Source organism: Leucoraja erinacea, chromosome 4 (assembly GCF_028641065.1).
Source record: "Leucoraja erinacea ecotype New England chromosome 4, Leri_hhj_1, whole genome shotgun sequence".
NCBI classification, from domain to species: Eukaryota; Metazoa; Chordata; class Chondrichthyes; order Rajiformes; family Rajidae; genus Leucoraja; species Leucoraja erinaceus.
The window spans coordinates 15,759,154-15,820,101 of NC_073380.1; the positions used below are offsets into that span (position 1 = coordinate 15,759,154).

General features: G+C 43.4%; 1 protein-coding gene across 1 annotated transcript; it reads left to right on the forward strand.

Annotated features, from left to right (window-relative positions):
• The first annotated feature begins 5,965 nt into the window (after positions 1–5,965).
• stac (SH3 and cysteine rich domain) lies at positions 5,966–60,569 on the forward strand. The gene is made up of 10 exons (XM_055633439.1): positions 5,966–6,492; positions 13,934–14,034; positions 20,048–20,129; positions 20,231–20,340; positions 29,710–29,794; positions 30,488–30,555; positions 36,355–36,449; positions 44,437–44,488; positions 50,875–51,012; positions 56,114–60,569. Exons 1-10 carry the CDS (start codon positions 6,219–6,221, stop codon positions 56,210–56,212), a joined length of 1,104 nt encoding a protein of 367 aa, XP_055489414.1. The 5' UTR covers positions 5,966–6,218; the 3' UTR covers positions 56,213–60,569.
• The last annotated feature ends 379 nt before the right edge of the window (positions 60,570–60,948 follow it).

A 60,948-nucleotide genomic window follows, 5' to 3' on the forward strand; every position in this document is an offset into this window, starting at 1 on the left:
ATGATGATGAGTCTGTGTTAAAAGATATGTGCCATGTAAGTTAACGAAACCGTGTTTTCCTGTGCTGCACTGTTCTATGTGCAACGTTAACTTTGATATTCAATGGGACACTGTGTGGTAACTTAGTGCTATTTAGCACCTCAAAGCTATCAAGTGGTATCCATGATTCAGATTGGACTCAGTTTTGTAAAGAGGATTTTGTGCTTCAGCAAAAGTCTATTAATTTGTTGAATGTGAGACAGAATGCAGGAAATTGCGAGCCGCATGCCAAATCATCGACAGTTCCAAATAGGCGGTTAATGGATTATCACTGTTTATCTAGATGCAGGAAAAGTGTTCCTCATGTTGGGGGTGTCCAGAACCAGGGGTCACAGTTTAAGAATAAGGGATTGGCCATTTATGACTGTGATGATGAAAAACATTTTCCGCCAGAGAGTTGTAAATCTGTGGAATTCTCTGCCACAGAAAGCAGTGGAGGCTAACTAAATGGATATATTCAAGAGATAAATATAGCTCTTAGGACTAATGGAATCAAGGGGTATGGGGAGAAAGCAGGAACTGGATACTGATTCTGGATGATCCGCCATGATAATATTGAGTGGTGGTGCTGGCTCGAAAGGCCGAATGGCCTACTCCTGCACCTACTTTCTATGTTTCTGTTTCTACTGTGTTGTAAAAAGAATAAAAAGAGTGAATAGCTGGGGTCCCAGCACTGAGCCTTGCAGTACCCCACTAGTCACTGCCTGCCATTCTGAAAATTACTTGTTTACTCCTATAAGTCCAGATATAACACATTCACTGGTTCTCCCTTATCCACTCTACTAGTTACATCCTCGAAAAAGTCTATAAGATTCTTTAGACATGATTTACCTTTCATAAATCCATGCTGACTTTGTCCAATGAATTCACCACTTTCCAAATGTGCTGTTATCCCATCTTTAATAACTGAATCTAGCATTTTCCCCACTACCGATGTTAGACTAACTGGTCTGTAATTCCCCATTTTCTCTCCCTCTCTTTTTAAAAAGTGGGGTTACATTAGCTACCCTCCAATCCTCAGGAACCACTCCAGAATCTAAAGAGTTTTGAAAAATTATCACTAATGCATCCACTATTTCTGGGGCTACTTCCTTAAGTACTCTGGGATGCAACTTATCTGGCCCTGAGTACTTACTGGTAATTTCATTGACCTCCACATTATCATTTCATATGTAGTCAATCCTGTGTGCTGATTAGGGCTAGATCATTTAAACCCTAATCTCCAATTCTTGGCAGGAACTTGGGTTTATTCCGGCTTTGGCAGCACTCTTCACCCACCCAGATTCAAATGGGCACTAGTGGCACTGAAACAGTCATGGAGTCATAGAGCGATACAGTGTGAAAAAATAGCCTTCAACCCAACTTGCCCACACCTGGCCAACATTTCCCACTACACCAGGCCCACCTGCCAGCATTTGGTCCATATCCCCCCCCCAAACCTGTCCTATCCATGCACCTGTCTAACTGTTTCTTGAACGTTGGGATAGTCCCAGCCTCAACTACCTCCTCTGGCAGCTTATTCTATACATCCACCACCCTGTGTTTGAAAAAGTCATCCCTCAGATTCCTATTAAATCTTTTCCCCTTCACCCTAAACCAATGTCCTCTGGTCCTCGATTCACCAGTCTGGGCAAGGGACTCTGTGCATCTACCTGATCTATTCCTCTCATGATCTTATACACCTCTATAAGATCACCCCTCATCCTCCTGCACTCCAAGGAAGTCCCAGCCGACTCAACCTGAATGTAACCTTACTCAATATAAGGTGGACGTGCGTTTTTCTATGCTGGTTCAATCGTCTGTCACTATGATAAGGCTGAATGAAGTTAAAAATATAAGAAGATATTAAATTGGTTCCTGGGCTAGCTTACAGCTTATATTTAGTCTCAAATTAGGCTTTTCTCCAGTAGATTAATTTTACAGAAAGGCAAATTTAGGTTTGCCTCAGATTGCTGTGTATTGAGATAATGAATACTATAACATTTGTCTCCCAAGTGACAAGAGAGGAAGCAGAGAAGAAGCTAGATTGGTCTCATTAAGGGGCAATAACAAATGGCTGATGACTTTGATATGAAGTGCCTTGTATCAAATGTCCTATGCCTTTGATATGTAAAGTCCTTGTACCATATGACAAGATGCCTTTGATGTGACGAGACCACAGGCACATCCTGTAGTAATCTTTATTTCCTGTACCTCTGACCATGACTAATGTTTGTGGAATGTGCTAAGGTGACAAAAAAACACTATATAATACGATGTAATTTTGTTGTTCGGGGAAGTGGACTGAGGACAGTGAAGTGTCTGTATTGCTCACTTAACTAGAGTTCTCCCTCCCTTCCATCGGCAATAAGTAAAGTTTTGAACTGGTCTACCAAACAGTTTGTGAGTTGTCTGTTTATTAAGAAGCGAACCTGTTTAGTAGTTATATAAGTAACTTTTTCAACTAGAGATCCATTTTCACCAATCCAAGTCAGCGGAAGAGATTACCAATCTTGGCAAAACCTCCAAAACTGTCAGAATAATTTACACGAGTGTGACACTTACCATCTTCGTTATTCACAGTAACTTGTCAGACAAGTAAAACAGTCAAGCAAGAGACTGTTCTGCACATTCAGAGCATATAGTACTTTCCAAACGAGGCAGAGGTTCACCAGCACCTCCTCCAACCTCATCTATTACATCCGCTCTTCTAGATGTCAGCTGCTCTACATCGGTGAGACCAAGCGCAGGCTTGACGATCGCTTCACCCAACACCTCCGCATAGTTCGCATTAACCAACTTGATCTCCCGGTGGCTCAGCACTTCAACCCCACCTCCCATTCCGAATCTGACCTTTCTGTCCTGGGCCTCCTCCATGGTCAGAGTGAGGCCCAGCGCAAATTGGAGGAGCAGCACCTCCTATATCGCTTGGGTAGTTTACACCCCAGCGGTATGAGCATAGACTTCTCCATTTTCAGGTAGTCCTTGCTTTCTCCCTCCTTCCCCACCCCTTCCCAGCTCTCCCACAGCCTACTGTCTCCGCCTCTTCCTTTCTTCTTCTGTCCCCCCCCCTCCCTCACCCCCATATCAGTCTGAAGAAGGGTCTCGACCCGAAACGTCACCTATTCCTTCGCACAATACATCCTGCCTCACCTGGTGAGTTTCTCCAGCATTTTTGTCTACCTTTGATTTTTTTCCAGCAACTGCAGTTCTTTCTTAAACATGCAGTATTTTAAAATCATTTTTGATAGCAGAAATGTGAAGTCTTCTTCTTCTTGCGTTTGAGGCAGCAGAAGTCTGCAGCAGGGTGATGCCATCCGGTTCCACATCCGTAGGTGCCCGCCCTAAAAAGGGCACATGCTCCGGGTTGGCGCTAAGCTGCGGCGCTGTTGCTGTCTCTGTTTGTTGTCGTTTGCCTGAATGAGGTGAGTTGACAGGGCTCACCACGGGGAGGTCGACAACATGAGCTCCAAAATGTGAAGTTAGTCACACACACACACACGCACAACACATGGTTATCTGTTGTGATCCAGCGTTCAGTAATTTTCCACTCAGAAACTAGGGAAACGTCACTGGAATGGAGTGTGATTCCCACAGTGTGAGGGGCTGCCAATGTTCATAATAAGATGGAAGAACAGCTCAGTTTCTCCCACAGTTCCCGCTATAAAACATAGAATGGAAACGTGGAACTAGTTAACCAACTTTTAAATCACATCCAGCCTTGACCCCCCTTCCTCCTCTTAAAGTCGGCTAACCAGTTCCACAGTTTGCAACAATGGGATCTCACTATTCGACAATCAGCCTCTCAGGGAACCTCCCTCCCTGAGGTCATCTGTTGCTGGCCCTTTTTTGTCCTGGTCTTTTCTTGCTTCCAGTTGCTTTCAGTCTGAAGAAAGATTCCACCCTGAAATGTTACCTTTCCATGTTCTCTGGAGATGCTGCCTGTCCCGCTGAGTTACTCCAGCATTGTATGTCTATATCATATGTGCAGGTTTACTGGTGATGCAAAGCTAGGTTACATTGTGAAAAGGGTGAAATACACTTGGGGGTGATGGGGGATAAAAACAAGCTGTGTGAGTGGGCAACAAAATGGCCCATTGAATATAGAATGGGGAGAATTATTTGGGTGGGTATAATGGAAAAAATAGTGCATATAATAAAGCCAAGAGGTTAGAAGTTCATTTGTTGAAGTTCCTAGTGACCGAAGCTGCTTCAAAGATCACACGTAGATGCAGCCAGCAATTAGGAGGCAAATGATATGTTAGCCTTACTGGGAAAGGATTTGAATACATGAGTAAAGTTTCATGAATCTCTGCAACAGCGAAGACAAATACAGCAAGGAAATAGCCCGTTGGCTGAACATGTCCATGCCCCATCTACACTAGCCCCACCTGCCCACATATGGCCCATATCACTCTCAACCTTTCCTATCCATGCACTTGTCCAAATGTCTTTTAAATGTTGTCATAGTCATAGAGCACACAAATGGACCAATTGGCATTTTTAAAGGGCTTAACAGTCTGGGTGCAGGAAGGAAGTTTTCTGATTGGGGAAACTGGAATCAGTGAGCGTGGTTTTAGAACAACTCGTAGCTCGTTTTGGTCTGACATGAGGAGATGTTTTAGTGAGTCAAATTATGGTGAACCTTTGGAATTTTAAAACGGTAGAGGCTTAGTTCTTGCCCTCATTCAACACAAAGGTAGGTAGGTATCTGGACAATAAGGAAGCGAGGAATAGGGGAATTAATGCTGGTAAATGGCATAAGCTTAGTCCACACTGGAGCAAGCACAACATGGCAGATGACCTACTCTGCTACTGTTTCTACTGTGCTTGTGACATTTTTTTTGTTCTCATGCACTTTGTATTTCACTTTGTTCACTCGTAGAGTGAGGTGGTTGAATGAGTATGGTTGTAATTCATTGTAGGGTAGGATAAATCAAGGATACACTTTCAGATGTGATGAGAAATTATTTATTTGCAGAAAGAATTGTTCTCTTTGAGAATCTTTGGAATTCTCTTTTGCAGTGAGCTGTAAATGCTTTACAAAAAGTAAAAAGTTCAAAGTTGAGTGTTGGAGATAATGAGTTTACCTGAAAATAAAACCAATGCCCCACGCAGTTTCTGTAGGTATCTCGTTGCAACCTCTGCACTGTTTATATCTGCACTTTCTCTGTATCTGTAACATTATATTCCACACTCTGTTATCTTTCTCTTGAACAACCTGTTGTATGTGGGTATGGATTAATTATATTTGTGTATGATTTAGCTGCATGGCACGTAAAAGTAAAACTTTCACTGTATCTTGATGAATGTAACAATAATAAATAAAATCATAAGAGGAAATTGTTACATTTTTTTGAAGCTCTGGATTAGTTCTTCTCTACTCTGTCTTTATGGCATTGCGGTTAATTAAACACACATTGCAAAAAGCAAACAATTGATCTATGTGCTATTTGCAACTGTTAATTACTGGTAGATAGACACAAAATGCTGAAGTAACTCAGTGGGACAGGCAACATCTCTGGATAACATGCGTGTGTGACTATGGGTCGTGACCCTTCTTCAGACTGAGTGGTAGGGGAGAGGGAAACGTGGAAGGATAAGGTTTGAAAACGAAAGATCAAAGGGGATGAAGCTCAAGGAAAATGTAGAATAGATCATGGTTAGCTAGGGGAAGTTGACAATGAGGTATATAAAGATAACATTTAATCAGGAGGACAGTCAGACTGGTAAGCGAACTAGAATGGGGGAGGGATGGAGAGAGAGGGCAAATAAGGGTTACTTGAAGTTAGAGAAATCAATTTCCATACCGATGCCTAAGTGAAATCTGAGGTGGAGGAGGCCCAGAACAGAGTGGTCATGGGAATGGGAGGGGGAGTTAAAGTGTTTAGCAACCGGGGTATCACGTAGATCTAGGGAGAGAGTGGAGGTGTTCAACAATAACAATGGCCGAGCCTGCGCTTGGTCTCACTGGTATATAGGACTCCACACCTGGAACAGCAGATACAGTAGATGAGGTTGAATGAGGTGCAAGTGAACCTCTGCCTCACCTGAAAGGACCGTTGGACGGAGTCAAAGGAAGAGGTATTATTGGAGTCAGACATGAAGCTGGAGCTCTGGGATTCAAGATAATATAGTTAGGTAACTGCACCCCTGTCAAGTTTCTAAGATGCTTAAACACCATTTCCATTCAATTGCAGATGGTGAAGGTAAGACGTTCCTTATCATTTAGGACAAAGACTCTGAGGAGCAAAAGTGCAGAGAACTTCTTCCAGCGGACAAGCAGTGAGACAAAACTGCAGGTGGAGCTACTGCCAGGAATCAGTTCCAGCACTGGACAGCTCCCAGTTTTGGAAAGTCAAGCATCCAGCCCAACCAAAACCGAGAGACAGTTTGATGACGGCACACATATTTTCATGGAGTACGTTTTCAAGAAACCAACTTTCTGTGACACCTGCAACCATATGATTGTTGGTAAGCATTCTCGTACAATAATGACAATGATCTTTGGAATTATAGAGTTGTATTTCTGACGAATAATGGTAGTTAAGAAATGGACCCATCTTTCAAAGACACTGTGCAGTAAATATAATAATTTACAGTCAGAGAATCATACAGCTAGGAAACGGGCTCTTCAGCCCAACGTGTCCATGCTGACCAAGCTGCTCCATCTACACTATTCCCACTTGCCTGTGTTTGGCTCATAACCTCCTATACCTTTCCAATGTGTCAATTGGAAAATCTCAGTGCAATTGCTGAAAGTTTTGAACACATCTTCTGTGTTTTCAGGCACATTACACCAATGAGTTGGAAATCCATAGTTTTAATCAATGCTGCTTCTGGTATGCATGATTAGCCCAAATCGGTCCTATCCATGTACCTGTCTAATTGCTTCTGAAACATTGCAATAGTCCCTGCCTCAACTACCTGCTCCAGCAGCTCGTTCCAGACACCCGCCACCCTTTGTGTGAAAAAGTTAATCCTCAGATTCTATATAATCTTTCCCCCTTCACCGTAAACCTATGCTCTCTGATTGTTCAATTCCCCTACTCTGGGCAAGAGGCTCTGTGCATTCACCCAATCTATTCCTCTCATGATTTTATACATCTCTATAAGACCACCCCTCATCCTCCTGTGCTCCAGGGAATAGTCCCAGCCTACTCGACCTCTCCCTACAGCTCAGACCCTCGAGTCCTGGCAACATCCTTGTAAATCTTCTCTGCACCCTTTCCAATTTAACAACATCGTTCCTGTAACATGATGCCCAGAATTGAACATAATGTTCTAAATGTGACCTCACCATCGTCTTACATAACTGTAACATGACTTCCCAACTTCTATACTCGAATAACTGCAACATGACCTCCGAACTTCTATAATCAGTATTAACAAACAAAATGTCCCCACATTTTGACATGGTGTATAAAAACTGCTTTGAAATTGTCACGGAATAATACACCACAGGAACAAACGCTTTGGTTTACTATGCCCATGCCAACCCAGTAGAGTTGCTGCCTTATAGCGCCAGAGCCCCAGATTTGATCCTGACTACGGGTGCTGTCTGTACGGAGTTTGTACGTTCTCCTTGTGACCGCGTGTGTTTTCTCCAAGAACATTGCTTTCCTCCCACACTACAAAGACGTACAGGTTTGTAGGTTAATTGGCTTGGTATAAATGTAAAAATTGTCCCTAGAGTAGAATAGTGTGTTGATGTGCGGGGATCGCTGGTCATCACGGACTTGGTGTGCTGAAGGGCCTGTTTCCGCGCTGTATCTCTTAACTAAACGAAACTAAGGAAGAAACAAGAATCAATATATGCTGGAATCTTGAACAAAAAACTAATTGATGGAGGAAATCAGCAGATCAGGCAGCATCTGTGGGGGGAAGGCAAAGATGATGTTTTGAGTCGGGACCGCTCAGATCAATGGAAAACGGGGGAGAAAGCTCGAACACTGCATTAGAGCTGGTGGTGGGGCAAAGTCTGGCAAATGATCAGTGGATAGGGGATGGGAGGTGGCTGGCAGATGAATGGAATAAATGACAAAGGTCATAAGCTCATAAGGAATAGTAGAATTAGGCCATTTGGTCCATCAAGTCTACTCCGCCATTCAGTCATGGCTGATCTATCTCTCCCGCTTAAGCCCATTCCCCTGCCTTTTCACCATAACCTCAGACACCTGTACTAATCAAGAATCTATCTATCTCTGCCTTGAAAATATCCACTGATGACCTCCACAGCCATCTGCGGCCTTACCAGCGCCTTAAAGGCGACACGTTAAAAGGAGACAAAGGGGTATGAGATAAGAAAAGAAGGGGGGGGGGGGGAGTGATTTGTAAAGCCAGAGGGAGGAATATGGGTGGAATGGGACGGGGGAGGTGAATGGCGAGGAACAAAAGGGGAATATGGGAGCTGTGGATGGGAAATTAGCCTATGCAGGAGGGGAGATGGTTAGAGTGAAGGTGGGAGACATCCCATTCCCCAGCACTGGGTCTTCCATGGTCTGCCGAGCAATTCAAGTGCTTGTTCAGAGAGTTCAATGTTGTAGAAGTACCTGACTCCACAACCCACTCAGGCAGCCGATCCCTGATTCCATAGATCAGTCCGAAGAAGGGTCTTGACCTGAAACGTCACCCTTTCCTTCTCTCCAGAGATGCTGCCTCACCCGCTGAGGTATGCCAGCATTTTGTGCCAACCCAGGTTAATAAAGGTCTTCCTCAGATCCCCTTAAACTTCTTACCCATTACTGATGCTCTTTAATTGTTATTATCTGCTGCTATGGGGAAACATTTCTTGCTATGTTCCTCATTTACTTGTACAGGTCCTCTCTCAGCTTCCTTCACTCGAAAGAAATTAAATTCCATGTGCCACTTCCACCTTCATATTATCATCATTATCATCTTCTCCTGTATCAAATTCTTCCCCAGTAGCAAATCTTCTCTTTCGTTTGATGAGCATTAATTAAGATTTGTGAGACATCATCAAATTTACCTTGTACATTAATATCCAACTCACAGGGTGATGGAGTTACACAGCATGGAAACAGGCCCTTCATCCCACCTTGTCCATGCCGACCAAATTGACACACTGGGCTTGTCCTATGTGCCTGCATTTCGTCCCGAGGTCTCCAAACCATTCCTATCCATAAATCTTTCCAAATGTTGTTTAAAAGTCATACTTGTATCCACTTTTATAGTTTCCTCTGGCAAATCATTACAGATGTGGAATATCTGAGTAGAAAAAGCTGCCCCTGTGGTCCTTCTTAAGTCTCTTCCTCCTCAGCTTAAACATGTGCCCTTTAGAAACATAGAAAATAGGTGCAGAAGTAGGCCATTCGGCCCTTCGAGCCTGCACCGCCATTCAATATGATCATGGCTGATCATCCAACTCAGTATCCTGTACCTGCTCTCTCTCCATACCCCCTGATCCCTTTAGCCACAAGGGCCACATCTAACTCCCTGTTAAATATAGCCAATGAACTGGCCTCAACTACATTCTGTGGCAGAGAATTCCAGAGATTCACCACTCTCTGTGTAAAAAATGTTTTTCTCATCTCAGTCCTAAAAGATTTCCCCTTTATCCTTAAACTGTGACCCCTTGTTCTGGACTTCTCCAACATCGGGAACAATCTTCCTGCATCTAGCCTGTCCAACCCCTTAAGAATTTTGTAAGTTTCTATAAGATACCCCCTCAATCTTCTAAATTCTAGCGAGTACAAGCCTAGGCTATCCAGTCTTTCTTCATATGAAAGTCCTGACACCCCAGGAATCAGTCTGGTGAACCTTCTCTGTACTCCCTGGCAAGAATGCCCTTCCTTTAGTTTTAGAATCATCTGCTATCTGAAAAAGACCATCAGCTCACTTTATCTGAACCCCACATGATGATGCATTATGAACAATTTCACTCCACAGCCTAAAAGAATAAACTCCCAACCTATCCAACCTCTGCCTCTACTTCAGGCCCTGAAGCCCAGGTAAAATCCTGGTGAATCTCTTCTGTATTCTTTCCAACTTAATGATATCCTTCCTGTAGCTAGGCCACTAAAACTCCACACAGTTCTCCGATGACTTGTACAGCTGCATCACGATGTGACAATTTTTGTCCTCAATAACCTTTCTCATAATGGCTGGCATGAACCATGAAGCATGTAGGAAAGAACTGCAGATGCTGGTTTAAATCTAAGGTAGACACAAAATGCTGGGGTAACTCAGCGGGACAGGCAGTATCTCTGGAGAGAAGGAATGGGTGATGTTTCGGATCGAGACACTTCTTCAGTTTGAACGTTACCCATTACTTCTCTCCAGAGATGCTTCCTGTCCTGCTGAGTTCCTCCAGCATTTTGTGTGAACCATGAACCTGTACTCCTAGATTTCTCTGTTGTGCAACAATCGCCTGGGCTCCGTCATTTACTCTGCTTGTCCTGCTCTGATGTGTCATACCAAACTGCAACACATCGCAGTTGTCAGAGTTTAATTCCATTTGCCCATTCCTTAGTGCACTTTTCCAACTGTTCTTGATCCAGTTGTTAACTTGAATATCTTTCTATTCTGTCCACTGTATTACCAATTGTAGGTGTCATTTGTAAAAATATTAACAATGCTTACATCATCATTCAAATCGCTAATGTAGATGATAAACAGCAATGGTACTGAGTGGGTCAGGCAGCATCTCTGGAAGGAAAGGATAGACGATGTTTTAGGTTGGAACTTTTCTTCAGACACACTCTACCAGTTAACCTGCCAGACCCGAAACATTGCCTATCCAGTCCCTCCAGAGATGCTGGCGGACCCACTGAGTTCCTTCAGCACTTTGTGTTCTATGCAAGATTCCAGCATCCGCAGTTCCTTGTGTCTACAAACAACAGTAGACCCAGCACTGATCCCTGCAGCATTCCACTATTCACAGGCCTCTAATCAGAAAAAAAACAGGACTCTACCTCTGTTCTAAAAATGATGCAAATATCCCTTCAAGGGACTATGCAATTTCTACCTAGCCTCTCACAAGGTCCAGGGTTGTACTCCATCAGGCCCCGGGGACTTATCCACTTTAATGCACTTAAACTACCAATAACTACTCTTTGTTAGACAAAAATACTGGAGAAACTCAGCGGGTAAGGCAACATCTATGGAGCGAAGGAATATGTGACGTTTCGGCTCGAGACCCTAGACCCGTCTGAAGAAGGGTCTCGACCCAAAACGTCACCTATTCCTTCGCTCCATAGATGCTGCCTCACCCATTGAGTTTCTCCAACATTTTTGTCTACCTTCGATTTTTCCAGCATCTGCAGTACTTTCTTAAATAACTACTCTTTGGTAATTTGTATATAATCTAAGACCACACATCTCCTATGCCTCAATTCCTTAGCTTCCATGATCTACTCCCATTAAAAATCCACCATCTCTTATGGATATCTATCTGTAGCCACTCTTTAACTCTTGTCCAATCTTTACATCTTGGAATCTGTACATGTCTTCATTTTGCCCTCCGGAATGCCTTCTTAAGTGTTCTCCAACATTATTTGTGGGTGGATTTACGATCTTCTCCGACTAAATCTAACATATGCATCCTTCTTCATCATGATCAAAGTCTCAACACCTCTCATCAAGGGGTTCCTAAACCCACCAGCGTTGTCCTTCACCCTTGCTGGAACATGTTGCCCTTGTACAATTGTCATCTCACTTTTGACAGCCTCTCACTTGCCAGCTATCCCCTCACCTGCAAACAGACTCTACCAATCGACGATTGCAAGTTCCTGCTTAATGCCTACAAAATTTACCTTGCTCTCTTTTGGGACTTTGCTTGTGGGACAATCCTATCAAACTCCATGAATTACTTTAAAACATACCCAATTATCAACACTGATCCCAAAATCGTCCCATTTTTACATTGTAGTAATGAGGAATTAAGAAAGGAATTAAGAAATGGTGGATGAATTGGATACATTTTTGTATCAATCTTCATTGTGGAAGACAACAGCAATGTGCCAGAAATTCAAGAGAATCAAGGGGGCAGAGGTTTGTGGAGTTGTAGTTGCTAAGGAGAAGGTGCTTGAGAAGTTGACAGGACTGAAGGTGGATAAGTCACATGGACAGATGGACAATACCCCAGGGTCTGAAACGGATACAGATTTAGAGACTGACCTGCTGAGTTACTCCAGCCTTATCATCGAGTCATAGAGTGAAACAGCATGGAAACAGGCCCTTCAGCCTATCAAGTCTGCACAAACCAGTGATCCAAGCACATTAGCACTACCTACACACACTAGGGACAATTTTACATTTACACCAAGCCAATTATCCTACAAACCTGTACCTCTTTGAAGAGTGGGAGGAAACCGAAGATCTCGGCGAAAACTCGCGCAGTTCCCGGGGGAACATACAAACTCCATACAAACAAGCACCCAGAGTCAGAATCGAACCTGGGTCTCTGGCGCTGTAAGGAGTTTGTGGGAGTGGGAGAGTCTAGGACGAGAGACCATAGCCTCAGAATAAGACATACCTTTAGAAACTAGATGAGGAGGAATTTCTTTAATCAGAGGGTGGTGAATCTGTGGAATTCATTGCCACAGATGGCTGTGGAGGCCAAGTCAATGGATAATTTTAGGTGATAGATAGATTCTTGATTAGTAAGGGTATCAGGTATCATAGGTAGAAGGCAGGAGAGTGAGGTTGAGAGAGAAAGATAAATCAGCCATGGCGGAGTAGACTTGATGGGCCGAATGGCCTAATTCTGCTCCTAGAACGTATGTTCTTCTAATGCATACAGGCTAGAATACATAGATAAGAAATCATTTGTGTGAAGGAGTAATTGATGGTCAGTCCAGATATGGCAGGCTGATCGACCTGTTTCCATGCTGTATCTCTAAACTAGAACTAGGCAAAACGAAACATTTGTATGTGTAAAATTATGAGGCTACAGAATTTACTTCAGATCTAGTTACTGAAACCGGGAATGTTAACGGCTCAATTGCTTACAAAAGGACAAAAAGTCTAAAGCATTTGAAGGCATGGCCACATGGGAAGAGGCCGACTGATGACATAGAAATGAAACAGAGTGAAGATTGTTTTCCTCCTGCTTTTTATTTTTATTCAAGTAAGTCATAGTCATAGAATCTTACAGTCCGAGAGTGATACAGTGTGGAAACAGGCCCTTCAGCCCAACTTGCCCACACCGGCCAACATGACTCAGCTGCACTAGTCCCACCTGCCCACATTTGGTCCATATCCCTCCAAACCTGTCCTATCCATGTACCAGACTAACTGTTTCTTAAATGTTGGGATAGTCCCTGCCTCAACTACCTCCTCTGGCAGCTTGTTCCATACACCCACCACCCTTTGTGTGAAAAGGTTACCCCTCTGCTTCCTATTAAATCTTTTCCCCTTCACCTTAAACATATGCCCTATGGTCCTTGATTTACCTACTCTGGGCAAGAAACTCTGTGCATCTACCTGATCTATTCCTCTCATGATTTTATGCACCTCGATAAGATCACCCCCTCATCCTCCTGCGCTCCAGGGAATAGAGTACAGGTCTACTCAACTTCTCCCTATAGCTCACACCCTCCAGACCTGGCAACATCCTCATAAATCTTCTCTGTACCCTTTCCAGCTTGACAACATCTTTCCTATAACATGGTGCCCAGAACTGAACACAATACTCTAAATGCGGCCTGACCAACGTCTTATACAACTGCAACATGACCTCCCAACTTCTATACGCAGGTATAAGATGTACTGAGGTGTAAATGAGAAAACCATCATGCTTCCAAGATAACTAATTTGTAATCTATTTCCAATCATCTGAAAGGGTTGAGGATAAGGTTAATTAGCTAAGTTAAATGAACTTTGTTTGTTCACGTCTCTTATTCTAATTTACTGTGAGGGAAACATTGACCAGTGATGCATATGCATTTAACAGGCACCAAAGCCAAACTTGGCCTGCGTTGCAAAGCTTGTAAAATGAGCATCCATCACAAATGCATTGACGCCGTTGAACAGTACCGATGCATGGGCAAACTGGTAAGCTACATGGACTATTTTATATGGTTACCATGGAAACAGATCCAACAATACGCCCTGGGATTAATCCTTGAGGGCTGATTGGAGTTTAAAATTCATAAAGATGTTGTCATCATCAAATATCTTGAAGTAACTATTTTTTGTGGAGTAGAATGGTAAATATTTAAATATAATGTGCCAGTTCTGTTGTCATGTTCTTGAAGAGGGACCCCTTCCTCACCTAAATATTATCTCTTTGACTCCTTGTTACAATTCTAGCTGTACTATCTTGGCATGGGAATGCCGTTATCCAGTGGGTAAAGTGGTCAATTGGCACAAAACGACCTTTTATTTTGCGACCCAGTCAAGGTTCCTGTGAAATGTATGTGTTGTTCTGTAGGCTATGCTCATTCTCCCATGTCACGTCAACAATCTAATGCTGTCCTTAACTTCCCTGCTTCTAAGTCACATTATACTATGGGGAGAGTGTAAAACTTTAGTCGCCCTCAGTGTGTTGGGCTCTAAGACTTCCAATGCCTAGGTTCCAGAGTCAAGTGCAAAAGGGCCTGTCCCACTTGGGTGTCATATGCACGTCACGCAGGTGGCGAGCGAGGATTTTGAGAATCCCCAAATCCTGAGGAGCTGTACGCTACCGTGCGTCGCTGCCTACGCCACCACGCCTCACCACACGCCATGCATCGTGACGCATAAATGATGTCGCGTAAATGACGCGCAAATAACGCTCAAGTGGGACAGGCCCTTTAAACACATCAGTGCAGACTAGCTACTACTGGACTTTGCCTGGTTGAACAGTATGCAGCTGGCCTCAGTCTCTCTTCATGGTCTGCGTTACTATTACTTTTTATACCCTCTCTCATTATCATTGTTCAAATGGAAGAGTTTAGTCAAACCTGTGAATCCCAGTGCTGGGTAGAAGGTCTAGGTTTTTTGCATTTTTTTTTTTTTCAAATGCCCAAATTTATTCCTCCCTCCCAATCTACCTTTTCTCTCTCTCGAGTGTTTGCCTTCCCTTGTGAGTTCCCTCAAACCACCTTTTATAATATTGGGCCTGATGTAAAGAAAATAAAGAAAATCAGGAAGAAAAGTGGGAAGAAAATAAAGCAAACTTAAAATGCCGTTAATAGAAATATCTGCATGTTTGCATCTCTCCTTTGTCAAAACCTTTGTAAGTAACTAAGAGAAAACAACGAATAGACGGTTAATTTCCACATAGATAGCTTCTAAGAAAGGCGGGAGAGAGAAAACAGGGAATTATAGGAGCAAAGAGGTCCTTCTGCAGTTGTACAGCGCCCTAGTGAGACCACACCTGGAGTATTGTTTGCAGTTTTGGTCTCCAAATTTGAGAAAGGACATTCATGCTATTGAGGGAGTGCAGCGTAGGTTTACAAGGTTAATTCCCGGGATGGCGGGACTGTCATATGTTGATAGAATGGAGCGGCTGGGCTTGTATACTCTGGAATTTAGAAGGATGAGAGGGTATCTTATTGAAACATATAAGATTATTAAGGGTTTGGACACGCTAGAGGCAGGAAACATGTTCCCGATGTTGGGGGAGTCCAGAACCAGGGGCTACAGTTTAAGAATAAGGGGTAGGCCATTTAGAACGGAGATGAGGAAAAACCTTTTCACCCAGAGATTTGTGAATCTGTGGAATTCTCTGCCTCAGAAGACAGTGGAGGCCAATTCTCTCGATGCTTTTCTAGAGACAGAGATCTTAAAGATAGCGGAATCAGGGGATATGGTGAGAAGGCAGGAACGGGATATTGAATGTGGATGATCAGCCATGATCACAGTGAATGGCAGTGCTGGTTCAAAGGACCGAGTGGCCTACTCCTGTACCTATTGTCTGACACATATCCAAAAAACAACGAAAAAGAAAAGATGGGTGTTTGTCTCCAACCCCACACAACTTGCACAACTTATTAAAGAGATGCTACCTCTTTAAACACAAGAGGTACTATGACACATTATAAGACAAGAAATACTATAAGAGACGCTATAAATATATTTCACACATAATGAATCATTCAGTGACATCTCATTTCATCTGGATTATAGGATTAATTTAACATTCTTCCAGAACCAGTCGAACAAACAAGTAACAATCTTTGAACTCACTAAAACTTCATGCCTTTACATCTTTACATACTGATCACAATCCACTCATAAGTTGCCACACCTCATGCAATGTGTTGAATCTAATAGGTATTCCCACACCTAAAACAATACAATTCTCGCTCAAAGTAAACACTTCCAGGAAATCATTCCAACCCTTAAGATGTAGATACACCTGCTTTCTTCAATCATAGTTGTCCGTATTACCAAACCAATTCTGTTAAAGAGATTTTTAAATAACTCGGCACAAACATCGGGAAAGGCATTCAAGACTTTATTTAAGAGAATCCAACACGACGATAGCTGACCTCACCGAAGAAAGATTCCTCTGCTCCTTATATACAGAATCTCCATTTGATGTGTTGTTTACTGCCGCAGGCACCAAAGCGTTTTTACTTGTTCAGAATGATCTTGTTACAGTTTTAATTCATGCACCTCCCTAACGACACAGATTAACAAACACGGCTCAATCCCATCCCATGCTAAATAAACAGATGCCCTGTTCCCCTTTCAACCTAATTTTATTGTTTTACGATCGCCATTTGCCCTTTTACAGCCTCTGTTGAGGACCGACCGACCATTCTGTGTCAGATTGGGGAGAGGTCAGGGGGGATGGTGAAGACATGAGATGGATGAGGGCTGGGAGCAGAGGGGGACAGAGGATGGAAGGATATTTGGGCTAAGTGCCATGGGTGTTGATGAGGAATGCTGTACGGGTGAGGGGTGGTAGGGGTAACATAGCACAGTGTGCTGTTCTGCTTGCCCATCCCAAAGCAGGATGTCAGAATATTTGTGCTACGGTGGTGGGTTTGTTGGTATTGTTTTGTATTGTACGTATTATTCCTGTAAATAATTGATCAACATTATTTTTGGTGCAAAGAAAAAAGTATGACATCAAGTTGGAAAGGGTGCAGAATGGATTGACCAGATTGTTACCTGGGCTTGAGTTATAGGGAGAGGCTAGATAGGCTAGGACTGTTTTCTTTCATGTGTAGGAGGTTGAGGGGTGACCTTACTGAGTGTCCAAGATCATGAGGGATGTGGATAGAGTGAACATTTAGACTTTGTCCCGGGGTAGTGGGCAAGTGGGACTAGCGCCGTATGCCAACTTGGTCGGCAAGGACAGGGTGGGGTGAATGATCCGTTGATGGCCCGTGAATGGTCTCTCTGACTTTGTGATATAATTCGCAGGCATCCAGTTAGAGAAACGACCTTCCACCATTGCCCTCTGTTCCGATCATGAAGCCAGTTCTGTATCCAGTTAGCTGACTCTCCCTGGGTCCCTTGTGATCTAGCCTTCCACTCTGGTATTAAAATGAAGCTAATATGTTGCTGAAAATAATTATTGTGTCAACAGTTAGTTTAAAAAAAACCTGGAAAAGTAGCTCTGCTGTGGAAGGACTTTTCTTTGCTTTACGTTATTCAATCAAATCAGATGATACTATACGTAAATACAATCATGCCAAACTCAAGTACAATAGGTAGAGCAAAGGGTAAGGTAGAGTTCAGAATATAGTTCTCAGCATTGTGACACACCAGTTCCAAGAGCCAAAATCAATATCTGCAATGGGGTCGAGGTGAATCGGGCAGTATCCTCGCTTATGGATAATGGATGGGAAGAAGCTGTTCCTGAGTCTGGCGGTGGGGCATGCTTACCAGCTTCCGTATCTTCTGCCCAATGGGAGTGGGTGAAGAAGAAATGACCGGGATAGGATGAATCCTTCATTATGTTGGCTGGTTGTCCCAGGCAGGATGATGTGTGGATGCGGTCAATGGTGAAGAGTCTGGTCTGCGTGATGCTCTGGGATACATCCACAATTCTCTGCAACTTCTTGCGGTCTTAGTTTATTTTAAAGGGCCTGTTCCACTTGCGAGACTTTTTTGGCGACTAGGCTGTTGCCACTTGGTCGCGGGGAGATGCCTGTATGGTCGTGAATAGTCGACCAAAGAATTGTACCTTTTTCTGGTGGCCGCTGGATTTTCAACATGTTGAACATTTTTGGCGATCTGCTACGACTATGACGGGTGCTGGCAGTGGCCGAAAAAATTGCGTAAGTGGGACAGGCCCTTAAGTTTTTGCAATACAGGATGGAACCAATCCCTTCAGCCCACTGATTCCACGCTGACGATCGATCACCCATTCATATTAGTCTTATGTTATCCCATTTTCTCATCTTACACACTAGAGACAATTTACTGAGGCACAATTAAAACCCACACTTCTTTGTGATGTGGGAGGAAACTAGAGCTCCTGCAGGAAACCCATGCGATCACAGGCAGTTTCCAATTCAGGCTTGTACAATGCATGTTGAAGCCTGATGGTGACATTAAACATTAAAACCTTTGAGATTTTAAAAATCAAGCCTGTATTTTATCCCATCAGATAAAGCATAAAAAGAAGTTTAATTTGATACCTAATTCACTTTCACATCTTCAGTATTAAAAAAGTTATGGCCATTTTCATACTCAGAAACTAGCATCTTGTTCCCTATTGCTTTTCCATTGACTTAATACAAAAGTTGTGATCGAGGACAGTCAAAAGCCCATAACTTTCTTAAAAATTAAGAGAACTGAGTAAAATGTTCAGTTATTGTAGATTGAAGCATTCTGAAACAAATATAAAACATTGGATGACCTGAAACTAAAGCATATAATTAGTTACCTAATTCTAGCTAATTACAAAATTGACCGTTGTGATGGAAATAGTAATAAACACCCAGACTGCCTTGAAAATTCAAAACTGTGTTATTCTCAAGATCAGAACTTTAATATTATTGTATTATATGCTGTAAGTCTGCAACAGATAAGTAAATAAATTACAATTTCTAGCAATAGACCAAGTCTTTATGGAGAAAATCAGTTGCTAGCTGGTACATTGGCATATCATAATCAGTAGCATTATCATACTCCTCAGATTATAACCAATAAGCAACTCTATACACCTTGTTTTTCTTCAACTTTTCAATTTTGGCATTATAAGCTACAGGTTTTTGCTCTTCAAACTACGCATGACATGCATTTCTGCCCACTACTTTCCCATTAAGAATGTCCTGTAGATCATCACATTTGAAGTAAACCAAATTTGGATAATCTCTGCGAATGCTGTTTAAATCAGTCTCTTTTGCTGGCCATTAGGATTGACAATTTTGCATTTCTTCTTCGGAGACATCTGTTTAAAACGTAAGGGAAGAAAAACACTGAACAGCATTAACAGAAACAAATTATTATTTGCCGTTTTAGAAAAAAGGTAGAAATGATAAAGTTAAACGCTAAAACGTTAAAACACTCCAATCTTTTGTGTCCATCTTTGGTGTAAACCAGCAGCTGCAGTTCCTTCCTACACAAGTAAACATTATGTCAGTTGAGCATCTTAAACAAAAACTGACATATCTGATGACTTGCATCACAGAACACCACAGGAGATCCTTTTTCCCTGTGGCTATCAATCTGTACAACTCCTCCCCCTTCTGTCGTATGGTAGACCGACCCCCCCCCCCAATCTTTGCACATCCCCGATCCTGGACTTTCCACTCGTCACTTTAATTTCATGTTTCATGTATTAAATATGTTGCCGTCGACAGCATCATGGTCATTTCAATCGAACGCCATTTTAATTTGATAATTAACATTTATATCTAATTCTGCTTTTATGTTGATTTTAGTCAATCGATCCTAGACTCACTTTCAGAATCTTGCAATGCACATTTCCCTCTGCTTCGTTAATCTGCACGTCAATACTGTTTGGACTATTTTGTTAAATGTAGCATTCTCAGGGCACGAAAGAATGGTATATAGCATCTTCCACAACTAAATGTGCCAGAATAAGTGGTGGGTGGATTGCACCCTTCTAAACAGTGTATGAACTAATTGCGTTCGGATGTCTTTTCTCTGTTGATAGCCGAAGGGTTTCCGACGTTACTACAGCTCCCCATTATTAATCCATGAACAGTATTCCTGTATCAAAGAGGTCATGCCTATTGGTAAGTATTGTTACAATTATTCCAAAGGGATATATGTCTTGTTTATTTGCATGGCTCCCTGTGGTGATTTTTCTTAATTGTCCATTTATTTCCTGATAAAGCTTGCAGCAGTAAAGTTGACCCAGTGTATGAAACTCTCCGGTTCGGAACATCGCTGGCGCAAAGATCCAAGAAGTCAAGCTTTGGATCAGACTCATCTCAACATCATGCTGTAAATAATTACTACTATTGCATTTGATTCATTGTTAAACTGTTACTCGATTATTTGGCAGATGAAGCAACCCAACCTCACATTGGCTTTTATCTTCTTTGTTAATAGTAAATATGATACAATTACGGCAAATCCAATTTCCTGGACCCACGCCGACTGCGGAGAATGTATATTTAAAAAATGGCTGCTCCTGATTTTACATCCAATATAAATATCCTGATAAAATAGGTGAATCAAGGACCAGAGGATGTAGGTTTGAACTAATGGAGAAACAAGGCAGTGCAGATGCTGGTTTATAAAAGAAGACACAAAGTACTGGAGTAACACGGTGGGTTAGATATCGCCCCTGGAGAACATGGATAGGTTGCATTTCAGGTCGGGACACTTCTTCAGTGATAGTAGGGGGGAAGAAAGCTAGAGGAGGGGCAGGACAAAGCATGGCAGGTAATAGCCAAGGGGAGGGGAACTTTGATAGGAAGGTGATTGGACAAAGGCCAGAGATAAAACAAAATATGTTAGACAATTGTGAAGCAAGAGTAGATAGAAGGGAAGGGGAAAAATAGATGGGGCACATGGGAGGGGCTGGGAGAACCTAGGTGCGGGGGGGCAGTGTGATTAGAGGTTGCCTAAAATTGGAGAATTCAGTGTTCATACTGTGAATTGCAAGCCACCCAAGTGGAATATGAGGTGTTGTTCCTCCAGCTTGGCTTGGTATGTGGCCTCACTCTGGCAATGGGGGAGGCCCAGGACAGAAATGTCAGTCAGGGAAGGGGATTTCCAATGTTTAAGAACCAGAAGATCCATTAGCCCTTGTCAGAATGACCATGTGTGCTCCTCAAAATGGTCGCCAAGTCTATACCTGGTCCTGTTGATGTACAGTAGGAGGTTGTATCAGGAACCATGGACGCAGTAGATGAGGTTCCTGGATGGAGCCGAGAGTGGTGTACAGGTAGCTCTGTCCCACCTGGAATGACAGCTTGGGTTCCTGGATGGAGCCGAGAGTGGAGATATGGGGACAGGTGTTACATCTTCTGCAGGGGGGGGTGGGAAGGTGAGGACCAGGGGAACTCTGGAGGGGAAAGGGAGTGAAAGTAGAGCTACGGGACACAGTGGAGATGCAGGTGACGGAGCCATCAATGACAGCAGGGGAAACCACATTTACTTAAGAAAGAGGCCATCTTGGATATCCTAGAATGAAAAGGCTGATCTTGGGAGGGAGCAGATGTGACAGAGACGGAGGAATTGAGAGTAGGGGATAGCGTCCTTGCTAGAGGCAAGGGTGGGAGGAAGTGTAGTCCAGATAACTGTGGGAGTCGATGGGTTTGTAGTAAACTTCAATCGATAGTCTGTCCCCTGTGATGGAGACAGAGAGATCAAGAAAGGGAAGAGAGGCGACAGAGATCGACTGTGTCATCAGGGTGGAAGTGAGTGGAGAAGTTCATGGAATCAACGAGTTTTGCATGGGCACAGGAGGCAGCTCCATACAGCCTTCGATGTAGCAGACAAATAGTTGGGTGATGGTGGCTGTGTACTCCTGAAACAATAACTGTTCGACATAACCAACAAAAAGTCTGGCATAGTTGGGGCCCATGTGAGTGCCCATTGCCCATTGCTACACCTTTAATTTGAAGCAAGTGAGAGGAGTCAAAATGGGATTTGCTGAGGTGAGGACAGGTTCTGTCAGGCAGTGGTCACCATCAGTTTCTTCAGTAAGCATGGATTCCCCCATACTGTCATTGATTTATCCCTCACCTGCATCTCCTCTGTGTCCCGTGGGTCTGCTCTTGCTCCCCCTCCACAAGACGGAACAAGGATAGAGTTCCTCTGGTCCGAGCCTTTCACCACACCAGCCTCAGTATCCAACACATCTTCCTCCATCTCCGGACTTCCAACGTATCCCACCACCAGACATATCTTCCCGTTACACTCCTTTCCGATCTCCACGGAGACCATTCACTCCACAACTCCTTGGTTTACTCATCCTTTCCCTCCCAAACCACTGAAGTCTGAAGAAGGGCTCTGGAGCAAAACATGACATATCCTTATTTGTCTGTAATGCTGCCTGACCTGCATATTCCAACACTTTTTGTCTATATGAGGGAATTTTGTTATATACCTGTACCCTGAATCTGGGTTTACTTGGGGCTCAGCTAAGATAGGAACAGACTCAAGATAACACATCTCATAGATCAGTGGTGAGATTCTCGAACAAGCCGATTTATTGAAAACTTAACAGTACCCACTGCGAAACACTCTGAGAGAACCCAAAGTGTTTCAAAGATTCACAGTACTCTCACATTTCTAACACTTTAACCCAGATTCCACATGGCCAGTGTGGAATCCGGGCCTCTCATTGAAATCAATTAAAAAGTAATGAATTAGGCAGAAAACAAACAAACTTAAAACACAGATACGGCAAATCAAAACTGCATCCTTGCACCTCTTCTTTGCTAGAACCTTTGTAAAAAAAAAACAAAGAGTGAACAGTTAATTCTCCTATTGAAAACTTCTAACAAATGTCCAAACAATGAAAGATGAATGGGTTGGAGAGGCCCCCTCACACAGTGTTTTAAAGGGACACTCACTCTTAAAACACAAGAGATACTACAAATATATTTCACAGAAAGGAGCACAATCATTCAGTCATTTGGACTATAGGATTAATTCTACATTCTCCCAGATCTGATCTAACAAATAATTTAACAATCTTTGCACTCACTTACATCATGCTTTTTAAAATCTTTTCTCATGCAAATTAACTAGCAGGTTGGCACACCTCATGCAATATGCTGAATCTCACAGATATTCACACACTTATAACATTCCTGGTTGCTCACATCTCCTGTTTTGCTTACTTTGGCCTATATTCCCAAATTAGCCTCAGCTCATCACCCAGGTCAATATCTCATTAAGATCATTTCCCACCAGGAGCGACATATCAATTATAATCTTTACATGAGGCCCCATTCCATATTGAAACAATTTCAGGAACATATTATCATTTCTATCACAGTTTACCTGCCCTGAATATTCAGTATAAGCCAGAAACGTTTGTTCTGCAGTCTTCTACCTTTTCCCTTGACCCTTGTTTACCAGGGTTACTCTGACCCAGTTTGGTGTGACTCTTCCGAGTCCATTTTTTTGTTTACAACTTCCTCAATAACATCAAACTTACGTTCATTAGTTAAAGCCTGTTGTGTGACCCAGGACCCGTCTCAGGTATTTTGGTGCAACGCTGCCCAGACTGCCGAACGTACTTTGTTCTCCGTTATCAAATTACTATCCTCGTTAGTAAGGCTATGAACCTCCTTTATTTTTCCCTAACTTATCCCAAAATACCATTGTTCTTCTTTAAAAACAGGCAGCTGATTTAAAATCATCTGTCTCTCTGAGTCTGTCAAAGGTACTTGCCGTGTAATTCGTCTCCCTATCGTACTGACTAGTGTCCAAATCAGAGCTACTGAGACTGCAGCTCATTTCTTTACATCTCTGTCCTGGGATGGGGACAGTCGACAATCCCCATCATACCCACCTCTATACATCCCACGATCTAAACTTCCCCAGTCAATGTCAGCCCTGTCCATCGGCGGGGATGGTAGGTGACACATCCACCACCAGTCCCCCGCATAGTATTGTATGTACTTCTTCCTGTGCATGGTCTACTGCTGCAATTTTTACTTTTTATTTTTGGTTCTTTGGCTGCGAGTGTAATTATTTCCTTTTCCATATTTACTATTTTAATGTTCCTGCTACCAAACCTTTTGCTATGTGAGCCATGCTTCTGGATCGTATCCTTATTTTCTATAATAATTCATTATAGTTTGTACTATGGATCCCTTGGGTCCACATTTGATGTTAGTGCTTTTCTTAACTGTGGCCATCCTCAGTACATTGAGTGCCCTATCAATACTTTATATTATTTTAAACCACCATTAGGTTTCTCACCAACGCAAGATGCCCTTGTGTCTCACCTCACTGCAGCAGTACCTGTCTTCTTAAACATCTCATTGCAAAAGTACCTAACATCTTGCACCACCATCTCTATACCTGTGACGGCCGGTATGTCTCATGTCTCATTGCAAAAGTACCTAATGTCTTAAGTACCTGCCTCATTAGTACCTGATATCTTACTCATCTCACTGCAACAGTACCTCATATCCTACGCCACCGCGTTAGTATCTAACACCTTACATCTTCACCGATCGTGTCTAATAAAGTCACCACATTTAATTCTCCCTCCACTTTGTTCTTTTGGTACAACCGCTTACAGTTAGCTGACAACAATATGGGATTTCCTCCTCTCACCATGAGCAGTAAAATTAAACAGACTCGCCCAATTAGGAGCCACATTGGTGACGGTCATCATGTATAGGATTTAAGAGAGAGTTAGATAGAGCTCCAGGGGAGAAAGCAGGCACGGGTTATTGATAGGGGACGATCAGCCATGATCACAATGAATGGCGGTGCTGGCTCGAAGGGCCGAATGGCCTCCTCCTGCACCTATTTTCAATGTTTCTATGTTTATATAGCCTCCTGCCGACTATGTCAATTGTAGGAGGGAATTTTGTGTTATACACTGAATCTGGCTTTACTTGGGGCCCAGCTCAGATAGGAATAGACACAAAATAAAACATCTCAAAGATCAGTGGTGAGCTTCTCGAACAAGTCGGTTTATTGAAGGCCTTAACAGTCCGCACTGAGAAAACACTCTGATAGAACCCAAAGTGTTAGAATCCCTGTTAGCCATTTGTCCCATCATGCTTCCCCAGCATGTAAACTCTTAGGTTAAACTACTTATCTTGCTTAACATTTTCAAATTTCAGATAATAGTGTCTGAAAAGGTATACTTGTTTGTACATAAGCCAAACAGCACCCTTCTAAACCTTCCCACTGCTCCTCTGCCTCATGGCTAGAAACACATTACCTCCGCTGTTCTCAAGGAATGTCTTTCAAAGCTTGAAACATATAAAGGGAAAGGAATTAGGTCGAAGGTTTAAGACTCAAAGTTTAGGATAAAAAGATTAAGCTGTGAAGCCATTAAAATACTAATCCTGAAAGTGCATTGCAATTGTTACCAGTTTGTCACCAAATCTGAAATAGACACAAAATGCTGAAGTGACTCAGCGGGACAGGCAGCATCTCTGGAGAGAAGGAATGCATAACGTTTCGGGTCGAGACCCTTCTTCAGTCTGATGTCAGGGGAGGGGGCGGTACAGAGATAAAATCTGATACCAAATCTGAAATATGGACCACTACTAATGCCTCCACAAACTCTACAGCTGCTTCTTTCAGACCCTTGGGGCAACCTTGGTCCTTCTGGTCTAGGTGACTTATCTACCTTGGGACCTTTCAACTTCCCAAGTGCCTTCTCCTCAGTAATAGCGACTGCACTCACTACTGCCCCTTGGCTCTCTTGAATTTCTGGCATGTTGCTGGTGTCTTCCACAATGAAGATCGATGCCAAAAACATATTCAGTCCACACGCCATTTCTTTGTTCCCTATTACCTATTCATACAGCATAATTTTCAAGCAGTTTAATATCCACTATTGCCTCTCCTTTATACTTTATATATCTGAAAATATTTGGTATCCTCTTGTATATTGTTGACTAGCTTACCTTCATATTTCATCTTTTCTCTCATTGCTTTTATAGTTGTCTTCTGTTGGTTTTTAAAAGCATCTCAAGCTTTTAGCTTCCCGTTAATATTTGCAATATTATTTTGCTGTTATTTTGGTCGCCCAATTATAGGAAGGATGTCAACAAAATTATAGGAAGGATGTCAACAAAATAGAGAGAGTACAGAGGAGATTTACTAGAATGTTGCCTGGGTTTCAACAACTAAGTTACAGAGATAGGTTGAATAAGTTAGGTCTTTATTCTCTGGAGCGCAGAAGGTTAAGGGGGGCCGATAGAGGTCTTTAAAATTATAAGAGGGATAGACAGAGTTGATGTGGACAAGCTTTTCCCTTTGAGAATAGGGAAGATTCAAACAAGAGGATAATGACTTCAGAATTAAGGGACAGAAGTTTAGGGGTAATATGAGGGGGAACTTCTTTACTCAGAGAGTGGTAGCGGTGTGGAATGAGCTTCCAGTGGAAGTGGTGGAGGCAGGTTCATTACAATCAATCATTTAAAAATAAATTGGATAGGCATATGGATGTATTGTATTGTATGAGAAGGGAATGGAGGGTTATGGTATGAGTGCAGGCAGGTGGGACTAAGGGGAAAAAAAGTTGTTCGGCACGGACTTGTAGGGCTGAGATGGCCTGTTTCCGTGCTGTAATTGTTATATGATTATATGCTGTCTTTGACCTTCATTGTCAGCCATGGCCGCCTCATGGTCCCCTCAAAAAATCCTCTGTCTTCCCAATTATTCCAAGAAACTCCTGCCATTGCTACTCCACTGCCATTGTTGCAAGCAAGCTCCTGTAGTATCTGTGGTTGCAAGGTCCCTTTCCAGTCAACATTAGTCGGATCCTCCCTCATGCCTCTGTCATCACCTTTTTTACTGAACAGTAATACCCGACACATATCATTTCAGCTTCTCCTTTTCAAATTACAGATTAAATTCGATAATATTATAATAACATTCTCCTAGGGGTACCTTCACCTTAAGCTCCCTTGTCATATGTGGTTCATTGCACAACACAAAATCCAAAATTACCATTTTCTTAGTGGGCTCAACCATGAGCTACTCCAAAACGCCATGTCGTAAGTATGAAGATAGACACTCCATCGGGTGACACCATCGAGTGTGTCAGTCTCGCCAGCAGCTGTTTGTCCTTTCACCCTTTTTTGTTATTTTAGTATGTCAAAAAGTATGTTCTAAAGGTTTCTGAGTCTTTTTTATGTGGGGGGTGGGGTGCGTAGATGGACGGAGATGCGTCTTTTCTCCGAGTCGCATCTGGACTGGCGAGGCCTTTCCTGCTGGAGACCGGCCAGAGCTTCAGCAACGGAGCAGCACTGAATTCCATCGCGGAGCAGGGTGATGCCTTACCGGGGATTGTCTGCTGAAACTCTGGAGTGTTGGGCCTGCTGCTTTAACATTGTGGAGCTGTGGTTTGAGGCGCTGACTTTAACATCGCGGAGTCCTGGGATCTTTTGCCAACGGTCGCCAGTGTTGAATCTCCGCCCAGCTCGGCCTGCGGACTTCAGGAGCTATGGTCTCCGGTACTGCTCTCACCCCAACCATGGACTGTTTACCCTCCTACCATCCGGGAGGCGCTACAGGTCTCTCCGTTGCAGAACCAGCAGGTCGAGGAACAGCTTCTTCCCGGCGGCTGTCACTCTACTCAACAACGTACCTTGGTGACTGCCAATCACCACCCCCCGGACACTTATTATTATTATTTATTCAAATCATTTGCTATGTCGCTCTTCCAGGGAGATGCTAAATGCATTTTGTTGTCTCTGTACTGTACACTGACAATGACAATTAAAATTGAATCTGGAATCTGAATCTGGAATCTAGGAAGCGGCTGATTCAGAAACTCCAAGCCGCTGAATGTGTTCTTCCATTCCAAAGCCGGAGCTCCGATCATCCCGGCGAGAGGGCCTGAGCATCGGGCCGTCGTAGCGGTGACTGTGGAGGGCTCAAAGGCCCTGTCCACGGGAGAACAAAGAGGAAAATGTCTGAACTTTGTTGCCTTCCCTCACAGTGGGAAACGTTGATTCCGCTGTGTGGGGAAGTTCATGTTAAACTCTATCGAGTATTGTGTTGTTTTTATTCGTATGGATGTATGGTAACTCAAATCTCACTGTACCAATTGGTGCAGGTGACAATAAATGGAACTGGAACTTGAAAATGCTGGAGTAACTCAGCGGGTCAGGCAGCATCTCTGGAGAAAAGGAATAGGTGACGTTTTGGGTCGAGGCCCTTCTTTTGACATTCCTTTTCTCTCAACCCGAAACGTCACCTATTCCTTTTCTCCAGAGATGCTGTTTGGTGCACTGTTACTCTAGGTTACTCTATCTTCGGTTTAAACCAGCATCTGCAATTCCTTCCGGCACATGTCGTAAGTATTCTACAATTCTGACTTTGGTGCCTTCCCACACAGTGGGAAACTTTGGTTCTGCTGTGTGGGGATGTTTTGTGTTGAATTCTATAGTGTGTTGAGTCCTGTTTATTTTTATTGTATGGCTGTATGGGAATTCATTTCACTGTGCCATCTGGCACACGTGACAATTAAATTTATCTTGTATCTTGTATCTTGTATTCCTTCTCTTGCGATCCAGTACCAACCTGTTTTTACCTGTCTACCTATATAAAACCATGAGGATTGCAACATTGCCTTTCTTCATATGTTTTCTATCTCCTGATGCAATATGTACCCTGCATCTTGGCTGCTATTTGGAAGCCTATATACACTGTAACTCCTATCGGGGTATTTTTACCCTTGCAGTTTCTTAACTCGAACCACAAGGATTCTTCTGGTCCAATGTAGCTCTTGCTAAGGATTCCAGTCTGAAAACACCCTTCTACCACCACCATCTGCATCCTTCCATGAAGCAAGTTCTCTATCCAGTCACCTAGCTCTTCCTGAATCCCATGCGATCTAACCTTCCAGAGCAGTCTACCATGTGAAATGTTATCCAAGTCCTTGCTGAAGTCCACATAGATAATGTCTATGACCTTGCCCTCATTGACGTTTTTTGATTCTTCTTCAAAAAACTCAATCAAATTCATAGAACATGATATCCCAGACACAAAATCATTCAGTTCCTATCTATCCAAATGTATATCTATATATCTATATATATATATCTATATCAATCAATCAATCAATCATTCCTCAGAGTCCCCTCGAGTAACATCTACCATGTTAGGCTCACTGGTCTAAAGTTCCCAGGCTTGTCCTTGCAGCACCACTAAAATAGAGGCTCAACATTATCTGCCCTCCAGTAATCCAGTGCCTCAACCAAAATCAGAAAGGACGGGTACCATGAATGGTCAAACAGACACACAAAGCCTTAGTAGAAAGATGCAGTTGATAATTTTAGTCAAATTATGGAAATATTAAAATATTACATTGTGAAAGGTCTGTGAATAATCCTGGCAGTGAAGTCTGAAGAAAAGAAAATTCCTATTGATTGAACGAGTGATCTGATAATTTTGGTCTCTCTTCCCGCAATGTTTTTGTTTGCCTGTAACCTCTTCATTCTTCTGGCCTCTGGTTGGCAGTGATTTCCACTGCTGTTATGAGATGCCAATAGTACAGTTTTATTTGTGTACGTGTTGCATGCAGGGCTGCAGCAATCCATAATGCCCTTTCATTTCTTTATATCAAAATTCTCACACCCATGGCAAATTCAGCTAAATTGTTTTCAATTTGCAAGACATTGATGTGTGTTCTTCATTTCTTCTTAGGCTTCAGAGCTGGCAAAAGTTCCAGAGGAAAGTGCAAACACACCAGGACGAATGTTGGATTTGAGCAGGAAATCGTGGCATTATGGTAAGCATGAAACTTAAATTAATGGGCCTGTCGTACTTACGCAACTTTTTCGGCGACTGCCGGCACCCGTCATAGGTCGTTTCACGTTGATGAAAATTTTTAACATGTTGGAAATCCAGCAGCGACCAGAACAAGGTACGACTCTTTGGGCGACTACTAATGACCATACAAGCTTCACTCCGCGACATGTCGCCAGGGTGTTGCAAGTATGGTCGTGAGTAGTCTCCTCAGTTGCCCAAAGAGTCATAGCTTGTTCTGGTCGCTGCTGAATTTTCCAAATGTTGAAAATTTCGGCGACCTGCAATGACCTATGACTGGTGCCGGCAGTCGTCGATAAAGTTGCATGAGTGGTTACTTTTTTTAACCATCTTTGCATTAAAGGCTCTGTGGGTCTTGAATGAGCAACTTACTGTCATAATGTTCTTATATTGACTCTTTTGCAGTAAGGTTTAAAAAGCATTTAATTCAGTGACTGTCATTGAACTATTCTGCAATGGCATGAAGGCACCGTCCTAGTTAAATTAACAGTTTTCACAATCTATCTATTATTTTACTCTGCTTTTTGGAAGTTGCCAATGATTTATTAATGGCAAAATTGATCCTCATTTCTAATTAATGATATGTGAAATGCAGTGAAACTAGAACTCGTCAGTTTTCATTGTCAGCAATAGCATGTATTTTCTTTCTTCATAGTATTTAATTCTCTAGAAAATGGTCGTGACAATACCATCAGGGAAGAAAGCAAGCTTTCCTGCTCTCTGGTAAGAACATGACGATAATTTTAAACGCATGAAAAACCAATCGGCTTTAATCAAACAATTGTTCCATTTCCACTCCTCACTATTAGAATATAAGAGTGTATGATGTTTCTATTATGTTTTCTTTTTCCCCCTTGAAATTAAGGCACACTGTTACAGAGATAGATAACGTTCTACAGTGTGGAAACAGGCCCATTGGCCCAACTTGCCCACACCGACCACCATGTCCCATCTACACTAGTCCCACTTGTCTACATTTGGCCCATATCCTTCAAAACCTGTCCGATATATGTACCTGTTTAATTGTTTCTTAAACATTGCAAGAGTCCCTGCCTCAACTACCTCATCTGGCCGCTCCTTCCATACACCCACCACCCTTTGTGCAAAAGCTGACCCCTCGGATTCCTAAGAAATCTTTCCCCGTCCCCTTAAAACTCTGGTTTTCGACTCATCTATTGTGGGCAAGAGACTGTGTGTCTACCCGATCTATTCCTCTCATGATTTTATACACCTCTACAAGATCACTCCTCATCCTCCTGCACTCCAAGGAATAGAGTCCCAGCCTACTCAACCTCTCCCTATAGCTCAGACCCACGAGTCCTGGCAACATCCTCATAAATCTTCTCTGTACCCTTTCCAACATCTTTCCTTTAAAATGGTGCCCAGAAATGAACACAAAACTCCAAATGTAGCCCCGCCAATGTCCTATACAACTGCAACATGACCTCCCAACCTCTACACTCAACATCCTGACTGGTGAAAGCCAATGGGCAGAAAGCCTTTTTGACCATCCTATCTATCTTTAACGCCACCTTCAAGAAACTATGTAGATGTACTCCTAGATCCCTCTGCTCTACAACACTCCCCAGAGCCTTACCATTCACAGTGTAGGTCCTGCCCACATTAGACATCCCAAAATGCAACACCTCACATCTCTCTGTATTAAATTCCATCAACCATTCCTCAGCCGACCTAGCCAACCGATTAAGATCTTGCTGTAATTTTTCACAACCATCTTCACGATTTACAAAACCACCCACTTTTGTATCATCTGCAAATTTGCTAATCTTGCCATGTAAGTTCTCATCCAAATCATTGATATAGATGACAAACAGTAATGGGTGCAGCACTGAACCCTGAAGCACACCACTAGTCACAGGCCTCCAGTCTGAGAAGCAACCTTCCACCACCACCCTCTGCTTCCTTCTATGAAGCCAATTTGCTAGCCATTCATCTATCTCTCCTTAGATCCTATGCGATCTAACCTTCCAGAGCAGCCTTCCATGGGGAACCTTGTTGAATGCTTTGCTGAAGTCCATGTGTACAACATTTACAGCTCTGTTCTCATCAACTTTTTTTGATCACATCTTCAAAAAACTCAATCAGACTCATGAGACATGACCATCCCACGTACAAAACCACGCTGACTATCTCTAATCCGCTCATCCATCTATTTGCATGTATATCCTATCCCTGAGAATATTCCCTAGTAACTTTGCAACTACAGATGTTAAGCTAACTGGCCTATAGTTACCAGCATTTCCCCTGCAGCCCTTCTTGAATAGAGGCACAACATTTGCCACCCTCCAGTTTCCCGGCACCTCTCCTGAATTTAATGACGGCTCGTAAATTTCAAACAGGGCTTCCTCAATTTGCCCTCTAGTTTCCGACAGTGTCCTTGGAAACTGATCAGATCAGATCAGGCCCTGGAGATTTGTACATGATTTTACCTTCAGCACCTCTTTGACCGTAATACTGACTGCTCTCAAGACACTTTCATTGACTGCCCCAAGTTCCTCCATCCTACTGTCTTTCTCCTCGGTAAATACAGAGAAAATTACTCATTGACTACCTTGCCCACCTCCTGTGGCTCCACACAGAGGTGACAGATTTGATTCCAGAGGGGTCCCACTCTCTAGTTACCCTTTTACCCTTTATGTATTTATAAAATGGATACACTTGATCCCAGCTTCCAAACCTGTCACATGCATCCTTCTTATTCTTGACTAATGCCTCAATTTCCCTTTGTCATCCAGGCTTCCTTACATTTGCCTGCCTTGCCCTTCACTCTAACAGGGACGTGCACATCCTGAGCTCTTGTCATCTGTGGAAGAGTCTCCGCGTCTCAAGGTTAACCTCATCAACAACGTCACACATCACAGAACCAGAGTGGAAGGAAGTTATCTTTGATACGGAATAACTGACTTTGAAGAAGATCATGTGTAAAGGGCTTGCAGTCTAATTTGATTAATACATGCTGCATTGCCTCCACATTCTATGTGACTTGTGGCTCACAATTGAAGTCAAAGATGTAGCCATGTGCACTTGTATGGGCCCCAGCTCTGCCTGCCTTTTTGTTGGTTACATTGGTCAGTCCTTGTTCCAAACATCCACTGGAACTCAACTCTTTTCCTCCGACATTGATGGCAGTAGCTGGGCTGTCTCCTCCACTCATGCAGAACTCTTTGATTCCATTAACTTCACCACTTACTTCCACCCTGCCTCCAAATTCACTTTGTCTATCTGCCACCTCTCTCCCCTTTCCCAATCTCTTTGTCAACATCACAGGGGACAGACCATCGGCTGACGTCTAGCATAAATCCATTGATTCCGACAGTTATCTGGACTGTACCTCCTCCCATATTACGTCTTTTAAAGAAACCATCTCCGACACGCAGATGCTCTGCATCGGCGAGACCAAGCGCAGGCTCGGCGATCGTTTCACTGAACACCTCCGCTCAGTTCATCTTAACCTACCTGATCTCCTGGTGGCCCAGCAATTCAACTCCCCCTCCCATTCCCAATCTGACCTTTCTGTCCTGGGCCTCCTCCATTGTCAGAGTGAGGCTCAGCGCAAATTGGAGGAACAGCACCTCATATTTCGCTTTGGCAGTTTACACCCCAGCGGTATGAACATTGACCTCTCTAACTTCAGATAGCCTTTGCATTCTCTCTCCATCCCCTTCCCTTTCCAAGTTCTCCCACTAGCCTTACTGTCTCTGCCTACATTCTATCTTTGTTCAGTCCCCTCCCCTGACACCGACCCAAAACATCACCCATTCCTTCTCTCCAGAGATGCTGCCTCACCCGCTGAGTTACTCCTGCATTTTGTGTCTACCTCTGTCTCCACCATATCTGTTCCCAAGATGAAGCTTTCCACTGAAGCTTTCAAAGGCATGTTCTCGTTCTCTAGTAAGCATTGATTCCCCCAACAATTGTAACGATGGTTGTAAACCAGGAGATCCCACATTTGGGAGCACCAAATGCTGCAGATGTGATTTGAAGAGGTATAGAGCTTTCACCCCACCAGCCTCTGCATCCAACACATCATTCTCCTATATTCTGTCACCGTCAACGCAATATCACCACGTCCCATCTTCCCATCCCCACCTCTTTCTGCTTTCTGCAGCGACCATGCCCTCTGCAAATCACTTGCCCCTCTCACCCACACTCTGCCCATCCCAGGTGCTTACCCCACCACCTCAGGATAGGTGACACTTGTCCCGACATCTCCTCCTCTAACTCCATCCACAGACCCCAAAAGGCCTTCCAGGTGAGACAATGGTCAACGGTCTCTTCAAATTTCAGCTACTGCTTTCACTGTTCTCATTATGGTTTCCCTAACATGGACAAGGCGACTGCCTTGCTGAACATGTAACCAAATCTCTTCTGCCTGCCTGTGATGCACATCCCTCCATTCCCTGCATATCCAGGTATTTGCCCAAAAACCATGTGACCATCCAAAAGCCTCTTCAATGCTATTACCATACCTGTCTCCATAAACAGTCTGCCAGCTTTAAGGCACCCCTCCCCCCACTCGATATGTAAAAAAATTGCCCAGCATATCTCCTTTCTATTTTGCTCATCTCACCTTGAAGCTGTCGTATGTCCTCTAGTCTTTAACATATCCACCCTGGGGAAAAATACATTTCTGAACATATACCCTTTATATGCCTCTCATTACTTACAGTATATATTTCTGTCATGTCTTCCCTCAGACCCTGACGCTCGACAGAAAACAATGCAAGCTTGGCGACCTCTCCTAGTGGCTAATACTATCTAATCTAGGCAGCATTCTGGTAAACTGCAGCCTCTCCGTGCCTCCATATCCTACCTGTAATGGGGCACACAATACTCTAAATGCGTTTAACCAAAGTCCTACAAACCTGCAACATGACTTCTTGACTTTCATGCTCAGTGCCCTGATTGATGAAGGCACACAAACCATACACCTTCTTTACCAAGTATTTAACAGGTATTGCGACTAATATAAGGGGACTAAGTCAAAGTGTCACAAAGCACAAAAACAAACCCTTTTGCCCACCATGTCTATGCTGACCATCAAATATCAATTTAGACCCGGCGTGGGGGGGGACAGCCGTGAGGTGCCCTTTATGTAGTGACTATTTATATACCTTGGGTATGCAAGTACAGAACTTCACTGTGCCTTGTCACATGTGACAATAAAGTATTCCATCCATTGTGCCTGAATATTCCTGCCCCACTGAATTCATCTCAACATTCCTTGATTCGATCTTCTCCCCTTTGTCCAGTCACGTCATTCTCTCTTCCATACTTAAATACCTTCAGTTCCTAGGGTCTCACTGCCTCAATTTTATATCACAGATCTCCAGTCCTTCTATATCTCCATTCCCCACCAGGAAGATCCCTGGGCCCTCCGGCTGATCCATGAACGGAGGTTCAAGCAGTTCCCCTTTTCATTAACATTCTCCTCCACCTGGCAGAACGTGTCCTCGTCCTCAACAACATCTCTTTTGACTCCTCTCACTTTCTTCGTTAAAAATTTAAAGTGTTGCCATCGGCACTCGCATGGGGCCCGACGATATCTGCCTTTTTGTTAGTTACGTCGAACAATCCTTCTTGGGGAGGGAAGCGCAAACAGAAATATGGTACACAGAGTACTGTAGTTCTGTTCCATCATACACTGGCACCATCCCCTAACTCATTCTCCGCTACATCAACAACTGCATCAGGGCTGTACCTATCATGCACCTATGCAGAACTCATGGACTTTATCAACTCTAACATTACTAACGTTAAAGATTCAATTCAATAATTCAATGATACTCCCACCCTGCCCTTGAATTCACTTAGACTATCTCTGCCAAATCTCTCCCATTCCTTGATCTCTCTATATCCATCACAGGGTTCAGTCTATTGGCTGATGTCTCGGTGAATTGTCACCTTGTCGTGGTGGAGATCCTGAGATCCTGGGAGCGATGCCGTCTGGAGCTATGCTCCTGGTAGGGCCACCCATGGCGGTAAGGTCGAGGGGGAGATCTCTGCCAAAAAGCAATCCAACCAAGACCTCAATGGTGGAACAGGTGGAGGACGATGGCTGACCTTAGTGGAGCATCACAACGGCTGGGAAGGCAGATGAAGGCTGCAGCAGAAAAGGGTCTCCGGTCGTCTTGGACTCCATGCCACTGGATCCTGACCCAGATCTGTCATGGACTGTAGGGTGGCTGTCTGTGTACCATTCTCCCCACGTTAAACAAAGTCATGCACAGGCGTCCTCAATATAAGGAATAACACTCTGAAGACACCCATGGTCAGCAGTGACCGAAGGGGGCCTAAGAACTCTAAGCCCACTGACTTCCACAGTTATCTGGTCTACACCTGCTCCCACCCTGCCTCTTGGATAGACACCATTCCTACTCTCAATTTCCCCATCTCCGCTGCATATGAGGCTGCGCAGTGGCACAGCTGGTGCCAGAGTGTCAAAGTGCCAGAGACCAGGGTTCAATCAGGCCTTACATTTACAATTTTCCTGTTTTCTAGCTGAAGAAGCCAGAACACAAAGACGCTTTGCAGAAGTGTAGTTACGTTGCCTTGTACAGGTACATTCCGCAGGAGAATGATGATCTGGAAATGCAGTAAGTATTGCCATTGGAAAGCAATTTTGCTGTTCAGATCTGTCCAGAAAAATGTTTGTCTTATGTTCAGCTGTAAGGAAAATAGTTAAAACTTACACATATGTCAAACCATTCAAGTCGTCTTTTTCATTCGTTGAACAAGAGAATTTATCCAACAGAATTTCTGTTGTATTTCAACCAGAATACACACTGCCTATCTATTCGCAATCTGACAGAGGTTGTTTTATTTTGTGCTACTGTAGGAAATAAGTTTAATTAGTCCAGAATTTACTGAAACCACATACAGTATATTGCTGACTTTACGTTTTTAATTGCTCAAACATATTCCTTTAACGGATTTATTTATTTTATCTGCATCGGTTCATTCAAGAGAGCTGGAAATTACAGTTGAAGTTTGCAGCTGAGGAATAAGTAATGGTACAGACACAATGGTTGCCGCCTTTGAACCATGATTCTAACACCCAGTGACCTAGAGTTGTGGCATTCAGCATGGAAAAAACCCTTTGGTCCACCTTGTCCATCCCGACCCCAAGTTGTCTGTTTTTGACTCATCTTCCTCTGAGCCCTTCCTATCCATGTATCTGTCTAAGATTCACAGCTCCCACAGCATCTTTATATTCTCACGACACATTGGTTACATCTGGATTCTTCATTTTTTAAATAATCCATTATCGATCTATGTCTCTGTTGCCTTTCATATTTTTCTTTCCCCAGAGTTATCTGTTATAACTTATGTTCCCTGCTATTTAGAAAGCCACCCTCCCATTTGGCTAACAAATGGGCACAATGAAAGTCACTACTCCCTGATCAGTGTTATTACCCTCAGCATAGTTTTCAATCCCCAATGTCTATTTTAAACTTATACATGATAATCCAATTCATGGCCTCACTAACATCTTTAAGTTCCCTATGTTGGCCATTTATCCCATCATGCATCCCCAGTATGCAAGCTCCCAGTTAAACACATTACAAACACCGGTAGGCGGCGCGACTCTCGTCAGCAGCGGCCTCTGCAGCCCGTCCGCGTTTTTATTATTTTTTGTCTATGTTTTTATGTAGTTTTTTAGGGGTGTATGTAGTTTTTGTTATTTTTTAAATCTCTCTCCCTGCACGGGAGACCCGACCTTTTCTTGTCGGGTGTGTGTGGGGGCTGGGGGGGGGGGGGGGGGGGGGGGAGGGGGGGGGGGGGGGGTGGAGGTGGCTGCTGGGCCAGGGGGCAACTTTTAAATCTCTCCCTGCACGGGAGGGAGACCCGACCTTTTCAGGGCTCCTGTCGGGTCTCCGTTGTTCGTTGGGGTCGAAGCAATGAGGAGCGGGGGCCCTCCCGCCCCGCGCAGCTTGGAAGCAGACGCGGGGACTCTGGCGCCGATCAAGAACCCTGCACCGTCACCGTATGGCCGCGGAGCCTCGCCAGCCGACTTTGACTTTGAGCGGTGGTGGGGGGGCTGCTGCAGTGGAGAGAAGTTTTTTTGCGGCCTTCCATCACCTCCGGAGATGTCGGATGTTGGCTGCTACTGCGGGTCTGCGGACAAGGGGCTTCCAAATGACTTATCATTTTCAAAAAATTTCCTATCATTTCAAAATTTCATCATAACACTGATAATGAACTCAACCGTCTATAGTTCCCAGGCTTTTCCTTGCATCCCTTGTAATATAGAGGAACAACATTAGCTACCCTTGATTAGTAAGGGTATCAAATGTTACGGGGAGAACGAATGTAGGAATGTTACAACATTTTGAGATTTAAAAAATCAAGCCTGTAATTTATCCTATCAGATAAAGCATAAAAATAACTTTAATTTGATTTAATTCACTTTCATATCTCAGTATTAAAAAAAGTTATGAACATTTTCATACTCTGAAATTAGCATCTTGTTCCCTATTGCTTTTCCATTGACTTAACACAAAAGCTGTGATCAAGGACAGTCAAAATACCATAACTTTCTTAAAAATTAAGAGAACTGAATGAAATGTTCAGTTATTATAGATTGAAGCATTCTGAAAAAAATATGAAACATCTTACTTGGATGACCTGAAATTAAAGCATATAATTAGTTAGTTACCTAATTGTAGCTGATTACAAAATTAACCGTTGTGACAGAAATAGTAATAAATGCCTTGAAAATTCAAAAATGTAATATTCTCAAGATCAGAACTTTAATATTATTGTATTATATGCTGTAAGTCCGTAGCAAACAGGTAAAGAAATTACAATTTCTAGCAATAGACCAAGTCTTTATGGAGAAGATCAGTTGCTAGCTGGTACATTGGCATATCATAATCAGTAGCATCATCATACTCCTCAGATTGTATTCAACAAGCAAATCTGTACACCTTGTTTTTCCTCAACTTTTCATGTTGGCATTGTAAACTACAGGGTTTTGCTCTTCAACCCATGCTTGACATGCATTTCTGCCCACTGCTTTCCCATTAAGAATATCCTATAGATCATCACATTTGGAGTAGTCCAAATTCTGATAATCTGTGTGAATGCTGTCTAAATCAGTCTCTTTTGCTGGGCATTTGGATTGACAATTTTGCATTTCTTCTTCTTAGACATCTGTTTAAAATGTAAAGAAAAAAAAACACTGAACAACATTAATAAAAACGTTATTATTTGCAGTTTTAGTAAAAAAAGGTAGAAATAATAAAGTTAAATGCTAAAGCAAATAGTAAATACCCAACAAAATATTCATATTCATCAGTTTCATCAAATCAATTAAATTCATCTAATCAATTAAATTCAACTAAATTCAATTACTAGAACTAAACATCAATCCATTTCTTAAGAAAAGGCTAAACATTTTTAATAGCCTAAGAATCCAAATAAGAAACTGATCCCATTCACACAAGAATTCACAATATAACATAATTTTAAAATCTCACTTTGTCATGCATTTATTTGCCAAATGGAAGGAATTTAATGTTTAATTCCCATAAATTAATACAGAAACATCCACTCTCAAGATCATCAAAATCATTATTCTTTGCACAATACATCTGACTAAAACTGTACCGTGGATATTTAGCATGAAAATATTAATCATGGATAGACAATAACACAAAATATAGATTATTTAGATGTTCTTACAACATGATTGTGCAAAATAATAATGAATTTGATTATCTTGAGAGTGGATGTTTCTGGAATGTGATCGATTGGAATGTTGCCGTTGCCATAAATTTTAAGCCCATATCGGCAGTGGGCCTAAACAAAAATTTTCACTTCATAAGTTTAAAATGAAGCCACACCAAAAAGCAAGATAATATGTTAAATAAACGACATACCTTTTGTTTTGTCCTGATATTGTGATCCATGATGTTGAAGGCATTGAAGGCGTTGGAAGTCGTGTTTAACTTCATATCCAGCGACACACTCATCCAGCAAATTAAAAAATTTTAAACGGGGAAGCGTGAACAATTTTTCTTCATCAGTTAGCAGCCCGAGGAAATCCCTCTCCAACAACCAATACAAACCTGCATTTTGATCCCCCTCCACAGCCTCACATTCATCTGGCATGTCCTTCGAAGGGTCTGTTTCTGTCTTGTGTGACACTACGCTTTAAAAACACGATCTTTTTGTTAGCTTTCTTACTTTCTTACTTGCCGATGCCCCTCGAACCAAAGCCTCAACAGATACGTTGGAAACAGAGAAATTGAGAGTAAGGGATGGCATGCTTGGAGAGGGGGCAGGATCAAGTCAAGTCAAGTTTATTCGTCACATACACATAAGGAGATGTGCCGTGAAATGAAAGTGGCAATGCTCGTGGACTTTGTGCAAAAAGACAAACAAACAAACAACCAAACAAACTATAAACACAATCATAAACACACACATAATCTTTTACATATTAAATATTGGAAGGAAAAACGTTCAGTAAAGTTAGTCCCTGGTGAGATATGAGTTTACAGTCCGAATGGCCTCTGGGAAGAAACTCCTTCTCAACCTCTCCGTTCTCACAGCATGGCAACGGAGGCGTTTGCCTGACCGTAGCAGCTGGAACAGTCCGTTGCAGGGGTGGAAGGCGTCTCCCATGATTTTATTGGCTCTGGAGTTGCACCTCCTGATGTATAGTTCCTGCAGGGGGGCGAGTGAAGTTCCCATAGTGCGTTCGGCCGAACGCACTACCTTCTGCAGAGCCTTCTTGTCCTGGTCGGAGCAGTTCCCAAACCAGATGGTAATATTTCCGGACAAGATGCTTTCCACAGCCGCTGAGTAGAAGATGGTAGGAGATGTAATCAATGTACAGTAGTTGATGGAGTCAGTAGATTTGCAGTAGATATCAGTAGATAGTCTGTCTCCTGTGATGGAGATGGAGAGGTCGAGAAAGGGGAGAGAGGTGTCTGTGATTGTCCAAGTGAATTTGAGAACAGGATGGAGGTTGAGTATTACAGTAACGTTGATGTCATGAATGTGTTCTGCAAGGGTGCTGGAGGAAGCTCCACTGCAATTAATCTGTCAATGCAGTTGACTTCACTTATAGGTGAATAACATTGAATATAGAAAAGTACAGCACTGACATCCACAACATATAACAGTGGTTCAGGCAGCATCTCTGGAGAAAAAGGACGGGGGATTTTTTGGGTCGGACTCCAGTCTGAAGAAGGGTTCTGACCCAAAACGTCAGCCATCCTTTTTCTCCAGGGATTCTGCCTGACTCACAGCGTTACTCCGGTACTTTGTATCTATCTTCGGTATAAACCAGCATCTGCAGTTCCATCCTACACATACAGGCTTACAACGCACTAAACTTGCTGCCCTGTTTCAGACATCTTGGAGGTTAAATAAAATGGAAATCTCTTGAAATAACAACTGGTGGACAGCTAAATAAAGCTTACACCCTAGAAAACAACCACGTTATTTGTGCATGCATCAAGTATTGCGAGATGAAAAAAATGACAACATTTGTCTCTTCTATTATTTCTGTGTTATTTATGTATTTTCATATTTCCCCACATAATTTGCATGCTTTTATTCCATATCTCTGATTTTTGTGTAGTGATTTGTGAATTCTATAAGGGCAAATATCGTAACTCGAGCAGCTATAACGCGGTGAACAGCCTGTGTCCATATTTTGTCTGATTGATAAATTGAAGCTGGGGCTTGAATTTTACCTGTCCTCTTCCCAATGTATCAATTTTAATTGTCAAACTTCTTTTTGACACAATTTGGAATTAATTCAGGTTGAGTACAAGATGTTGCACTTCACGTGCCCTAGAGGCTTCATTGTGAACTGATATTAATGTCTGTTCCCCAGGGTGTGATTTATAATTTGAAGCTTTATGAAGGTGAAAGATATATTGCTGAGTAGAAACATTAAACAAGAAAAGAGTTTGGAACGGGGAAATATCCAAAGTGTAAATCCGACTTTGGATTTAGTTTTGTGCTGGCTGTTTCAGTGGTTCAAAGTGGGATGCTCGGTGGCACAGCTGTGGAGTTGCTGCCTTACAGCATCAGAGACATGGATTCAATCCTGACTATGGGTGCTTGTCTGTTCAAAGTATGTATGTTCTCCCAGTAACCCATGTGGGTTTTCTCCGGGAGTTCCAGCCTCCACCCACATTCCAAAGACGTACTGATTCGTAGGTTAAATTGCTTGGTAAAATTGTAAATTGTCCCTAGTGTGTGTAAGATAGTGTTAGTGTGAGTGGACCACTGGTTAGTGTGTACTTGGTGGGCCGAAGGGCCTGTTTCCACGCTGCATCTCTCAACTTAACTAAAAAAGTAGTTGAGGTTTTGAACTTAACCAATCACCAGAATAGAATGTTTAAACAAGGGGGAAACTCACTTACCTGTTGAATTGGGGGGGGGGGGGGGGGGGGGGGGGGGGGGGGGGGGGGATGTGTTTTCATTGGATAAATAGTTTAACTGGGGGAAGAGATGGGTGTGAGGCAAATTAATTGATACTTGTATTTTAAAGAAAATAAGTACTTTTGGTGTTGAGAACGAGCTATCCTATCCTGTACAGAACAATGGGGATTGCGTGGATGGGGCTAGCCTTCAGTAGGTTTAACTTTCGAACAATGAGACGGAATCTCAATGAAACATGAACAAATTCTTGTCACGATTACTGATGTCATATTTAAAAGTATCACGTGTTACTATGCGTCAGAAAGGAATGGAGGATTAATAAAGTAAGGCGTTTATGTTCCCTTACCATGTCCATTTCCCTTGCTGTGTAGGTGTCAATAAGGTATTTATCATACTGTTTGACAAGCAGATTGATGTACACTGTGCAGCACATTATACTGTGATAGTGACCAGTGGGCAAAATGGTTCCGACGTATTCTTTGGAAAGACATGTGGTAGGATTAGGACTGGCACGTTCTCTTCTCAATTTCCTCGTTGAGATGAGCTCTTGCGACATTAATCTCTTCTCTTGTGGAGACAACTTGAAGTTTGACAACTATTTCTTTGAGTTCCTGTTCTCCAAATATAGCTAACAAGGGGATTCCAGCTTCCTCACAGCACTGGAGCTCCCAGGATGCCGTGGAGAAGCCAAGGCCTAGATTGGAGCCTCGCGGGTTGGAGCCTCACGGGCCGAAGTCTCACGGGTCGGAGCCAGAGCCCCGTGAATCGATAGAGCCTGGGTCACTGGAGCTCGTGACTGGGGCCTGGGTCGTGGCTGCGGAGTAGTCGGGAGGGGACCTGGCAATGTTAGTGGAGAGGTCGGTGCGGAGGCTGATGATAGACTGAATGTTTGAATGATGGCCAATGATTGAAACAGAAAACAATACTCAAAGTGCGGCCTCACCAACATTTTCTGAAACTGTGATATCACATCTCAACTTCTTTACTCAATTCCTTGACTGATGTAGGCCAGTGTGCCAAATCTCCGCCCTCCCCCCACCATAAATACCTGTGATGTCCTTTTCAGGGAACTACGTATGTACTCCAAGTTCCTTCTGCTCTACAGTATTGCCCAGGGTCCTACAGTTTAATCTGAACATCCTGCTCTGATTTGACTACTCAAAGTACAGCACATCCGAATGAAAGTCCATTTGCCATTCCTTGGCCTATTAGATTATTCTGCAAGTCTTGATAACCATCTTCACCGTCTACGATACCACCTATTTTAGTGTTGTTCGCAAGCTTATCAACATTCTCATCACAATCGTTGATATAGATGTTGATATAGATGTTAATATAGATATCAATAAGCAATGGGTCCAGCATCAATCCCTGAGGCACACACAGGCCTACTGTCTGAAATAAAAACTTCAAAAAATACTACAGCTTCCTTCCATGAAGCCAATTCTGTATCCAGTTGACTAATTCACCCTGGATCCCATGTAGTCTTATCCTCTAGAGCAACCTAGCATGTAGAGATTTATCAAATGGCCTTGTTGAGTCCAGACTATGTCTACGGCCCAGCACTCATCAACCTCTTTGGTTAATTCAAAAAACTCAAAGTCATGAGACACGATCTTCCACCCACATGCTGACTATCCCTTATCATCCCCTCTCTATCCATGTGCATAAAGATATTTGGGCTTGAGACTTTTGAAATACAGCACGGAAACAGGCCCTTTGGCCCATTGAATCTGCATTGACTAGCGATCACTCGTACGTTAAAACTACCTTTCCCTACACACGGGGGACAATTTGACAATTTTACCAATGCCAATTAACCTTTACAACCTGTACTTCGTTGGGGTGTGGGGGGAAACTGGAGCACCCACAGAAAATCCACGCAGTCACAGGGAGAACGTACAAGTTCCGCACAGACTGCACTCGAGATGTAAGAGTGCAGAGCCATTGTAATGCAAGACTGTAGAGTTGTGGTGGTGGTGGTGGTCGTGGTGGCGGTAGTCGTGGTCGTGGCGGTGGTGGTCATGGTCATGGCGGTGCTGGTTCAATTTGCGAGAAGAACATTCAGCACTCCTTCAATTATTGGTATCTTTCAAATATTTAATCTGAAAGGCAGCATTTGAGGAAATTTCAAATTTAGTTGGACTAATGTTATTTGTTTATTTAAAATTACAGGGCTGGAGACAAGATTTTACTGCTGGACGATTCTAATGAAGAATGGTGGAAGGTAAGGCTTCTGAACCTTACGGGCTGTAAATGAAGACAAATTCCACCAGCTTTTAACTCCTTGGGTAAATCTGCATGACAACTTTAGCAGAAGACCTGCAGAGAGTCCAAATCCAGTGGTTACATCAGAAGAGTAGGAACTGTCATCCTCTCCCCTTTCCTGGCAAGGACATTTTATCATCCACCTACCAGGATATGAAAAGCATCAAAACCAATGAGTGAAACGAAAGACAAATCACACATAAAGTCTAATTTTCCAAATGCACAGTTGACCATTGGACATAGCAGTGCTTTGAAAAGTTAAGTCTGGAAAAGTATTTAAATCCAGCCAATGTGTCAAAATACAGTTGTGTTTGAACAGACAGGTCTAATCAAAAGTTGGATGAAAAGACTTCCAGTGTATGATGCACACCATCACATGAACATACGTCCTGATGCCAAGATAAACTAATCTCCTCTGCTTGCATATGATCCATATTCCCTGCATTGGCAAGTGCCCATATAAAGCCTTTTTAACTGTCACTATCTCATCTGTCTCCAATACCATCCCTCACAATACATTCCATACAACTATCATCCTCTGAATAAAAAAAACTTGTCCCATACATTATTATTATTATTAATTATTATTATTAAAGCTTTATTTCAGACACAGGTCCATATACACATCAAACAGTACAAAGAATTACAAAGATACATTAAGAAATTGCATATTAGCCTAAAATATATATAAGCTATTGCACCAATGACTTAGCCTAGAAGTGAATCTATAGCAGCTTTTCAAAGGGCTGACTAAGGCTTCAATTATGTGGTTCTCTGACTCGTCCAGGCGATACATAAACATCAGCTGTGTTAAGAGTGCCTCACAGGTTGGCACTCTAGTGGACACAAACAATTGACTGGCACTATGCCACCTAGGGACACGAAGTAGCAACCTCATTGCATCATTGTATGCTACCTTAAGCCTCTGCATACTCTTTTTTTTATACTTAGACCACAATTGAGCAGTATATAACGGTGTGATGTAGATTCTGAACAGGGAACACTTCACATGGTCAGAGCACATATAAAAACTTCCTTATAAGCATGTTGGCTTGAAGATAAATTTTACAGCGCTGTCGGTACATCTCCTATAAAGTTTTCCCAATCACCTTCGAGGTATGCTCTCTAGTTTTTGACATTTCGACTCTGGGAAAAAAAAGATTCTGACTGTCCACTCTATCTGTGCCTGTCATAACTATATACTTCCATCCAGCCTTTGCCGTCAACGTTCCGAAGAAAACAATCCTGACTAACCTCCCAAATCCTCTCCAATTGTGTTGAACGACTCCGTACAGCGAACACCCTATGATACAGGCGGCATAACTGGTAAACCTTTTCTGCACCCTCTCCAAGCCTTCCGTATTGTGATGGCCACAGATGCACACAGTGCTCTAAATAACCAATGTCCCATAAAAATACGACTTGACTTCTTGACTCTTAGACTCAATGGAACAACCAATAAAGCTAAGCATACCATTTGCCTTCTTTACCACTCTGCCATTTTCAGGGAGCATTGGATCTGAACTGCAAAACCCATCTGTACATTAATGCTGTTGAGCAGCTTGTTATTAACTGTATATTTCTACTTACATTCAACCTCACAGAATGCAATATCTCATACATGCTCGGACTAAGCTTAATCTGCCTTCCTATGCCCTTTCTTTAGTGATCTATATCACGCTGCAGCCTTCCACCGCAACTCCTCCAACTCTTGTGTCATCTGTAAAAGTACTAACCAACACATCTACTATTGTCAGAGTCATTTATAGGTGTCCCAAACAACAGTGGTCCCATCTCAGGTCCCTGCAAAACTCGACTCATTATAGACTCCCAGCTAGAATAAAACCCTTCCACCATAACCCTCTGCCTTCTATACCTTACAGGAATCCATGAAGCCAACATCCACTGCCATATCTTTCTTGGTCATCTTTGTCTTCTCCTCCAAGGACACTGTTTTACCTGCCACATACAAAACCATGCTGGCTGTCCCTAATTAGCCAATGCTCATACAAATGGGAGTAAATCCCATCCTGAAGTATCCTTTCCAGTACTGGAAAATGCTGGTCCTGGACTCCGATCAGCTGGCTTTTAATCAACTCCCACATATGATCACAGATGAAGGCAGAGGAGATTAATTTAACTTGGCATCATGCTCGGTATGGACATATGTGGACCAAAGAGCTTTTTCCTGTGCTGTATTGTTCTATGTTATAACTGTTCTGTTCTATGTTCTAACTAGAAAGACCTCGTAGCTTTGATGATGATGTATCTCGACCCAAAACGTCACCTATTTCTTCTCTCCATAGATGCTGCCTCTCCATAGATGCTTCCTCCAGCATTTCTGTCTACCCTCGTAGCTTAATGAGATTACTGCCCCATTAAGCCATTGCTATTCATTCCACCTGACCTGCTGAATCTTTGCCACGGTCTTTGTGTTTCTTTCAGATTTCCAACATCTGTAGTTCTTGTTTTAAATTTTCACCCACCAAAAATGCTTATTGGATATGGGGCTCAATTTTGCCACAAGAGTGAAAAGAGGGTTGAACAATCACAGTCTTGCTTGACCCCAGTCTGAAATGGGATTGGATCTGAAGGGAACTTCTTGGTTGGAATCACAACTTGCATACCATTACATAGCAGACATCGAATGAAGGCAACTTTCTGCGTACAGCCAAATTCCACAAGGATTCTCTAAAATCACTCTCAGTTGACAGATTCATAGACATTTGAAATATCGAAGCAGGCTGCTTAGTGGTTCCAATTTTCTTGAGATGCCTCACAAATCAGGCACCATGGTACCAATTCAAGAAATTCACAACTAAATAATGGTGAACTGCATGTGACACAACATCTAGTACTTCTGATGAAGTCTCGACCTGAATATCAATTATCCATTTCCCACCACAGATGCTGCTCGATCTGCTGAGTTCTTAAAGGTCAACTTTTTTGTTATCCAGTAATGTTGGCTTGATATTAACTGGAACATAATCAGTGCAAAAGCTACTCTCAGTTACTCTGCCCTAAAACAGTATGTGGAGACTCCAACTCGAGGAGGGACTATACTGAATCTTTAACTGGAAAACAAGCCAGGCCTAGTGACCGGTGTTTCAGCAAAATAATATTTTAGGGGAAGTTTTAAAAGATACTTAGGAAGAAGGATAAGTCTGGAAATTGGGGAACCTACTAAATTTGAGTTAGACAGGAGCTAATGAGAGGAAATTGAAAGCAGTTGTTATTGGGTAAGTCCACATATATATGACGTGGAATCGTTTAAAGGCCAGTTGATCAGAGTTCAGGACTGGCATGTGCCAGTAAAGAGGAAAAATAAGGATAAGAAAAGAGACACAGCAGCCAATGAAAAGCAAGGAAGGTGCAGAACCGTGGTTGCTTGATTGTTTTTGATTACAATTTTGAGGGCTCTCTACTTTTCTTAAACAAAGGAACAACATTTGCCACTCTCCAGTCTTCTGGGAGACAATAGACCTCGCCTGTGTCTAGAGAGGAGGCAATGATCTTCGTCAACATATTTCAGCGGCAGATCATTATGGACCATGTCTACCATGGACTAGTTTTCGTAATGTGTTCCAGCGTTGATGTTGATTTAATACAGTCGTTTCCTTTTCACTATCTTGCATAATCTGTTTCTTTGTGTTTGTCTCAGTCTATGTACCTGTGATGCTGCTGAAAGCAAGATTTTCATTGTACCTGTACCTCGTGCATATGCCAATAAACTCCACTTGACCTGACTTGGATCTGCATCAACTGGAGAAACGGACCAAGGAATGGCAGATGGAATTTAACCTGGACAAATGTAAAGTGTTGCATTTTGGGAAGTTAAACCAGGGCAGAACTTCCACAGTAAATGGCACAGCCCTGGAGAGTGTTGGGGGATAAGCCTATGGTAAAAGTACATAGTACCCTCAAATTGGCAACAACTGTTAGACATGGTGGTGAAGAAGCATCTAGCACACTTGCCTTTCTCAGTCATAGCACTGTCTGAGTTGGGCTACAGCAGTATAATTTGTAGGTGAGACTGCACTTGAAGTCTTGCTTGCAGTTCTGATCGATTAGTTTTAGTAAGACTTTAAACTTGAGGGATACAGTGCAGAAACAGGCCCTTTGGATCACCGAATCCATGCCAACCAACGACCACCCCGTACACTAGCACTATCCTACACAATAGGAACAATTTACAATTTACCAAAGCCAATTAACCTACAAGCCTGTACATATTTGGAGTGTTATCCTTGCAGAGAGCAGCTGTGGTCAGGTTCGAACCCAAGACTCTGGCGCTGTAAGGCAGCAACTCTACGTCCGAGCCACCGTGCCGCCCGTAAAGATGTCATTAAACATCACAAGGATGTTACCGAGAGGGTTTGAGTTATAAACAGAGGCTTAATAGGCTATGTACATTTCTGTTAGAATGTATGAGGATGAGAAGTGGCCTTGCAGAGGTATATACAATCATAACAAGTGTAGATAAGGTGGATGGTTTCAACCCTTTTCCCAGAGTTGGAGAGGCTAAAACTAAAGCACATAGATTTCAGGTGAGAAGGGAAAGATTTTAAAGTGGCATTATATCCAAGGAGAGATGGATCAATGGATAGAAAATTGACTCCATGGAAGGAAGCACAGGGAGATGGTGGAAGGTTGCTTCTCGGACTGGAGGCCTGTGATTAATGGTGTACCTCAGGTTTTGGTGCAGGGCCCGTTACTGCTTGTCATCTGTATCAATGATTTGGTTGAGAATATACACGGCAAGATTAGCAAGTTTGCAGACGATACAAAATGTTGTTTTGCAGATAGTGTCGATGGTTGTGAAGAATTGCAGCAGGTTCTTGATCTGTTGGCCGGGTGGGCTGAGGAATGGCAGTTGGAATTTTACACAGAGAATGTGACGTGTTGCATTTTGGGAAGTCTAACATGACCTACACAGTGAATGGGAGGACTCTGGGGAATGTTGTACAAAGCAGAGGGTTCTAGGAGTGCAGGTGCATGGTTCTTTAAAGGTAGGTAGATAGGGTGGTAAAAAAATAGGCTTTTGACACATTGGGCTTCATCAGAGTATTGAGTACAGAAGTTACAGACGTACAAGCAATTGGTGAGACCACAATTAGAGTATTGTGTTCTGTTCTGGGCACTCATAATATAGGAAAGAGGCCGTCTAGCTGGAATGGGTACAGAGAGGATTTACGAGGATGTTGACAGGACTAGAAGGTCTGAGCTATAGGGAGAGGTTGAAAAGGCTGGGACTCTTCATCAGTCAGAGTATTGAGTATAGAAGTTGGGAGGTCGTGTTACAGTTATATAAGACATTGGTGAGGCTGCATTTAGAGTATTGTGTTCAGTTCTGGGCAGCACGTTATAGGAAAGATGAAAAGGGTGCAGACAGGATTAACGAGGAGCAGACTGGGACTCTATTCCTTGGAGTTCAGGAGGATGAGGGGTGATCTTATAGAGGTATAAAATCATGAGAGGAATAGATTGGGTAGATGCTCAGAATCTTGCTCACTGTTGGGGAATAGAAAACCAAAGTACACATGTTTAAGGTGAGGGGAGAAATAATTAATAGGAACCTGTTGTGTAACGTTTTCACACAAAGGATGGCGGGTGTATGGAACGACCTGGTAGTTGAAGCAGGTACTATTGCAATGTTTAAGAAACATTTAAATGGATAAGATAGAATTAGAAGGACTTGGGCCATAGGCAGGCAGGTAGGACTAGTGTAGGTGGAGCATGTTGGTCTCGTGGGCAAGTTACCTTGAAGGGCCTGTTTCCTCTCTGTGTAACTTCATGACTCTTTCATTCCACCAGTGTCGCCCACGCGGGCTCATATGTCGTAATGTGATGACAAAGCTGTGCAAAATGAAAAACTTGGCTAAATAGATCTGCATGTGGGCCAGCCATAGAGATGCATTAGTATTAAAGCCCTGTCCCATGGTACGAGTTCATTCCAAGAGCTCTCCCGAGTTTAAAAAAATCAAACTCGTGGTAAGCACGGCGAATGAACGTAGCGGGTATGTCGGAGCTCGGGGACATCTCTTAGCGGCTCGTAATGCTAACGGCAGGTACTTGGGGGAGGTACTTGGGGCTCGCTAACAGCAGGTAAGCTCAGGAAGACTCGTGAAGATTTTTCAACAAGTTGAAAAATGTCCACGAGAGCCCCGAGTACCGACGAGTGGCCATTACCGTAAATCTCCGAGTTTGAATCAGGGCAAACACGAGAGAACTCCTGGAATGAACTCGTACCGTGGGACAGGACCTTTATCTGAATCCTGCTCTAGAAATTTATATTTGTGAAATAATGTCTTCTTCACTGTTTCTCTTGTCCTTTCCTTTTGCCAGGGGAGAATTGCTGACAGAGTTGGCTATTTCCCTGCCACATTTGTTCAGAGAGTCATGGTGGGTGAGAATGTCTTCAGATGCACAAAACCATTCACAGGGTCAAAAGAAGACGGACAGATAAACGTAAAAGAAAACCAGGTAATTAACAAAATCTTTTTCATATTGTTGGAACTTAACCACCTCATGAAAAAAACGTCAGCGTCTCCAACTTCACATGTAACTGTAACTTAAATTATAGTTCAGTATTTTGAACACATCTTTTTCAGTAGGTAGTTTAGTTTAGTTTAGTTTAGATATACAGCGTGGAAACAGGCCCTTCAGCCGACCAGAGATTCCTGCACATTGACACTACACACACTAGGGCCAATTTTTTACATTTATTCCAAGCCAATTAGCCTACAAACCTGTACATCTTTGGAGTGTTGGAGGAAACCGAAGATCTCGGAGAAAACCCATGAAGGTCGCAGGGCGAATGTACAAACTCCGTACAGACAGAACCTATAGTAAGGATCGAACCCAGGTCCCTGGCGCTGTAAGGCAGCAACTCTACAGCTGCGCCTCTGTGCCTCCATAGTTATGGCAACGTGTTATTGCAAATGATATTTGAGTTTACATTGCCACAAAATGCGTAAAGTCAATTTCATAGTCAGAGGAGGGGCGTGGGAATTTAAACGCTAGGCATGGTGTGGGTAGCCAGTCAATGCTCGTGTCAGAGAAGGAGCAGAAGATATTAAAAACTAGCTGTTGGATTGTTGCAGCTAGCTGACTTCAGTGACTTCAGTCGGTGGGAGATTTTAAAAGCTAGCCGTAGCATTGTAGCAGCTTCAGAGTTGGCTAATTGAGCCATCAATACAAAGAAGGCAAGGTGTAGTGGAGCGGCCATTTTGGGAGAGTGGCTGTTTGAGGGCAAGTGTGAGTCTTTAGCTCGAGTCCTTGGTTCAAGAGTTTTTGGTGAGGAATCTGAGGCAAGGAGGCTGAGCAGAGGGGGACAGCAGCAACAGGTATAGCCTGCTTTGTGATTTGTGATTTCTCTTGGTTTAGTGCAGTAGAGAAGGCAGGTAGAATGGAGCAAAGTTCCTGTTGCAGGATGTGGAAAGTCATGGGAACTGCTGTTGTCCCTGATCACTACCCCTGTGGGTGCTGCTCCTTGTAGGGAACTGGAGCTGCAGCTCAGGATCATCTGAAGAAATGAGAGCTTCTTAGATAAGTCTTATAGCGAGGTGGTCATCACTAAGGTTGAGCAAGAGACTAGGTGGGTGGGTGACCATTAAGAAGGGGACTAGGCAGTGTGTGCGGGTGAGAGTACACAGAGAAAAGTGTGGGCCTGGAAAGTATTGCCAGGGGTGATGATAGAGACAGATAGATTGGTGGCATTTAAGAGCCTTTTAGATGGGCACATAGAAGTGTAGGGAATAGAGGGATATGGATCATGGGCAGGCTGATTGATGAAACTCAAGAGAGTCGGGGGCCAGTAGTGAATGCAGTTGCTAATCCTGAGGAGAAGGTGCTTGAGAAGATGAAAGGTCTGAAGATGAACAAGAAATTTAGATCAGTTGGACTATACCCCAAATTTCTGAAAGAGGTAGCTGTTGAGGTTGTGGAGGCATTGTTAGTAACCTTTCCAAAATACTAGAGTCAGGAATAGTTCCAGAGGACTGAAAAACTGCAAATGTAACTCCACTGTTTAAGAAGGGAGTGAGACAAAGGAGAGAACATTATAGGCTTATTAGTCTGACTTTGTGGTTGGTAAAATCCATTATTAAGGATGAGGTTTCGGAGGAGCTTGGAAGCTCGTGATAATATAGGCCGGAGAGAGCTGGGTTTTGTTAAGTGAAGATCTAGCCTGACAAATCTATTGGAGCATGTGGGGGAGGTACAAGCAGAATAGACAATAGCGTGTCAGTGGATGTTGTTTGCTTGGATCTTCAGATGTCCTTTGCCAAGGTGGCACATGTGAGGCTGCTGAACAAGATAGGAGCCTATGGTATTAGAGTCAAGGTGCTAGCATGGGTAGAAGATTTGCTGACAGGCAGAAGACAAAGAGTGTGTTTCTAGTTGGTGGCCGGTGGCTATTGGTGTTCTGCAGGGGATGGGGAGAAGGGGGGGGAGAGAGAGAGAGAGGGGGAAGAGAGAGAGGGCCCAGAGAGAGGGGGAAGAGAGATGTGGTGCAGAAGAGAGAGGGAGTAGCAATTGGGATGTGAGGTTCGGAACCCCCGTTAATAGCCGCGGCATCGAGTCTCCAACTAGATACCTGTGGGACGGGTCCCTTGAACAGAATAAGGTTGGAAGTGATAAGAGCAGAATTAAGTCTACTCCGCCATTCAATCATGGCTGATCTATCTCTCCCCCTCTAACCCCATTCTCCGGCCTAGTCCCCATTACCGCAAACACAGCAGAATAGGGGAAAGTCATGGCAGTAGCAAGCCGAGTCCCTTACTAAGTATCTGTGGGCCACATCCTACAGGGTAAGAGTGTGTGTGTGTGTGTGTGAAGGAATGTGCGAGTAAAACTGAAAATATCCCAGACCCCACAAGGGGGCGCCAACAGCTATCAACAGAAAATGCAGAATACAGAATCTCAAGATTGTTCTATTAATTAGTTATGATTTATTAGCGATGTTTAAAACGTGTTTTAAAATTGTAAAAAAAAAAAAGCTAAGAACTTAAGTTAAATGATTAAAGGACAGAAGTATTAAAAAAAAAACAACTCTAAAACAATTTAAAGCTTCTGATAAACAAGGTAGCTCAGCGCCAGAGACCTGGGTTTGATCCCGACTACGGGTGCTGTCTGTACGGAGTTTGTACGTTCTCCCCGGGACATAGGAGTACAGGTATACAGTTTGTTGAAAGTGGCATCACAGGTAGATAGGGTGGTCAAAAAGGCTTTTGGCACATTGGCCTTCATCAGTTCACAGTATTGAGGATAGAAGTTGAAAGGTCACGTTGCAGTAGTGGCAGCAACTCTACCGCTGTGCCACCGTGCTGCCCTTGTTGGGCCTTGGGGAACGCCTTGAGTGATAGACTGATCCAGAAGATTAAGATGGATGGAATTCACGATGACTTTGTTGTACGGATTCAGAACCGTTTCATTCATAGAAGACAGGGGGTTGTGATAGAAGGCAGATATTCTGGCTGGAGTCTGTGGCCAGTGGAGTTTCACAGGGATCTGTGCTGGGACTGCTGTTGTTTGTGATATATGTAAATGACCAAGACGTTAATATGAGGTAAACAAAAATGCTGGAGAAACTCAGCGGGTGAGGCAGCATCTATGGAGCGAAGGAAATAGGTGATGTTTCAGGTCGAGACCTTTCTTCGGGGTAGTATGGTGGTGTAGCGGTAGAACTACTGCCTTGCAGCGCCAGATACCTGGATTCGATCCTGACCACGGGTGCTGTCTTTACAGAATTTGGACGTTCTCCCCCTGACCTGCGTGGGTTTTATTCGAGATCTCTGGTTTCCTCTCCAAAGACGTCCAGGTTTGCTGGTTAATTGGCTTGGTGTAGATGTAGAATTGTCCTAGTGTGTGCAGGATAGTGTTAATGGTGTAGGGATCGATGGCCAGTGGGCCGAAGAGCCTGTTTATGCGCTGTATCTCTAAACTAAACTAAAAACTAAAGTAGAGGGCGTAGCTATAAGGTGAGAAGGGGAACATTTGATGAAGGTGTGAGGCATGTTTTTACATGGAGAGGCCTGGAACACATTGCCAGGGGTGGTGGTGGAGGCAGATATGATAGTGGCGTTCAAAAGGCATATAGATAGGCACATGGAAGTGCAGGAAATAGAGAGATAGGGATCTTGTTCAGGCAGATGAGATCAGTTCAGCTCGGCCTCATGTTCAGCACAAACATTGTGGGCAGAAGTGTCCGTTCCTGTGCTGTATTGTTCTGTATAGGGTACAAAATTACATCAGGTGATAGAAAAGGCATGAAAGAAAGGCAGTTCCAGTGGTCTAGGAGTTTTCAATATGCATGTAGACTGGGAAGAACACCTAAGTTATCTTTTGCAGACAAGAGCTTCTTGAAACGTTAAACGTTAAATGTTAAATGGTGGTGCAGTGGTAGAGTTGCTGCCTGACAGCGCCAGGTACCCGGGTTCAATCCTGACGACGGAGTTTGTACATTCTCCCTGAGACTGCATGGGTGCTCGGGTTTCCTCCCACATCCCAAAGACATGCAGGTTTGTAGGTTAATTGGCTTTGGTAAAATTGTAAATTGTCCGTGGTGTGTAGGATGGTGTTAGTGTACGGCAGGGGTTGGCAACCTACGGCCCCCGGGCCGAATGCGACCTGTAACCCAAAATCATCCGGCCCACAGGCGTATTTCCTTCCCCGTAATTACCCAGCCCGCAGACTTCCGTCATCTCCGGTACCTCCCGGGTCCGAGGCCGCGGCGCCCAGACGCGGTAACGAACGGAGGCCTGCACTGGCGGCCGCAGTGGCAAGCGCCGACGAGCGCCGAGCTCTGGCTGTACCACATCCGCCCAAAGCCGCCGGCACGGCCGTGCACCTTCTGTGTCTGGGCTGTACTGTCGGGATCATAGAAACATAGAAAATAGGTGCAGGAGTAGGCCATTCGGCCCTTCGAGTCTGCACCGCCATTCAATATGATCACGGGGTTGTCAATAGGCCGGTGACGATGAGTGTGAGTATTTGAGCCACTGCCTTCAGGACAGAGCCAAGGCAATGGACCGTAGGTTCGCCATGTTGGTGAGTGCCCGTAACTAGGGGCCAGTGCTCCGGGTGGCATCCTCCAAAGGGCAGGATCTATGTGAACACGTGATTTGATGCCTGTCATCCGGGGCGGAATGGGGCCGGAATCCAAGTGTACACGTGATAGATGTGGCCCGCCATCCGCTCACAGACATGCGTCCTGGGCCCTATGCAGAACAAGGTTGTCAACCCCTGGTGTAGAGGGGTGTAATCCGCACTGTATCTATCAAGTCTGAAATGTCTAAAGGTTCAGCATGGAAGCATTGTCACCAACCTCGGGGCTTCCATGCTCACATGTGCACGTTGGAAATGACTGTTTCTTGGGTTAATTGCAACAATTTCATCAAGATCTCCTTTCAAATTCGATAATTTGAACATAAGGATTTTTTTTTTGATGTGGTGACTAGAGTTCAGGGCTGGCATGTTCCTGTTAGAGTGAAGGGGAAGTCAGGTGGGAATAAGGAAGATTGGATTTTAACATTTCAAAAATGAATATTATATGAATCTTACAAATTGTAATTTTCATTCACAGATCTGCGTGGACAAAGGTGAAGAGTATAATGGATTCATTAAGGTGCACAGTGGGAAGAAGATGGGTTTTGTGCCACTCGATGTCCTGCTCAAAATCTGATGTGACACTATGTCCATGCAATGAAGGTAATGTTACTTAATGGGGTATTGGCTGTCTTGCCTGACAATAGTAACAAAATAGAGTCAGACTATCAAATCAATACTTTGAAAAACAAGAGAGGCCACGTGGTGGCGCAGCGGTAGAGTTGCTACCTCACAGCGTCAAAGACCCGGGTTTGATCCTTATTACGGGAGCTTGTCTGTATGGAGTTTGTACGTTCTACCTGTGATTTGCGTGGGTTTTCTCAGCGATCTCTAGTTTCTTCCCACACTCCAAAGACGTACATATTTGTAGGTTAGTTGGCTTGATATCAATAGGATAGTGTTAATGTGCGGGGATCACTGGTCGGTACAGACTCGGTGGGCCGAAGGGTCTGTTTCTGCGCTGTATCTGTGAACTAAACATAAACTAAATTGATGCTTCTTAGAGGTAGATGTGCTGATAATCTGAGGATTCTTTTTCTTGACTGATGGACATTTCAGTTTGATTGTAGTTCTGTGCATGGGGATTAGTCATGTCGTATCCACACATACGCTAACTATGACAATGGCAAGTGTCTTTACCATCCCTTTACACGTTATTAGGCATTTTAATAGAGCATAGTCAATCCAGTTTCGAGATGGATTCATTAAACTTACCTATGTCCCAATGCACGATGTGCAGTGTTTCTTTCAAATGATTCCCGTTCCTGTATCACAGTGGTGGATTGGATCTTCATGGTTCTGTCAGACAGTTTTTCAGCTAGTTGTTAAGTGGACCAGCAGCCATTGTTCTCTTAGCAAAACAGCAACTGCTGCTCTATTAGCTTCAAAGTAGTCACAACCGACATGTTACAATCCTGAATTGGGGCAAAGCCATCTTTGATGGTTTTAGACTGGAACATGCTAAAGTTGATTGGTGTATGTTGTCTGTGGGCAAAGGAATGTGCAGAAACTCCGATACTTTTAAAGGTGCGATGACAAGAGTTCATGGCACTCGTTCCTCTCACAGCGAAGAGCAAGGCAGGTGGGTATAAGGAACCTTGGATGACAAAAATAAAACGAGGCGCTGGTCAGGAAAAAGAAGGAGGCATGGGATAGGTTTGTGCAATGGGATCTAGTGCATCACTATGAGAGTTTTGGAAACCGAGGACAATACTTAAGAAGGAAGCCAGGGAGGCACAAAGGAGGCAGTAGATGGCTCTGGCAGATAATATGTAAAATACAGAGATTTTAATGTACATTTTATGTACATTATGGAAAATCCAGAGGTTTTATGTTACTAGAGAGCGAATAGGGCCCCTCAGAAACCAAAGTGGTCACCACAGTGGTCATCTGTAAGTGGAGCCACAGGAGTTAGTGTTGTGGCCTGGAGTCACCACTAGAGGGCTCTGTCTCTAAACGAATGTCTCCTCAGGGAGGGTCTCTGGGGGATCTGCTGGGCTTTAGGGCAGCCGTGTTTGGCTTGTAATAAATACACTTCGGGTTCTGGACACCAAGTGTAGTTTGTGAATTATTTAGCCCTCGAATACAACAGTTAGTATATGATGAGCGTTTGACAGCACTGGGCCTTTTACTCACTGGAGTTTAGAAGGTTGAGAGGGGACCTCTGAAACAGGGAATAATGAAAGGCATGGATAGAGTGGATGCAGAAAGGATGTTTCCACTGGTGGGAGAGTCTAGGACCAGAGGTCACAACCTCAGAATTAAAGGGCACTCTTTTAGAAAGGAGATGAGGAGGAACTTCTTTAGTAAAAGGGTAATTAATCCATGGAACTCATTGCCACAGAGGGCTGTGGAGGACGTCAGTGGATATTTTTAAGGTAGAGATTGACAAATTCTTGATTAGATTAGAACGGGTGTCAAGGGTTATGGGGAGAAGGCAGGCAAATGGCAGGAAAATGGGTTTAGGAGCCAGAGATCAGCCATGATTGAATGGCGGAGTGGACTCGATGGGCCGAATGGCCTAATTCTACTCCTATAACTTGTGAACTTGACAGCAGGGTGGCTAATGCTATGTCTCAATTTAATAAGGGCTCCAATGAAAAGGCTGAGAACTGTAGACCAGTGAGCCTAACATTTGTGTCGGAAATGTTACTGGAGAGCATATATATGCATGTGGATAGACAAGGGCTAAGGAGAGATATTCAGTTTGTTTTGTACATGGGAGATAATGTTTTCTGAGGCTTTGGGTTAATTGGCCTTCATCATTCGGGGTATTCAGGATAAAAGTTGGGATGTTATCTTAAGGGCCTGTCCCACTCATGTCCTTGGCACGCTAATTACGCGACCACGTGGTCGCGTTGAGCCGCGACGGTCCTGTGAAGGTCGCACGTGATTACATGCGTACGCACAGTCGTCTGGAGCGCATGACGTCATTTGAAGATGGACACAAAGCTGGAGTAACTCAGCGGGACCGACAGCATCTCTGGAGAGAAGCAATGGGTGATGTTTCGTGTCGTGACTCTTCTTCAGGCTGAAAAGAAGGGTCTTGACCCGAAACATCACCCATTGCTTCTCTCCAGAGATGCTGCCGGTCCCACTGAGCTACTCCTGCATTTTGTGTCTATCTTCAATTTTCTTGGCCCCGCTCTGGGAGTAGAAGTGGGAGCGGATCAGGACCGCAACGGCCGTAAGCCCCAGGCCGAGTTCAACGAACATTTACCTGCTTCTGCTGCTGTTGAAGGTGAGACGTTGTGTCGCGCCAGAGTCTTGGGCCTGTCCCACTTTGGCCATCAGTTCCGCGACAGGCCGTTGGCGCGCGAAGATTTCGTTCCTACAAAATTTTCAGAGCCCCATGTGATGTCGCGCACAACTACTCACCCCTCCGCGCTTCTAAGTGGGACAGGCCCCGCGCGGCCATAGGACGCCTGTGCGCCTCAACGTGACCACGAGGTCGCGTAATGTGCGTGCCAAGGATACATAAGTGGGGCAGGCCCTTTACAGTTGAACAGGTCGTTGGTGAGGCTGCATTTGGAGTATTGTATTCAGTTTTGGTTACCCTGCTAGAGGAAGGATTTTGTTAAGCTGGAAAGAGTGCAGAGAAGACTTACGAGGATGTTTAGCTTAGTATAGTTTTGTTTTGCTTATTGTCACGTGTATCGAGGCACAATGATAAGCTTTTTTACTGCATGCTATCCAGTCAGCAGAGAGACTATACATTATTACAATTAAGCTGTCCACAGTGTACAGATACAGGATAAAGGGAATAATGTTTAGTTCAAGGTAGAGTACGATTATGTTCATAAGTTCAAGGAGCGTAATTAATTTGGCCCATCACTTCTACCCTGCCATTCAATCATGGCTGATCTATGTTTCCCTCTCAACCCCATTCCCTGCCCCATAACCCCTGACACTTGCACTAATCAAGAATCTATCTATCTCTGCCATAAAAATATCCATTGACGGCCTCCACAGCGGTCCGTGGCAATGAATTCCACAAACTCATAACCCTCTGACTAAAGACATTTCTTCTCGTCTCATTTCAAAAGGTACGTCCTTTTATTCTTAGGCTGTGGCCTCTTGTCCAAGACTCTCCCACTAGTGGAAAAATCTTCTCCACATTCACTCTATCCAGGCCTTTCACTATTCGGGAAGTTTCAATGAGGTCCTCCCTCATCCTTCTAAACTCCAGCGAGTACAGGCCCAGTGCCTTCAAATTATCATCATATGTTAACCCAATCATTCCTGGGATCATTCTCGTAAATCTCCTCTCGACCCTCTCAAACGCCAGCACATCCTTCCTCAGTTATGGGGCCCCAAAATGCTCACAATACTCCAAATGCGGCATGACCACTGCCTTATAAAGCCTCAGCATTACATCCCTGTTTTTGTATTGTAGCCTTCTCGAAATAAATGTTAGCATTGCATATGCCTTCCTTACTACCAATTCAACTAGCAAATTAACTTGTTTGGAATCCAACACGAGTACTCCCATGTCCCTTTGCACCTCTGATTTCTGAATTCTCTCCCCATTTAGAAAATAGTCTTCACCTTTATTCTTATTACCAAAGTGCATGACTCCACACTTTGCTACACTATATTCCATCTGCCACCTCTCTGCCCCCTCTATCAACCTGTCCAAGTGGATGTGACCTGTCCACTCCCCCAACCTGTGGGAGAATCTGCCACCCCCTTACCTGACACTGCTCTGCAGAGTCCCTGCTTTCTCTACACTACCCGCCCCTCCACCTATCTTCATATCATCTGCAAACGTGGCCACAAAGCCTTCAATCTTGTCATCCAAATCATTAATATACAGCGTGAGGCATAGCAACCCCAGCACCGACCCCTGCGGAACCACTAATCACTGGCAGCCAACCAGAAAATAAAACCCTTTATTGCCACTCTTTGCCTTCTGGCATCCAACCAACCTGCTACCCATGCTAGTATCTTCTGTCTGATACCATTGTCTCTCATCTTCCTTAGCCACCTCACCTGCGGCACCTTATCAAAGGCCCTATGAAAATCCAGGTAAACCACATACACCGACTTTCCTTTGTCTATCCTGCTATTTACTTCCTCAAATAAATCCAAAAGATTCATCAAGCAAGATCTGCCTTTCACAAAACCATGCTGACTTCGGCCTTGTATTATCATGTACTTCTAAGTACTCAGAAACGACATATATTTTATATGGACTCTAACATCTTACCAACCACTGAAGTCAAGCTAACTGGCCCATAGTTTTCACCCTTCTGCCACACTCACCTCTTGAACAGTGGAGTAATATTTGCAATTTTCCCAATTGTCTGCCAC

Coding starts and splice junctions, on each gene's coding strand:
- stac (XM_055633439.1), top strand. CDS start 6,219: ATGGTGAAGGTAAGACGTTCCTTATCATTTAGGACAAAGACTCTGAGG. Junction 20,130..20,230: donor CAAAGAGGTCATGCCTATTG/GTAAGTATTGTT, acceptor TTCCTGATAAAG/CTTGCAGCAGTAAAGTTGAC. Junction 20,341..29,709: donor ACTCATCTCAACATCATGCT/GTAAATAATTAC, acceptor ATTTCTTCTTAG/GCTTCAGAGCTGGCAAAAGT.